Raw genomic sequence first — 71,757 nt, 5'->3', positions numbered from 1 at the left:
ACTCATGCTTCCTGCCTGGCCCTTGCTGCATCCTTACTTCACCCCAACACACACACACACACACACACACACACACACACCACACACACCCCTCACCACACACTCCAACACACACACACACAATCACACAGACACCACACACACAAACACACCACACAAATGCATCACGCACACAACCACACACCACATATCACACACCGCATCACACAACACACACAACACACTACACACGTTACACACATTACACACATACACCACACACACCACACATCACACATGCCACACACACACCATACATACCACAAACAATATCCACAAACCACACATCCACCATACAGCACACATACACCACACACACACACAAACCACATGCCCCAACACACACATGCATCACACAAACACCACACACTGTACACACACACACAAATAACCCACACACAAACCACACACCATACAAATGCATCACACACACCACACATTATACACATCACAAACACATACCACACATACAACCTTACACCACATATCACACACACCACACACAACACAACACACAACACATTACACACATACACCACACACCACACATCACACATGCCACATGCACACATATCATACACACTGCAAACCATACATCCACCATCTACCACACATCCACAACACACATCACACACACTGTATAAACTACATACACGCTAGACATACATATTGCACACATACTACAAAGTCCATACTGTCACACACACACCACACATCACACACACATCACATATACACATCCTATACCCTCACATACACATCTCACACACACATTGCACACCATACACACACACCATTCACTACATACACCACACGAACCCCCCTACACCTCCCACGTTCTCCACACCCCTCTGCACACCACACACACACACACACACACACACACCCTGTGCCCCTTCTCTGGCTGGCTTCTGCTAAGTTTGAGCAGTCTTTGCATTCCCTCTCATCTTCCACTCCTTCTCCTGCAGTCCCAGCCCTCTGTTCTTACCTGGGTGCCCACAACTTTGTGGAACAATGATTGCCTCTCAGACATCAGGGACCATATTTATTCATCTCTGAGCCTCAGAACCCAGCTGAGGGCCTGACAATTACTACCCCGGGATAGATGAACATGGAGATTAGAGGACCTGCTCAGAGGGCAAGTAGGCAGGTGTGAAATGCAGCAAAGGGCCTGGGGCACAGAGGGGCTGGGTTCAGGGAAGTCCCCACCTCCCCTGTTCCACCTGAAGGGGTGTTTATGCCCGCGGTGAACACAGCACTGCAGAGCCTGGGAACGAATGAGTGAATGAGTGAGCCTAAGAGTGGAACATATGGAAGGGATGTGAAAAGTGGGGCCTGTGACAAGACAGACTCTGACTTGCCCTGGGTACCACAGTGCCCAGAGCCCTGGGCCAGGGAACCTCTGCCCATCAGCCCAGAGGGGGCCTGGTGTTCTCCTACACGGCTGTGGAGGGTGCAGCGATGGGGCTTCCAACCTTGCTGTGAGAATCGGATTAGAAGGGAGCTTTGTTGAGAGATAAGCTGCTCAGACCTGAGCCATCTGTGCTCTCTGAGCCTCAGCCCTGCAGCACTGTGTTCGCCGTGGGCATAAACACCCTCCCCCAGGATGGGGAAGGAGAGGCAAGGATTTCCCTGAACCAAGTCCCTCTGTGTGCCAGGCCCTTTGTGGGCACTTCACACCTGGCTATTTGCCCTCTGAGTAGGTCCTGTAATCTCAGTTTTCTAAAAAAGACCCAACATGCTCAGCTCACACAAAACACCCTCAGCAGGGCAGAGCTTCCAGCCCTGATGTGCCGGACCCAAGGCCTCTGTCCCTGCTCCTCACATAGTTACATTGTGTTGTGGCCAAGAGTGGCCTGCAGGGAAGGCTTTAGGGACAGGTTTGTTCTAGCAGAAAGCTGTGCCTCAGGCTCTATCACTGACCTTGTCAAACAAGGATGTGTCTGCATTGAGTTGATTTATTTATTTATCACTTGTTTGTTTGGGTGTTCTTTCTAGCAGACTCATGTCGGGAGGCTAGGAAGGGATTCCTTGGGGGGTCACTGGATGCTGGTGGTTAAATGCCAGGAGGCTGAAGATGGAGGCAGACTCTGCAGTCTTAGTCAGCCACCCTTGGGTGCTTTCTACCCTGCACCTTAGCAGGATTGATGGTCTCTGGATTTGTAGCTGTGACCAGTCATGGTGGAATGCTTGGCTGTTTGCACTGGAGAGACCCACATGGTGGCGACTGAGGCCCTGTGGTTGAGGTTGGCTCATGATAGCTCTGAAAGTTGAGACAAGGACATGGAGTTCTTGAACTTTCTCAGGGTCCTTGCAGCCCAAGATGAAGCCCTCTAACATTGCAGCTCACTGCTGTGAAGGCTGAAAGGGGAGACAGGAGGCTGCTGGGTACCTCAGGTGCCAGGTGTGAGGGTCTCCGCTGTCTGGAGTCTTGCTTTGGGAGTGCTACACCTGTGGGAGTGCCCCAGGCACCACCCAAGGGCGGGGCTGTGGCTCAAGCTTGCATGGTTTGCAGAGTCTCCCATGATGTCCTGGGAGGAGCAATGAGCAGACAAGAGGGACAAGGACAGGAAGGTGGCAAGGTCAGAGCCAGGTTGGGGGAGAGAGAGGAAAACACAATTAAGATGCATTTTCAAACACATTTTAAAAAAAATCAAAGCAAGAATTAGATCTTATCCTTTTCCCTAGAGGCCTAGAAGTGGCTTTCCATGGCAAACATGACCAGCCCAGGTTATTTCAGTCCCATCAAAGGGAATCTAATTGATTGCTAGAAGATGAAGAGAAGGTGGCTGATCCTAAGTGGAGCCCACCTAAGAGCCTCGGGTCTGGGAGGCCTGTTTCTAATGACTCTGGTAGGAGGGTCTGCACATGGATATGTGGCAACGTGTCCCAAAACTACATTTGCATCTTTTGACAAACCAGTCCCATTTATGGGAGGAATCATCCACAAGAAAGAAAAAGCTGCATGCATTAAACTATTCTTTATAGTGTTTTTTTTTTTTTTTGTAAGAGAGATAGGAGTCTTGTTATGTTGCGTAGCCTAGTCACGAACTCCTGGCCTCAAGCTGTCCTCCTGCCTCAGGCTCCCAAAGTACTGGGATTACAGGCATGAGCCACCATGCCTGGCCCATAGTTTTGTTTTTAATTGCAGAAAAAAAATGCCTGGAAACAATCTGAATATCCTATAATAGAGAACTTGTTCATTAGTAATGATAATTTGGCCAGGCGCAGTGGCTCACACCCGTAATCCTAGCACTTCAGGAGGCTGAGATGGGTGGATCACTTAAGCCCTGGGGTTCAAGAACAGCCTGCACAACATGATGAAACCCCGTCTCTACCAAAAATACAAAAATTTGCCAGGCATGGTGGTGCACACCTGTGCTACTCAGGAGGCTGAGGTGGGAGGATCACCTGAGCCTGGGAGGTCAAGGCTGTGGTGAGCCATGATTGAGCCACTGCATTCCAGCCTGGGTGACAAAGTGAAACCTTGTCTCAATAAATAAATAAATAAATAATAAAATAAAAAATTAATGATAATTCATGAGGATGGAAATGTTTCATGGGAACAAAACCCTGTGGTTATGACCACCACGTAGCAACAAGAAGAAAAATGCTTCAGACTTACATTTAAAAATGAAAAAATGAGATATAATTAATTAAAAATAAAACCAGGTAAACATGTTTGTACGGAAAGCAAAGGACACACAAATGAATGAGAAGGGTTACTAAGTTATGACCGTGAGATTATTTTTTTCTCCTTCTGTTTTCAGATTATTACTATATGCAACGTGGTGTGGTAAGTAAGATCATGAAATCTGGAGAGAACCAGATTATTTGAATTCAAAGCCTGGATCTATCACTTATTTCCTGGCTGTAGGACTTGCAACAAGTTACTTAACCTTTCTGTGCTTCAGTCCCTCATTTGTAGAAGTGAGAAGAGAAATAGTGTCTAACTTTTAGGATTATTGTAAGGTCTAAATGAGTTAGCGGATGTAAGTGCCACACCTAGTAATTGCGATATAAGCACTAGCTATACAAAGAAATACATTTAATTATAATTCATCCATCCACTCACATCTTAACCACAAATAAGGGATAATATTGGTGTGTTTTTCTGTTTTTTTTTTTTTTTTTCCTATTGGTAAGTGCTTTGATCTTCCCAGAGTGATAATCTTAGTAATATATAGCATAACTTACTCTTTTCCATTAATAGCATTTCATGAGCATTTTCCACCAGCATTTCTGGTGGAGACACATGATTTCCTGACCCCTGATCCTCCTCCACCTCCTTTCCTCGGCTCAGATCCCAAGACTATCTTCTCTGGCTCTTACAATAAATTTTGTGGTTGACTGGTTGCAAATACGGTTGCAATTCTCCATCTCTCCTTTGCAGTTTCTCCCATCATGATATGGAGTCTATTTGCCTGCTCCTAAAATCTGGACTGGCCTTGAAACTTGCTTTGGCCAGAGTGAAAGTGGTAGAGATGAAGGCAGGAAGTTCAGAGCCCTTATCTCAAGAGGCCTTACGTGTTTCCATTTATATAAGTGGAACTCTGCAGACACCATGTGAACATTCCTGCACGGAGCATGGAAGACCACATGGAGGAGAGGCTAGTTGTTCCAACCAAGACCATTCTACACTCACAGACACCAAAAATATGAGACACCCAACCAAGATCAGTAGAGCTGCCTATCCAAGTCTTAGAAGAATGAGTCCAGCCAAGACTAGAAGAAATACCCAGCTGACCTGTAAACTCATGGAAAATAATAAATACTTCTTTGGGTCACTAAAATTGGGAGTGGGTTGTTCTGCAGCTATGGCTAACAGATATAATCACAAGGAGCAAGACCACGGGTCTGAGGCCCCTCTGATTGAGCCACTGGGCAGGATGGGCTGCCAGTCCTCTTCACCTCCTCCTTTCAAGGGTCTATTTTCTGGGCACTCATGTCCATCCTGATATCGTTGTTGCTGAAAAACCTCATGTCCTCAATGGGTAACATTTGTCCATGCAGTCTGAGCCCCTTCCTGAAGGCAGAGACAACCCTATGGCGAGGGAGGGACCTCTCTGTGCCCCTTCCAGCCTGAGTCTCCCACTATGGGCTCAGCCATTTTTCTGGGTTTCAAAAACAGGGAGGTGGCATGGAGCTCTCAGGACCTAGGCAGCCTCTCAGGCTCCAGGCTTCCCTTAGGACCTCCCAGTCTTCCCAAATAACTTCCTCACAGTGGGCCCAGGATGCATACAAGGAAGGTGGCCTGACTGAGGCTTCAGGACCATGGCACTTCCTGGCTGGTGCGGCCTTCACAGCCATCATTCTGACCCCGGCTTAAGCCTGAGCAGCCCCTGGGCTTGGAGCTAGTGCTTGATGCCCGTAAAGAGCCAACAGAGTCAGCACATTGAAACTTCCTTTAAAAAAAACCAGGCCAGATGCAGTGGCTCACGCCTGTAATCCCAGTACTTTAAACACTTTGGGAGGCCAAGGCAGGAGGGTTACTTGAGGCCAGGAGTTCGAGACCAGCCTGGGCAGCATAGTAAGACCCTGTCTCTACAAAAATAGAAAAGTTAGCTGAGTGTGATGGCATGCATCTGTAGTCCCAGCTACTGGGGAGGCTGAAGAGGGAGGATCACTGGAGCCCAGGAATTTGAGGCTGCAGTGAGCTATGATTGTGCCACTGCACTCCAGCCTGGGTGACCGAGCAAGATCCTGTTTCTTAAAAAACAACAACAAAAAGACTAGCCGCTCTACAGATTGCTATAAATTTTCTAAATACTTTTTAAAAAGTCTTTTTAAAGTAAATTGGTAAATGTAATAAATTCAGCTGTGGGGAAAAGAAAGAAAGATCAGACTGTTACTTTGTCTATATGGAAAGAAGTAGATGTAAGAGACTCCCATTTTGTTCTGTATTTGAGATGCTGTTAATCTGTGACCCTACCCCCAGCCTTGTCCTTGCAAGAGACATGTGCTGTGGTGATTCAAGGTTTAAAGGATTTTGGGCTGTGTAGGGTGTGCTTTGTCAAACAAGTGCCATTTAGCATGTTGATTTTCGAAGATGGTTTTTTTACATTGACCCAGAGTCCTGGGCCTTCCACATATTGTCATCCCCATGGGCCTACCACAGTGCTGAGATATAAAGCAGTGTTCAACAAAGACAGCACAGAATGAGGAGTAGTCAATATTTAGCAAGTGTGTGTGTCATAGCTGCTGTTGTTGGCTCAGGAACATCCTCCAGGCAACCCTGAGTTAATTTGTGTTTCTATAGACAGATGCATGGGCTTTGTCATACATCAGTGAACTGGAGCACACGAGGCCAGATTTCTGGAGCCTGGCACACTCAGCAATCCTGCTGTTGCTTACACAACACCCTGGGAACACTGACTCATCTTCTCCCTCCTTGTTGAACCCCAGCATCAGTCCATAAGACAGAAGGTGCAACCACCAAGCCTGGACAAGAACGTGCAGGCTTTGGTTGTCAGTGTTGGAATTGCTCATCTCCTGTGCCAGCAGCCCTGGCAGGGCTGGGTCTATCTCCATAGCAACAGCAGGACATGTTTACAGGGCACTGTGTGGCAGGCTTGATGCCAAGTCCTATATAGACATGACCCCATTGACTGCTCATCATGGTCCAGTGAAGGAGATTCTATTATCACTTCCTCTTCACAGGGAGGGAGACTGAGGCTTAGCAGTGCTGGGTGACTTGCTCCAGGGCACCCAACCAGCGGGCGGTGGAACTGAGATCCCAGCCCAGAAGGGCTGTTTCCTTCTGGGAAGTCAGCCGTCTGGACTGCACGCGCATGTCTTTATACACAGGCTGCAGGAAACTTTCTGTCTACAGGGGAAGAAGTTTGTTGTAATGGAAAGAGGTGGAAAGATCCTGGTTTCTGGCTCTGCCTCAGTTTCTTTCTCAGTCTCGGTTTCCCAATCTATACAATGGTGACAAGACCTCCCCACGGTGGTCTCAAGAATTCAAATGAGATCACATGACAAGGATCCCATACATATGTTTGTTTTGCTCTTCTTGTTCTAAGTTGTTCATAAATTTCTACAATGGAATTTTAAAAACATACACACAAAAAGAAATCCAGTCTCAGCACAGGAGCCACACACCTAGATTTATTCTCCCAAAGTCACAAAACCGAGAAAACAGATGCACGTGTACTTGCACAGGAGTTAACCTGGCCACGTCTCCTGTGCACTGTGTGTGCTTGGGTGTATATCTGTCCATCTGTGTGTGTGGTGTATGTGTGCTGTGTGTAGCTTAGGAGTGCAGTGTGTGTAGTTGTGTAGCGTGTGTGTGTGATTGTGTGTCTGTGTGTAGTGTCTCTGTGTGTAGTGTGGTGTGTGTCTGTGTGTGAATGTATTTGTGTGTGTGTCTGTGTGTATAGTTGTGTAGTGTTCCGTATTTGTGTGTATTTATGTGTGTTTGTGTGTATAGTTGTGTGGTATGTGTTTGTGTTTGTGTGTAGACGTATTTGTGTATGTGTCTGTGTGGTATACGTGTGTGTGCTGTGTGCATGTGTCTATGTGTGTATGATTGTGTGTAGTGTGTATATGCATGTAATGTGTTTGTGTGTATAGTGTGTATCTGTGTGTGTAGTTGTGTAGTGTGTATGTGTCCGTGTGTCTGTATGTATAGTGAGTGGTGTGTGTGTGCAGAGTGCATGTAGTATGTGTCTGTGTGTGTAGTTGTGTGGTGTGTGTTTGTGCTGTGTGTATGTGTCTATGTGTGTATCACTATACTGTGTATTGTGTGTATATGCTGTGTGTCTGTGTGTAGTTGTGTAGTGTGTATGTGTCTGTGTGTCTGTAGTGAATGATGTGAGTCTGTGTGCACATGTATTTGTGTGTGTGTGTGGTTGTGTGGTGTGTATCTACTTATGTGTGTAGGTATTTGTGTTTGTGTGTTTGGGTTTGTTGTGTGTGTGTGCATGGCGGGGGCTCACACACTCCCTCAACTTCCTGCCTCTGAGCAGTCAGTGCAAGAGAGGGGAAGAGGAGGGGTAGGGTGTGTGAGCTCTTAGGGCTCACCTTCATCTCTCTCTGGAAGGTTTTCACCTTCTTTCACAGAACCAGGGGCCTGGGGGAGCAGAGCCACAGCCTGCATTCACCCTGCATCCTTCCTGGGCTAGCACCTCGCACTGGTTCAGCAAGAGGTATGTGAGAGCTGGTTATTTTTACCCTGGCTGGCTGGGTGTGATTCCAGTTTGGAAGAAGGGGATGTCAGCATCTCCGGGAGAAGGTCTGCAGCTGGAGTTATCCTGTTTTGCTTCTTCCCTCTGTCCTTCCCCTGCATCACAGCTGAGCATCCCCTTGGTAGCTGGGAAAGGCATGGAGGCTCCGGTGCTGGTCATGGACCCCATGGGCCATGGCCCCAGAGAAGCAAGTGGAGCTGGGACCTCCTCAGCCTCCTGAGAGAGGGCACTGGGGCTGCAGAGTTCAGGCAGGAGCCGCAGGTTGGTGTCAGGCTGTCTGACTCCACAGGCCTCCCCTTGGAGATCTGCCTGTCCCACACACGCTCCAGCAGCCTGGCTCTTCCACCTAGGCTGGGCAACTCCAGTGAATGCCTGCCCTGGCCTGGAGCCCCTGTGCAGGGAACTGGGTGCCCACAGCCCTCCTGGGCTTGGGCCTGTCCGCCACAGGCCTCCCAGTGCCCCCAGGCTCAGGGAGAGGGCAGCTTTGCTCTTCTGGGCCTCTCCCTGGTCATGCAGCCTGGATGCTGCCTGCTGGCATCTCTGGGACTGCCTAACCTCCTGCCAAGCTGTGGCTGTCTGGACCCTCATGCCCACTGCCCTGCTGGTGACCTGCATGCTGGTCTGAGCCTCAGGTCCACAGGGTTCACAGACAGCCTTAGTCCTTAGCTTCTGGGAGCACCTCACAAGCCCTGTTGCCCTCTGTCTTCCATACCCCCTTCTTGCCCTTCACCCTTGCTGCCTCCTCTGCCTGCATCCCCCACCTCCACAGTCCTCAGCCAGGCTCCTGGCCTTTCTTCAGGTCTCATAAATGTCACCTCCTCAGACACCTCCCACCTAAAGTAAGGGTGTTTCCACACGTTTTCTAATTGCACCGTGCTTTCTTTCCATGGTAGAATGTATTCAGTTTAAAATGATTGATTTGTTGACTTTTTGGGGGGAGTTATCAAATTAATCAACAAAACAAAGATGTCCTCCCAGCCACAGCCTTGATGCCAGCCATGGGTGGGGGCTGATCAGCATGTGTGGCTGGTCCCATGGCCACTGCAGCACTTCTCCCCCACAGTCTGGACGAGGTGCGGGTACTTACCTTTCGGGTTTGTCAAGTTGGGGCTAGGGACTCTGTGGCAGCAGAGCCTGGCTCTCCTGCCTGGCCAGGGCTTGGCAGGACGCCTCTTCCCTGAAGGTGGACACAAAGGAAGAGAGACTGTCCTTAGCAGGCTTGTCTGTGAGTGAGTGAGCTTCCCCTTCCGAGGCACAGGGCTCAGGAATATTTATCCAGAGAAACTCAGGAGGAGCCAGGCTATGAGAGGTCCCAGGGAAAGGGTGGGCCTTGTTGTGATTTACTTTTCAGAAATAACAATGTTGAGAGACACAATGGCCCCAAAACATATCCTTCTCAGGTTCCTGTCCAATAAGTAGTTTCTTTGACATAATAATTCTCCCCTTGGCAATCTAGTCTAAGAAAATACGCCTGAGTCGGGTGTGGTGGCTCATTCCTGTAATCCCAGCACTTTGGGAGGCTGAGGCGGGCGGATCACTTGAAGTCGGGTGTTCGAGACCAGCCTGACCAACAAGAAACCCCATCTCTACTAAAAATACAAAATTAGCCTGGCATGATGGCGCACTCCTGTAATCCCAGCTACTCGGGAGGCTGAGGTAGGAGAATCGCTTGAACCTGGGAGGCAGAGGTTGTGGTGAGTCAAGATCATGCCATTATACTCCAGCCTGGGCAACAAGAGCAAAAACTTCATCTCAAAAAAAAAAAAAAAAAAAGAAAGAAAGAAAGAAAGAAGAAAATAAGCCTGAATAAAGGACATATTTTATGTACACATATACCTTTTACCACATAATTAAAATGTGCAAAGTAGGCTGAGTGTGGTGGCTTATGCCTACAATCCTAGCACTCTGGGAGGCCAAGGTGGGAGGATGGCTTGAGTCCAGAAGTTCAAGACCAGCCTGGGCAACATAGAGAGACCTCGTCTCTACAAAAAATTTTTAAAATTAGCAGGGCATTGTGGTGCACACCTGTTTTCCCAGTTACTGGAAAAGCTGAGGTGGGAGGATCGCTCGAGCCCTGGAAGTCAAGGCTACACTGAGCCGTGGTCATGCCACTGCACTCCGACCTGGACAACAGAGCAAGATCTTGCTTCAAAAAAAGAAAAGCACACAATTGTGAACTATCTAAATGTCTAAGCATGTAACTTCATCATAGCACATTCACTTGATAGCAAGTTATACCTGAAAATGTCAGTCGATTAATGCTACTTCAACAATCTGCCACAGTTACTTCTAAACGGATAGGAAACTTTATGGGGGAAGATATCTATCCTCATTTAATTGTCACTACGGTATCACTGGCAACCTCCAACATGTCCAAAAGTAGAGGTCTGATAAATTGCATGTCATGGGCTGTGTTTATGAGGAATTCTAATCACTGTTTTCCTTATTATATATGTGGCACATTTTCATTGTAGAAACTTTGTAAAACAAACACTTGTTATAATCCCACTACTCAGAGATGGCTGCTGCTGACACTGTGTTGTAAATGCTTCCAGAATATCTTCAATCATAAGTATTTTGGGTGATTATAACAATATATATAGTGATAAATAAAAAAGATATAACCTTGAACATCCAGAGGTACATCAATTAAGTTTTTAAAATTCTACATGCTAGGAAATAAACAAAATGTTGAACATGGCTACTCTTGAATCATGGAATTATGAGTGTTTTTCTTCTCCTTATATATTTCTATAGCTCCAGCTCCCCCCACCAAAAAGTTTAAATAACCATAACCACTAAAACAAAAAATAAGTGTAGGCAGTCTCTAGAGGGTTAGACAAGAGAAAAACAGATTGAAACACTCAGCTATCTGAATCAAGAAAGGCAGCCAGGCGAGGTGGCTCACGCATGTAATCCCAGCACTTTGGGAGGTGGAGGTGGGTGGATCATGAGGTCAGGAGTTCAAGACCAGCCTGGCCAACATGGTGAAACCCCGTCTCTACTAAAAGTACAAAAATTAGCCAGGCTTGGTTGTGGGCACCTGTAATCCCAGCTACTTGGGAGGCTGAGACAGGAGAATGGCATGAACCCAGGAGGCAGAACTTGCAGTGAGCCGAGATCGCACCACTGCACTCCAGCCTGGGCAACAGAGCAAGACTCCATCTCTAAAAAAAAAAAAAAGAAAGAAAGAAAGAAAGAAAGAAAAAAAGGCAACAGAGCTAAATATTAATATCTATAGAGGTAAAAAGATGGTGTCCCCTTCTTCTAAACATGCGTAAACATACCCCACCTCTCCACCACACACACCTTCATTCCAGCTGCTCATGGATATTTTCTGTGCATGAGGTTTTGGGATGTTCAGACGTAGATGGTCTACTAATTAATGTATTCATTTGCCCAACACTAATTTACTCTGTTCCCAGCATGATACAAGTACAAGAGAGTGGCTCCAGAAATTCTAGATAGGTAGGACTTAAGCACAATTATCTAGCTGAGAGGTTGTATGTGTGTTTGCATGGTGAACACACCACTTTACTTAGGCTGGGTATGTATTTGGGGGTACAGGGGCTGTGAATGGAGCCCCCATGCCACCTACAGGCAGTCCTGAGCCCCAAACCTATAGGTTCAGGAGCAAGAGCCCGTCTTTCCAGGGCTCAGGACTGCCTGCCAAGGCCTGCCCTCCAACAATTCCTGATCAGAGTCTTCCCAGATTCTGAAATCCTGCTCAGGGACCTGCACCCTGGGGGCTGCCCTACCTTCTGTAGAGAAGACGGAGAAGCAGAGAAGCAGGATGCAGAGCATGCTGGAAAGGACTAGAAGCCTCATGGTGAGAAGGCAGACTCTCACGTCCTGGGAAGGAAGCTGTGCTGCAGAAGTCCTCCTTGGGGCCACCTTGGACATTTATAGAGTCATAGAGAGGCGTTTTCCAATAGGCCGGGCCCTAGTAACCTTGCAATTCTCCTAAACGGTGAAGTCAGCCCCTCCCAAGAGGAAAACCAGCCTTTCGAGATGCAGTTAGTAACCTGTAACACAGAAAGCTGTAAATGCCCAGCCCAGAGAGGTTTCAGCACTGGCTTCAGTGGTGAGAGCAGGAACCAACTGCCCAGGAAGAGCCACTGTCTAGAGTTGAACGTTAACTTTTAGTGTCAGTAATCATCCTATCAAATGCAGCTCTTCCTGCTCATTCCTCAGCTGTGTCTGGGAAAAGGATCATAAAACCCTTGCAGGTTCTCATCCAAGGATAAGCCTTGAGTAACCAATGAGATGTAGGGAGCACAGGCCCTGGGGTCAGATGACCTGGGTTTGAGTCCTGGCTCTGCCACTTAGCAGTGTGACCTCAAACTTGTCCTTGAATGTCTTTGGATCAACTTCCCATCTGTGAAATGGGCACAGGACTATCTCTCTTACAAGCCTGTATGAGGCATGTATGAGAAGCCATCTGCATCACACAGCTCTTAAAGGAGGTGAGGCCACGACTGGACTTTGATGTTTAAGACAGTGCTGAAATGACAAGACGCTTCAAGTACAGGATCGCACTGAACAAGGCCTGGAGGAGAGGAGCCTCTGCCCAGAGCAGGTATGGGGAAAGTCTGACCACAGGTGCAGGAGGCTCAGACGCCACCCATTCACTGGACATGTGACCTGGGCTGAGCTGTGCGCTTGGCTCCAGGGACACAGAAGACACTGTGCCTCGGCTCAAGGAGCTCCTGTTGGTGGAGAAAGCTGTGCAGACGAGTGACTGTCTCACAGCATTGTAAGTGCTGTCTATACTGAAGGAAGGGGAGGTAGGTGGCTCAGTCAGATGGTGGGGGAGGGAGGGGACGCTCTGCAGAGATGGACTGAGATTGGGTGGGGGATGGCGTGGCATGGTAGGTCAGGTCATGGTGGGCTTCCTGGACCAGCAGAAGAATCAGACTGGCAAAAGGGAGGCCGGGGGGTCCTTTAGCCAGGTGGAGACTGATTCCAGGAGTGCTTTGGGATCCTTTTCCATCAGAGAGGGTCTGAGTTCCCTTTAATAATAGTGCATGGGTGCCTGAACACTTGCTAGGCTCTGGCCTCAGATGGTGTCAGAGGATCCAGAGCCCCTGGGCCTATGAGAGATGGTGGGTAGGAGGAATATTTTTTGGGAGAAATTAGGATGTTTCCCATGCACCCTGATGAGCCTCTGCCTGGGCTGCTCTCAAACCTCCACTCCCAAACCAGTTCTACTCATCCTTCCAGCCCCAGCTCAAGAATCTCCCTACCTTAAAGCCTTCCCTGGCCCCTGGTACAGGTGGTGTTAATGCATGCTATGACCTTTACCTCAGCCTGCTGTTTCCCACTGGATGATGAACTCCTGGAAACTCAAGACCTGAGCCCAGGGCAAATCATGGGCAGAATCCTGGTAAGTTGGGGCAGGCCATGTGGGCCAATTGCACCTTTATGTCTGGCTGAGCCTCTCTGGTCAGCTGTGAGCAGTGCAGAGCTCTGCAATGTCTTGGGTGTGCTGAAGGTTCACTGTGACATCTGCCCATCTGACCCAAGGAAGCTGTCATCCGGGAGGTCAGACTTGGGCAAGAGGAGGCAACCCAGCCCAAAGCTTAGAGGATATAAGAATTGAGGAGCACGCAAATTCCCTTCCAGCAATGAGAATGCTAAGATGCGCGGGAGGTTGTTTCCATGTTGTTGAGCATTGGTTGGGGGTTGTCCCTGGCTGAAGAAAAAATGGGAATTTTGGCTGGGTGTGGTGGCTCACACCTGTAATCCCAGCACTTTGGGAGGCTGAGGTGGGTGGATCATGAGGTCAGGAGACCAGCCTGACCAACACGGTGAAACCTTATCTTTACTAAAAATACAAAATTAGCTGGGCGTGGTGGTGCGCGCCTGTAATCCCAGCTACTCAGAAAGCTGAGATTTCTTGAACTCGGGAGTCGGAGGTTGTAGTGAGCCAAGATCGTGCCACTGTACTCCAGGCTGGGCAACAGAGTGAGACTCCATCTCAAAAAGAGAAAGAAAAAGAAAAAAAAGAAAAAATGTGAATTTTGTGTCATGCACAGAACTGTGTTTGCCCTTGTGACTTGGTGCCCACCTGTCCTTTGCCTTAATAAGGATGAGCTGCTTCTTTTTTTTTTTCTTTTGAGATGGAGTTTCACTCTTATTGCCCAGGCTAGAGTGCAATGGCATGATCTCAGCTCACCACAACCTTCGCCTCCCGGGTTCAAGCAATTCTCCTGCCTCAGCCTCCTGAGTAGCTGAAATTACAGGTATCTGCCACCATGCCTGGCTAATTTTGTATTTTTAGTAGAGACAGAGTTTCTCCATGTTGGTCAAGCTGATCTCGAACTCCCGACCTCAGGTGATCCACCCATCTTGGCCTCCCAAAGTGCTGGGATTACAGGTGTGAGTTGCAGTGTCCAAACTAAGGATGAGCTCCTAACCAAAAAAACTGATGTTGGTTCCTAGCTTGAAGGACATGTGGGAAGATGCCAGTACCTGGTTCAATACTTTAGGATCTCCCTGGTTCCTGGAAGCCATTTCAGACAATGCCCACTGCCAGATACTGGCCAATGGTGCACCTCACTGGCCTTCTCTTTTTGTCACAGATTAGAGAAGCAATTTAGACCACGTGCTCAGGCTGCTCAGTGGGCAAATCAATGGCAGGAGACATTTTGACAGGCAGCCCTCATGCTTTTATGCATTTGCAAAAACTAAAATTGATTCACACAAATAAACTGGTTTATTTGAACTATACATCATGCCATGTCAGTTACCTGCCTGGCCCCAGAGAGATTCTCTTTGCAGGCTGTGATCTGAGTCCTGGTATCTGTGTGAAGCAGACAGCAGCCACAGCAGAAGGTGGGGACAGGAAGACCCCAGGAGTCTACCAGGGACAATTGCAGAGCTGGAGCCCAGGAGAGGCTTGAGGGCGAGGAAGAGGTGGGGTTCCTCTTGAGGCTGCATTGCTAGCTGGGACACCGCTCTTACTTGGAGTGCCTGCTACGCATTCATAACCTCAGCAACATTCTCTAAAGGTGCTTCCTAAGGTTAGAATTACATCTATGTTCCATATCAAAGATCAGCACCACGATTTTATTTTTCTCAGGGCTCATTTGAGGGTGTTGTCTTGAGTTCTCTGGGCAGCATCACACCTTCAGCTGGCACTCACCTGTTACCTGTTTCTTGTTGAAATAGTTCCTTGTTGCTTTTGGTAAACCATCATCAGAGGCGAAAAGAACAAGCTAGCTGGCAGAGTTCAGGGACTAGGCCAACTCTTAAAGCTGACTGTAGTCGCTTAGCAGTGGTGCAGGAATTAGGGGCAGACTCTCAGGTTAGTGAAGAGAAAGATTCATCTGGATCCACTGATCAACCGAACCAGGTCTTTGGTCATTTTCTCAAAATCCCTCAACCACTCAGCCATGGAGTCAGAAAGACTTTAGGTTCTCAACATAGCCCTTCTTCTCACTGAAGAACAGAGACTAAGAGCACTAGTTTCTGCTAAAAGCAGGAAGAATTTCTTATATCAGGGGCTCTCTACCTTCACTAATCACACATACAATTCACAGATTTGCAGGTTCTCCTGGGACCATATATTTCGAAGGAAGAAAAGATTCAGATGTCAGATTCTACCTGCTTTTAAAACACTTACAGAAAAATGACGGAAGCAATCCATGCCACATTAATTTAAACAACACAGGGCATAAAGTGTAAGTTCTGCCTCAACTCCACTCCCCAGGGACAATCACTGTTCACAGATTTTCACCTGCTTTTAACATTTCAAGGAGAGCTGTCAAATTCTTGCTTTAAAAAAGGAAGAAACACCTCGAGCTCTTTAGAAAATTCAAAATCTCATGTTGAGCTGAGAAAGGTGAAAATGAGAGGCATTTTAACAGGAATACCTGTTAGTTTTGAGCAGATGCAGTTTTGGTACAAAAATACTCAAATTTGAGGCTTTAGATGATTTCCAAAGGTGATTTTGAAAACTTGGCTGCCTTCCTGAGAAGAAAAGTTCTCCAGAGACACACATTAACACACTGGGGAATTTGTAAGGAAGACATTTTTTTTCTCAATTTAATTTGTAATTTCTTTTTTTTTTTTTTTTTTTTTTTTTTTTTTTTTGAGATGGAGTCTTGCTCTGTCGCCCAGGCTGGAGTGCAGTGGCCGGATCTCAGCTCACTGCAAGCTCCGCTTCCCGGGTTTACCCTATTCTCCTGCCTCAGCCTCCCGAGTAGCTGGGACTACAGGCACCCGCCACCTCGCCCGGCTAGTTTTTTTGTATTTTTTAGTAGAGACGGGGTTTCACCGTGTTAGCCAGGATGGTCTGGATCTCCTGACCTCGTGATCTGCCCATCTCGGCCTCCCAAAGTGCTGTGATTACAGGCTTGAGCCACGGTGCCCGGCTTAATTTGTAATTTCTAAGACCAGTTAGGAAATTGCCTGAAGCGTCCCCACCCTTTACTGGCAAACCACTTTGGGCATGAGTTCCACACTTCACTCCCAGTCACCATGCTCTTCTTTCAAAAGTGTTTTATAGACCCCCAACATTGATTAGAAATGACTCTCCCACCTTATTTACTTAGAAAACTGCAGCTCAGCTTATAATGAAGGGAGGCACCATCCTTTGTTTGTCTCCTCATTTAATTATCTCCCCACTTCAGGGAGACAGGCATTTACTTGTTACCTTACTCAACAGGGAAAGGGAACCTTCCCTTCACTCCATAAAAAAGATTGTAGGAATTTTTCAACTGGAACCAGATCTGTCTGACTCCAAAGGTTCTTTCCAGAGTTCCGTGAGAGCTCATGCACAAATGAGAATAACTCACAATGCTGATGTTCAGTGTACACACACCTGTCACAACCTGTACAAAAACCCAATAGTTTCCTCCATTTTTATAGTTAGTCTGAACTTCCTTGTAAGTCTCCAGCCTACTGCCTCTGGGCGTCTTGCTGCTGAGGTCAAGGCTGGTATGTCTGTCCAGTATCTGTTCCCTCAACCCCCGATCCTTTTGAGGATACACTTGGCTCTCATGGGTGCTGTGAATTTTCCCACTGTTTATCAACAAAAAGAGTCAAACTCCGTATATTTGAAGAGATTTATTCTGAGCCAAATATGAGTGACCAACAGCACATGACACAGCCCCAGGAAATCCTGAGAACATGTGCCCAGGGAAGTTGAGCTACAGCTTGGTTTTATACCTTTTAGGGATGTAGCAGGAAGAGTGGCAGACAAAACCTCTCAGACACTGAGTTAAAGAAAGAAGGGGTTTATTTGGCTGGGAGCATCGGCAAGACTCCTGTCTCAAGAGCCGAGCTCCCTGGGTGAGCAATTCCTGTCCCTTTTAAGGGCTCACAATTCTAAGGGGGTCCACATGAGAGGGTCCTGATCAATTGAGCAAGCTGGGGGTACGTGACTGGGGGATGCATACACCAGTAATTAGAACGGAACAGAACAGGACAGGGATCTTCACAGTGCTTTTTTATGCAAATAACCAATTAAGTCAGGGGTCGATCTTTAACTACCAGGCCCAGGGTATGGCACCCGGCTGTCTGCTTGTGGATTTCATTTCTGCCTTTTAGTTTTTAATTCTTCTTTCTTTGGAGGCAGAAATTGGGCATAAGACAATATGAGGGGTGGTCTCCTCCCTTAGGGAGACTTAAGACAACAATTGATACATGTAAGATGTCTATTGTTCTATCAGAGGCATTTGAACCAGAGCAACTCTATCTTAAATAGGGGCTGGGTAAAGTAAGACTGAGACCTACTGGACTGCATTCCCAGGAGGTTAGGCAGTCTTAGTCACAGGATGAGATGCTAGATCAGCACAGGTACAGGTCACAAAGACCTTGCTGATAAAACAGGATGCAGTGAAGAAGTCGGCTAAATTCCACCGAAACCAAGATGACAAGAAAATGACCTCTGGTTGTTCTCATGGCTCGTTATATGCTAATTATAATGTATTAGCTTGTCAAAGGACACTTCCACCAGTGCCATGACAGTTTACAAAAGCCATGGCAATGTCAGGAAGTCATCCTATAAGGCCTAAAAATGGGAGGAACTCTCAGTTCTGGGGATTGCCCATCCCTGGAAAACTCATGAATAATCCAACCCTTGTTTAGCATACAATCAAGAAATCACTATATGTATACCGTTGAGTAGCCCATGCTGCTGTTCTGCCTATGGAGTAGCCATTCTTTATTCCTTTATTTTCTTAATAAACTTGCTTTCACTTTACTCTGTGGACTTACCTGGAATTCTTTCTTGCACGATGTCCAAGAACCCTCTCTTGGAGTCTGGATTAGGACCCCTTTCCAGTAGTAGTTATGTACAGAAAGATGGGACAGTTCAAAGGCGTGGTGGTTCCAGGTCATAGGTGGAGACCTGGGATCAATCGAAAGGAATGTCTGGGTGAAGATACAAGGTTGTGGAGACCAAGGTTCTTACTATGCAGATGAAGTCTCCAGGTAGCTGGCTTCAGAGCTCTTGTCAGACCTAAAAAGGCACCAGACTCTTAGTTAATTCTCTCCTGGATGAGGGAAAAGACTTGGAAATGTAGCGGGATGAGCAGCAGACAAAACTCATCAGACACCAAGTTAAAGAAGGAAGGGATTTATTCGGCCGGGGGCATCAGCAAGACTCTTGTCTCAAGAGCCAAGCTCTTCACCTGAGTAATTCCTGTCCCTTTGAAGGGCTCACAACTCTAAGGGGGTGCGTGTGAGAGGGTCGTGTGCGATTGATTGAGCAAGCAGGGGGTACGTGACTGGAGACTGCCCTGGTAATTAGACGGGAAGAAAACAAGATAGGGATTTCCACAATGCATTTCTATACAATGTCTGTAATCTATAGATAACATAACTGATTAGGTCAGGGGTTGATCTTTAACTACCAGGCCCAGGGTGCGGCACCGGGCTGTCTGCCTATGGATGGGATGGAAAGGGTGTGGGATTCTCTACAGAATGTAGATTTTCCCCACAAGAGACAGCTTTGCAGGACCATTTCAAAATACATCAAAGAAGTATATGTTGGGGTAAAATATTTCAATTTCCTTCAGGGCTTGCTATCTGTTATGTGATACTACACTAGAGTCAGGCTGGAATTTGGTATCTTATTGCTATAAAAAGTCTGTTTTATTAGTCTTAAGATCTCTGTTTTAATGTTAATACTGTTTAGTTGTGCCTGAATTACAAAGGAGGAGAGTATAATGAGGCATGTCTGACCTCTTATCATCATGGCCTGAACTAGTTTATTCAGGTTTACTTTGGAATTCCCTTGGCCAAGAGAAAGGGAGTCCATCAGTCAGTTGAGGGGCTTACAATTTTATTTGGGCTTTACCTTGTTTTAAGGGAGGAGACCACCCCTCATATAATGATATTTCTACCTCCAAAGAAAGAAGAAGTAAAAACTAAAAGGCAGAAATGAAATCCACAGGCAGACAGCCCAGCACCATACCCTGGGCCTGGTAGTTAAAGATCGACCCCTGACCTAATCAGTTATGTTATCTGTAGATTACAGACATTGTATAGAAATGCACTGTGAAAATTCCTACCTTGCTTTGTTCCGATCTAATTACCGGTGCATGCAGCCTCCAGTCACGTACCCCCTGCTCGCTCAATCAATCACGACCCTCTCACATGCACCCCCTTAGAGTCGTGAGCCCTTAAAAGGGACAGGAATTACTCACTTGGGGAGCTTGGCTCTTGAGACAGGAGTCTTGCCGATGCCTCCGGCTGAATACACCCCTTCCTTCTTTAACTTGGTGTCTGAGGAGTTTTGTCTATGGTACATTTCTTGGTTCCCTGACTGGGAAGCAAGGTGAATGGCGGATGGTTGAGGCAGCTCCTTAGGCGGCTTAAGCCTGCCCTGTGGAACATCCCTGAGGGGGACTCCGACCAACTGGAGTGACGCGGATCCTGAGAGCACGCCCAGGTAGGCATTTGCCCTGGTGGGACACCTCACCAGAGCAGTGTGTGGCAGGGCCCCATGGAGGATCAACGCAGTGGCTGAACACCGGGAAGGAACAGGCACTTGGAGTCTGGACATCTAAAACTTGGTAAGACTAGTCTTTGAAACTTGCCCACTCCGTTTGAGTGGAAGTGTGGCCTGATCACCCACGGCATGTCTTTATTGGCACTTTGGTTTTGGTTTTGGTTTTGATTTGGTTTGAATTGCTTGACAGGACCAGTCTTGGGAACTTGCCCACTGCATTTGAGTGGAAATGTGGCCTGATCACCCACAGCATGCCTTTATCAGCACTTTGGTTTTGGTTTTGACTTGGTTTGAATTGCTTGACAAGATTGGTCTTGGGAACTTGGCAACTCCACTTGAGTGGAAGTGTGGCCTGATCACCCACGGTGTGCCTGTACTGGCACTTTGGTTTTGTTTTTGACTTAACTTGGATTGGTTGATATTTTGGTTTTCGTTTTGACCTGGCTTGGATTTCTGGATATTCTGATTTTGGTTTTGATTTTGGTTTCGTGCAAACTGCAAAAGTGTGTGTGTGCCCTTTTTACCCGCTCTTTGTTTTGTGGTGTGAGCGTGGTGTTTTGTCTTGAAGAAACATTGGTCAGGCACAAATAAGCCCACTCTACTAGGAACTATGTTGAAAAATTTCAAAAAAGAATTTAAGGGAGACTATGGAGTACTATGACACCAGTAAAACTTAAAACTTTTGTGTAAGATAGACTGGCCAGCATTAGAAGTAGGTTGGCCATTAGAAGGAAGCCTGGACAGGTCCCTTGTTTCAAAGATATGGCACAAGGTAACATGTAAGCCAGGGAACCCAGACCAGTTCCTGTACATAGACACTTGGTTACAGCTGGTTTTAGACCTCCCGCCCCCAACACACAGCGGTTGAGAGAACAACAGCATAAGCGGCTGGCTGAGGCAAGTAAAAACCAGCAGAGAGAGAGAGAAAGGAAAGAGACAGAGAGAAAAAGAGGCAAAGAGAGAGAAAGAGACAGAGAGGAAGAGACAGACAAAGAGGGAGTCAAGGAGAGAGACAGCGAGAAAGAGAGAGGCAGAGAGAGAGAGAGGAAGAGACAGAGGCAAAAGGAAAGTCAAAGAGAGAGAGAGACAAAGTGAAAGAGAGAAAGAAAGAGAGAGATATACAAGTAGTTAAGAAAAAAAAAGCGTACCCTATTCCTTTAAAAGCCATCATACCAATTCTAATTTGGACAAAACAAAGTCTTATTAATAGCAAAAGATAATTAAAATCCCAAACCTGCAAGGTTTTCAACAAAAGTAAAGTTTGCTGAAAGTTAACAGTATGACATGTATTATAGTAACTTCTATTCTTGTGGCCTTAGACAGTCTGTCTAGTCCACAGACATAAAAAAAGGTTTGCTTTGGAAAAGAATGATTATTATCTTTGAAAAACAAAAGGTGGGGCAGGGGGCGAATTTATATAAAAAGAGTGTTATATGGTAAATTCTTGTCCTAAAATAAATTAACTGGTTGTTTAAAGAAAGAAATGTTTGTAATAAGTCAGAAAGTTAAGGCATGTTGAAAAATTGCCTGTAAAAGTTGTGAAAGAAAAAAAAAGGCTATAAAAAAAGTGTGTTAAAAAAAGAACTTATGCAAAAAATATTGTATAATTTAAAAGTAACTAGGCCTCCTGAATGTAAAACTACTGAAAAAAACAAACAGTTTATGTGCAAGGTGTATAAGAAAAGTAAAATATACCTTTGGTAAAAGGATTATAAGGAGGCATAAGAATGTACATTTTTACCTACATTAAAAAGTTTTTAAAAAAATTATTGTTTTGAAGGTTTCAGCAAGTTTTAAAATGTTAATTGCAAAGAAAATTCTGTGTGTAAACATATTAGCTAAAGTTAAAGAAGTATCATCCAGTTTTTCTGTGAACTGGACATTAAAGTAAAAGCATAACAGGTTTTTCTTAAAGCACCAACCTGCTCTTTAGCAAAAATTATAAAAGGTTAAAAAGAGTCTATAAAATCTTACCTTATGGTCAAACATTAAAAATTAGATAACTATGTCTACAAGGTTTTATTGAAATTAGGTTTAACATTAATAACACACTAATATAAAGATAAAATTTAGCTTATCTGGCATAAAAATCATATGAGAAGCATTGTTAAATGTAAAATGGTATTTGGTTTTCTTTGGTTTAAAAACTAATAAAACTAGGTGCTAAAGGAAATTTCTCAGTAAAAAGGCAGTAAGGATTATAAAGTCCACTGCCAAGACCCCCACATTTAAAACAAAAGGTCAATTTCTTAAAAATTATATACGTGGTTTATCTTCCACTTTCCTTTCTTGCAAAAACAAAAAAAACAAAAAACTAAGAGTCTTTTAGCACATGTACCGCCCCTAGGATTTCCAGTAAACCAGGACCAGCCTGAAGATCACGTTCTCATTAAAGGATGGAAAGAAGAAAAACTCGACCCAGCCTGGGAACAACCCTACCTTACGCTGCTAACCACCAAGACTGCAAAAAAGGATAGACTCACACCCGAGTCAAGAAAGTGCCACCCCCTCCAGAGTCGTGGGCCATAGTTCCAGGGGAAAATCCTACCAAACTAAAGCTAAGAAAAATTTAACTCTTTTCATCTATTCTATTACTCTTTCTTTCCTCATTCTATTGCTGGCCATCTAGTTATTAACATAACCAACTCAATTTTGCCTCAAACTATTGCCATTTAATGCTTGCCTTGTTATACCCTGTGGGGACTTGCCAAGTCAAAGACAGCTCTCTACTTCAGAAAAGTACTTCTGTCCCTCCTGACTGTCCTCAGACTGGGCATTAGTAAACTAGGACCATTTATTCCAGGAAGATTTTGATAAAGACCCCAGTACCAACTGGGAGTCTTGCCCCCGATGTACAGCTTTCATGCCACAGTTGGTCCAATGTTCTGTGGACCACTGAAGAGCAAAGATGGACTGCCCCAACTGGTTTTTGTAATTTCCTAAAATCATACATTCATTTTACTAGAGGATCATAGAAGTTAAAGACTTAAAACAAACTTTAGCAATTAAGACAGGATACCAAGATGCAAATGCCTGGTTAAAATGGATCAAAATATTCCATCTGCATGTTAAATAAAAGCAATTGTTATGCTTGTGCACATGGCAGGCCAGAGGCCCAGATTGTCCCCTTTCCACTAAGGTGGTCCTCCAGTCGACCAGGTGTGGGCTGCATGGTAGCTTTTTTCCAGAATTCTACAGCCTGGAGTAACAAGTCATGCCAAGCTCTCTCTGCTATATCCCAAAGTCCAGCACCCTGTGGGTCAGCCCCCGAGGGCCATCCAGCCTCTGTCTCCCAATGCTAAGTTCACTTCATGTCTCTCACGACAGGGAGGAAACTTAGCATTCCTTGGAAACCTGAAAGAATGCAGTAAGCTTAAGAATTTTCAAGGGTTTATCAATCAGTCAGCCCTTGTTCATCTCCGAGCAGATGTGTGGTGGTATTGTGGTGGACCTTTACTGGACACTCTGCCGAATAACTGGAGTGGCACTTGTACTTTAGTCCAATTGGCTATCCCTTTCACCCTGGCATTTCATCAACCAGAAGGAAAAAAAATAAGACATCAAAAAGCAAGAGAAGCCTCTTATGGGTCTTTTGACTCTCATGTCTATTTAGACGCAATTGGAGTCCCACAAGGAATACCAGATCAATTTAAAGCTGGAAATCAAATAGCTGCAGGAATTTAAGTCAATATTTTGGTGGGTGACAGTTAATAAAAATGTAGATTAGATAAACTACATCTATTACAACCAATAGCAACGAGGTTTTCTTGAATTAAAAGAAAACTCACATCGGTCCCAGCCCTGAGGCTACCTGACCTGACAAAACTCTTTACACTCTATGTGTCAGAAAGAGAAAAAAATGGCAGTTGGAGTTTTAACCCAGACTGTGGGGCCCTGGCAAAGGCCAGTGGCCTATCTCTCAAAATAAGTAGACAGGGTTTCCAAAGGCTGGTCCCCAGGTCTAAGGACCATAGCAGTAATGGCCCTGTTAGCACAAGAAGCAGATAAACTAACCCTTAGGTAAAACCTGAATATAAAGGCCTCACATGCTGTGGTAACTTTAATAAATACCAAAGGACATCATTGGTTAACAAATGCTAGATTAACCAAGTACCAAACTTGCTATGCGAAAATCCCCACATAACTATTGAAGTTTGCAACACCCTAAACCCTGCCACCTTGCTCCCAGTATTAGAAAGCCCAGTTGAACATAACTGTGTAGAGGCGTTGGACTCAGTTTATTCTAGTGGGCCCAACCTCCAAGACTATCCTTAAACATCAGTAGACTGTGAGCAATACATGGATGAGAGCAGCTTCCCCAAGCCCTGCAAAGTGACTCCGAAGAAGACGACAAGCCCTACACTTCAGTCACACCCAGAAGCTGACTGGTCCACACATGGCCGAAGCATGAGGAAACTCATTGTGGGACTCATTTTCCTTAAAATTTGGACTTGTACAGTAAGGACTTAAACTGACCTTCCTCAGACTGAGGGCTGTTCCCAGTGTATACATCAAGTCACTGAGGTAGGACAAAAGGTTGCTATAGTCCTATTATTTAATGGTTATTATAAGTGTACTGGAATTCTAAAAAGAACTTGCTTGCATATTGTCATTCTATACAAGGTATGTAGCCCAGGAAATGACCAACCTGATGTGTGTTATGACCCATCTGAGCCTCCCATGACCAAGTTTTTAAAATAAGATTAAGAACTGAAGACTGGTAGGGGCTCATAAACGATATGAGTAAAGTGTTAGCCAAAACAGAAAAAAAAAGGGTGCCCAAACAAGTCACCTTAAAATTTGATGCCTGTGCTGTCATTAATAGTAATAAGTTAGGAATAAGCTGTAGTTCTCTTAATTAGAAAAGAGGCTATATGGCAGAAAATAAGTACATCTGTCATAAATTAGGACTGTGTGGAAATAAATGTAAATACTGGTCTTGTGTCATTTAGGCCACTTGAATTAAAAAAAAAAGAAAAAACATGAAAAGGATCCAGTCCACCTTCAGAAAGGAAAAAATGGCCCTTCCTGTATTAAGGGACAATGTAACCCCTTAGAGCTAGTAATAACCAATCCCCTTGATCCTTGCTGGAAAAAAAGGGGAACATATAACCCTAAAAATTGATGGGGCTAGACTGGATCTTCAAATAAATATTGTGGTTTGAGAAAAAGTTTATAAACGCTGTCCTGAGCCAGTATTTCAAACCTTCTATGATAAACTAAAAGTGCCAGTACCAGAAATTCCAGGAAAAACAAGAAATTTGTTTTTGCAATTAGCCGAGCATGTAGCCGAGTCTCTCAATGTCACTTCATGTTATGTATGTGGAGGAACTGTAAGAAGAGATCAATGGCCATAGGAAGCCCGAGAATTAGTACCTACAGATCCAGTTTCTGATGAATTCCCAGCTCAAAAGAATCACCCTAATAATTTCTAGGTCCTAAAAGCCTCAATTATTGGACAACATCGCATAGCTAGAGAAGGGAAAGAATTCACTCACCCCGTAGGAGGACTTAGTTGTCTGAGACAGAAACTATATAATGGTACCACAAAAACAGTCACTTGGTGGAGTTCAAATCACACAGAGAGAAATCCATTTAGTAAATTCCCAAAGTTGCAAACTGTGTGGACCCACCCAGAGTTCCACCGGGACTGGACAGCCCCACTGGATTATATTGGATATGTGGACATTGAGCTTACACCAGATTACCTGACCAGTGGGCAGGTAGTTGTGTCATTGGCATTATTAAACCATCTTTCTTCCTACTGCCCATAAAAACAGGTGAATTCCTGGGCTTTCTTGTCTATGCTTCCTGCGAAAAGAGAAGCACAGCTATAAGAAATTGAAAAAATGATAAATGGCCCCCTGAGAGAATCATACAATATTATAGACCTGCTACTTAGGCACAAGATGACTCTTGGGGATACTGGGCCCCCATTTACATGATCAACTGAATCATACAGTTACAAGCTGTCTTAAAAATAATCACGAATAAAACCGGCAGAACCTTGACTATTCTGGCCCGGCAAGAAACTCATATGAGAAATGCTATCTATCAAAATAGATTAGCTCTCGACTACTTGCTAGCAGCTGAAGGAGGGGTCTGTAGGAAATTTAACCTTACTAATTGGTGCCCACACATAGATAATCAAGGGCAAGTAGTTGAAGACATGGTTAGAGATATGACAAAACTGGCACATGTGCCCATGCAAGTGTGGCATAGATTTGATCCTATGGCCATGTTTAGAAAATGGTTCCCAGCACTAGAAGGATTTAAAACTCTTATAATAAGAGTTATAATAGTAACAGGAACCTACTTACTGCTCCCTTGTTTGCTACCTGTACTTCTTTGAATGATAAAAAGCTTGATCGCTACCTTAGTTCACCAAAATGCTTCAGCACAAGTGTACTATATGAATCACTATGGATCTGTCTTGCAAGAAGACATGGGTAGCGAAAATGAAAGTGAGAACTCCCACTAATAAAATGAGTGAGAGTCTCAAAAGGGGGGAATAAGGGAAGAGACCACCCCTCATATTGTCTTATGCTGAATTTCTGCCTCCAAAGAAAGAAGAAGTAAAAACAAAAAGGCAGAAATGAAATCCACAGGCAGACAGCCCAGTGCCGCACCCCTGACCTAATCGGTTCTGTTATCTGTAGATTACAGACATTGTATGGAAATGCACTGTGAAAATCCCTATCTTGTTTTCTTCCCATCTAATTAAAGATGCATGCAGCCCCCAGTCACATAACCCTTGCTTGCTCAATCAATCATGACCCTCTCACATACACACCCTTAGAGTTGTGAGCCCTTAAAAGGGACAGGAATTACTCACTCGGGGAGCTTGGCTCTTGAGACAAGAGTCTTGCTGATGCTCCTGGCCAAAAAAACCCCTTCCTTCTTTAACTCAGTGTCTGAGGAGTTTTGTCTGCCGCTCGTCCTGCTACAGTTTCACGTCTCCCTGTACCCTGGGTTGATCTGTCCACCACAGCATTGGTGGTAGGGCTACCCTGCCTCACTATGGCAGCAGCTAGCAGGCCTGCAGGCTCCTCCACAGGGAATGTGCTGAAATGTCATGATGTCCACTATGCCACAAAGATGACACTAGAAGGCAATGTCTTTCATTCTCCCATGGCCACTCTAGGTTGGTGTTGAAGCATGTGTGAAACCAGACCCTGGGCCCTTGATGGGCATACCCCCTTCATATTTGGCCTTGCTCTCTCTCTCTCTGGAGTTTCTGTCTTTTGCCCCCAACCCTTCACACCCAGTCCAAGTTTCAGCCTAAAGTGGGGGACTCAGGACCCTTGTATTTGGTGTCTTTCTACCTCCCCCACACTTGCTAAAAAAGCACAGTCTCCACAGCCACATGATCAATGCTCTAACCAGTGCTGCCCTATGTTTTAGCTGTGTGACCTGCACAAGTTGCTTGACTTCTCTGTGTCTTTGTTATTTTGAATGTAAAATAGTAGATGCAGCTGGAGAGGAACAGATTCACTGGATGAGAGCGTAATGTTAAACATGCCACGCAATATGAACATAATTTTTTATTATTTTAGGTGGCCAATTTTCAGAAGTGGGGTACATAGCTTTCCCTTCCTTTCTCAATTTTTCTTACCCCCCATGTTTATTATAATTGAGTATTACAATAGTTAAGGATAAAAGGCTTTTACTTTTTTGAGACAGGGTCTCCTCTTACTATGTTGCTCATGCTGCAGTACTGTGCCTATCCACGGGTGCAATAACAGTGCCCTGCAGCCTCAAACTTGTAAACCAAAAGTAAATTCTAAGCCCCACCCCCAACCAATGGAGTGGACTCCTCTTCTGGGCCAAGGGCATTCTAAAGTAAACCTGAAACACTAGTTCAGGCATGATGGGAATGGGTGGGAAGACAGGCCTCATTACCCCCTCCTCCCTTTGGAATTCAGGCACAGTCGACCAGCATTAACATTAAAATAGAGACCTGAAGACTGACAAAAGACTCTTTGTAGCAATATGACAGCTAGCAGGCCCTGAAAAAATATGTATTTTACCCCCAAAATGTATTTCTTTGACATATTCTGAAATGGCCCTGCAAATCTGTCTCAAGGGGAAAATCAACATTCCATAGAGTTGATTTTCATCCTTTTCCAGGTCTTTTTCCTGATCCAGGAGAGAATTAACTAAGAGTCTAGTACCCAGTCTGATAAGAAGCATTTATAATCTAGTCTCTCTGAAGCCTGCTACCTGGAGGCTTCATCTGCATAAGAAGAACCTTGGTCTCGCCAGCCATCTCGCCCGGCTAGCTTTTTGTATTTTTCAGTAGAGACGGGGTTTCACCGTGTTAGCCAGGATGGTCTCAAACTCCTGACCTCGTGATCCGCCCATCTCGGCCTCCCAAAGTGCTGGGATTACAGGCTTGAGCCACCGCGCCCGGCCTCACAACCTCTTATCTTAACCCACACAATCCCTTCAGCTGATTCTAGATCTTTAGATAAACTTTCAACCAAATTGCTATTCAGAAAATCTTTGAATCCACCTAAGACCTGGAAGCCCCCAGCCCTTCGAGTTGTCCCACCTTTCTGTACTGAACCAAAATACATTTTACCTGCATTCATTGAAGTCTTATGTCTCCCTAAAATGTACAAAACCAAGCTATAGCCCAATCACCTTCAGCACATGTTCTCACGATCTCCTGAGTTCTGTCATGGGTCATGGTCATGCATATTTGGCTTAGAATAAATCTCTTCAAATATTTTACAGAGTTGAACTCTTTTCATCAACAAACTCTTGGGCTCAAGTGATCCTCCCACCTTAGCTTCCCAGGAAGCTGGAACTATAAGAACATGCCATCGTACCTGACTACGGATAAAAGACTTTAGAACACTCAACTAACAAGGCCATTCTGACCCTGAAATTCTAGTGAAGTTGAACTTAACACTGATCCAAAATGTAATACTATTCCCCAGGATTTTTTTTTTTTTTAACTTCTGGATCTTTTTGGTCAACCTTGTAACCATTGGCTTAGATTTCCAGTTTCTGCAGAATTCTCATTACTTAATTTATAATATGATAATGAAGTATATTTTAAAAATTATTTTATTTTTTGATAAATTATAATAATATATTATTATGGCAGACACAGTGATGTTATATGTACACAGTGTGGAATCATGGAATCAAACTAATTACCATATCCATCACCTTAAATACACATCATTTATAACATCTCCTCATTCCCCGCCACCCACCAGCCCCTGGTAACCACCATTCTACTCTCCGCTTCTATGAATTTTACATCCCACATGGAAATGAAAATGTGCATTGTCTTTCTGTACCTGGCTTATTTCTCTTAACGTAAGGTCCTCCAGGTTCATCCTTGTTGCTAGTAACAGAATTTCATTATTTCTAAAGGCATTTTTTGAGTGGCATTCCATTGTGTATATATAGCACATTTTCCTTATCTATTCATCTGTTAATGGACAGTTAGCTTGATTCCATATCTTGGCTATCATGAATAGTGCTGTGATATAGTAGTACAGATATTTCTTCGAGATACTGATTTCATTCCCCTAGAATATATATAGCCAGTGGTGGGATTGCTGATCTTCCTTCCTTTTTCAACAGCAATCTGTCTCCAAAAAATACCCCACCTCCAAAAAGTACCCCACCTCCCACTTGTGCTCAAGGATAGCTGATACTGCTTTAATGTGGAACGACTATTTTTCTTGCCACAATTTGAGGCAAAGGAAGCACACACACTGAAATTTAGGTCCAAATGACTGATCCTAGGCCCATATCCAAGTGCAGATTTTGACAGAGAAAGGTGAGAGGACAAATGGAGCAAGTGCAGGAGGAACTCGGGCAGGAGGGAGGGAGGTTGTGTAGAAAGGAGAATTAGCAGCGCCAAAGCTTTCCTCTTTGGCCAGTGCTTAGAGCTGGAAAACTGCAGGTAGGGCTGGAATGGATCCTGTTTGTCGGCGTCTGTTCTGCACTTTGCAATTTGACAGTAGGCTTCCCAGCAAACATGTGTCACCTTGCCTCAGCATTTTCACCCTCACACCTAGCACCCCCAGGAAAGGGCAGGGATATGGGAGGTGCAGCCAGGGCCATGTACTCTGGGGGTAAACTTCAACCTCACAGAAGGAGCCAGGCTAGGAGGACCCTGAAGGCCCTGGGTTCAGTTCCGCAGGGCGGAGAGACTCTCTGCTTTCCTGGGCCTTTCCACTAGTTCCAAGGTCTGGAAAGCTCCTCGTAAAGTGTTTCCATAATTTTCATTTTCTCTCCATTTGTACTTTGCCTTTAAAAAAATTACTTAAGGGCAGCTATAATATATTTAAAAAGATACCAAAAGCCCCATTTTCTTATCAAATGACCATTTTTTTTCTGCCACTCAGAATTAACAACAGTGAAAGTCATGTCAAAATTTCTCCAACTTCTTTTTAAATAAATGTTCTACTTAAATGAGGAAGGCAATCATGCTTGCATCTTCCGAGAAACAGTGTGGTTAAGGGTGGCGTCATTTGATTGTCACACAGCAGAGTCCTGGAGGACATTTTATAGCTTTTCAAGAATATCCACATTTTTGTCAGGGTCTTGCAGGCAGAGGTTGGGTTCTCTGCAAAGGAGTTGAGGAACTCCCCATGATGCTACACATGTGAGCTGGGCCAGACATTCCCCTTTTCACAAAGTACCAACCTTTCTGAGCTGGCGTGTGTGGACTCAGATGTCCCAATATGCACTCCTCGTATTTGCCTCCTTCCTCTGAACTCCTGTGGCAATTAGTCTGAATAAACCTTTTGTAGTTTCCGGAAAATGATTTTATAATTACCCTGAGTCACTGAAGTGTGTTGCTATTTCTTATCATTTAACTACTCTTGTACTACTTTAGAGTGTCTAATAAATGTTGATTTCATCTCTTAAAACAGTGGCTTCTAATCATTAACATTCCCCACCCACAGTCAAGGCTTCTGCCATCAGCACTGCCTTCTCTCACTAGAATTAGAACCCCCCTGGCAACTGCCCACTCCCACTGCTCATTGAATGCTGTCTTCTAGAATGATGAGTTTCCAGCCATTCATCCTTGTGTTTCCCCACAGCTGGTGCTAAGAGTTCATTCCCTCAAGGTGTACCAAATGGAATGAACCTATTAAATCCCTCTCTACTCACTAACAGATCATACCAAACCAGTAACGTGCCCTCTCTTAACGTCCATTTATATTCCTGTTTGGGAGTCATTCTGTGTTGCTGACCTCAGTTCGTTCAACCTGCATACTCAAAAGTACATAACTGGGCCTTCTCTCTTCCTCCTCCCACCCCACCATGTGAGGACACAGCAAGAAGGCTGCCATCTACAAGCTAGAAAGTGATCCTTGACTGAGTGTGGTGGCTCACGCCTGTAATCCCAGCACTTCGGTCTCAGAAAAAAAAAATAGTGATCCTTCACCAAATACAGAACATGCTGGCACCTTGGAATTGGATTTCAAGCCTCCAGAACTGTAAGAAAATAAATTTTTGTTGTTTAAGCTTATAATTAAAAAAAAAAAAAAAAAGAAACCTTAAAAAAGTACATAACTGGGTGGGGTCAGCTTGTTTGTACTTCAGAAGATCCCCCCTGAATCATAAGTAATAATTAGTTACTGAGGTCATTTATCAAAAGACAATGCTTTAGATACCTGTTTTTACATGACAGCGAAGTATTAGAAAATCATGGGAAAAAGAAAACCACCGAAAAATTTTTTCCATTTTAAAATGCCACTGATTTTAAGACATTCTAGTTTTGGGGAAAAAAAAAAAAAATCCTGAAATATGCACTTCAGAAGTGAAATGCAAAAAAATGCTGTATCTTAGAAATGAGATAATACAACTACTAAGCAAATAAAATAAACCTGTAACATTCCTCCAATGAGATGGCCATGGGCCTGTTTTCTCTGTTGACTGTGTAAACACTCTGGACACATAGGTGAGAAAATCCACGTCAGCCATATGGAGGGTTAACTTGGAGGAATCATGGCCCACTGACACCACACCTGTGGGTCATCATGCCGCTTTTACAAAATTGCCCAGTGGAAAGCATAAATTGAAGGTTTAAAAACTACTAAACCTGTGTATACGGTTGTGAGGAAAAATGTCCATTCAGTCCTGCCAGAACACATTAATTTTATCTGAGTGTAGCCACAGGGATCCCCGCACTTCTATCTGTATCCAGTGAGGTTGCAACAACCTCACCATCCATCAAGCTCTCTATGGAAGGTGGAAGGCTGAGAGAACTCCCCTGAGGAAGACTGACATTGCACTGGGTGATTCTGATGCAAGCTGCAAACGAGGCGGAACAGGATGCTGAGGCTGAGGGGAAGAGCTTGTGCAAGACCTCCCCTCATGCTAACTGGGTAGCAGCCCATGAGATGCGGGCGAGAATGGTCCTTATGATTCTCCTCCCCAACCAGTCTTCTATTTAGGTTCATTTTTGCTTCTGGCAAAAATACTCTCTTCATGGTTCTCAAATGTTAATGAATGTTCACCATCCATCTTCCTGAACTGCTTCAAAAAGAATCTTACTTTAAAGGCGCAAAGTCCTCAAGGTCGTAGCTTTCTAATCTATTCCTGAAAAATCGTTTCCATTTTGTGCTAGTTAAAAATGGAATGCATTTAAGGAAGGATTTCATCTTACTGATTAAATTGACCTTAAAAAATGGTTTGATTTGTAGCTCGGAGTGGACTGAGCAATACAACAAAGGACTATTTTGTACCCTAAGAAATAGATGTGAGGAAGGCACGATGATTTCCATTATCCTTCACTGAGGTCAATTTTTTTCACAAAAAACTAAAATGTTCATGTTCTATTTCCTTTAATTTACTCAGAATACTGATTCCCAAGATTTAAAAGTGACTTACAATTTAATAGAACCTCAACCTATTTAATTTACATAGTGCTTCTGTGATTCTCAAACAAAATTTTACTTTTTCAACTTTTACCTTGGATTCATGGAATACCTGTGTAGGTTGTTACCTGCGTATATTGCGTGATGCTGAGGTTTGGAGTACCGATGAGCCCATCACTCAGATACCGAGCACAGCGTCCAATAATTTTTCAACCCTTGCCCCACTCCCTCCTCTAGGAATCCCGTGTCTATTGCCGCCATCTTTATGTCCATGAGTACCCGATGCTTAGCTCCCATTTGTGAGAACATGAGGCATTTGGCTTTTTGTTCCTGGGTAAATTTGTTGTAATAGGATAATGGCCTCCAGCTAACTCTGTAAAGACAAGCTTGCTTTCTTTTATATGGCTGTGTCAAATACGATTTTAGATCTATCATCTATCTTCCCGGCATAATTGGTTAGGGAGTTTGTCTGATTCTTCTTCCCAGCCATATGATCTTGTGCAAAGATCAAACTTTGGGCAAAGAGTTCAATTCAAACATCAGCTATCACTAGTGTAGCTGGGCCATCCTACCCACTGGAATTATACAAGAATTGTGTATTACTCAGTTTCAGTACCTTTAACCTGGACACATCCTACCCAGATACAATTTCAGGGGAAACATGCCTACCCGTCTTTTTTTTTTTTTTTTTTTTTTGCCCAGCAGGAGTGCAGTGGCACAATCGCAGCTCACCACAGCTTCGAACTGCTAGGCTTAAGCAATCCTCCTCGGTAGCTGGGACTTCAGGTATGCGCCACTGCATCCCGCTAATTTTAAAATTTCTTGTAGAGATGGGTTTGTTGTGCAGATTGGTCTTGAACTCCTGGGATCAAGCAATCCTCCTGCCTCAGCCTCCCAAAGCATTGGGATTACAGGCATGAGCCACCACGCCTGGAGGTTTTAATGTGTCAGGCAAAGCACACACCCACAGCAAGTGGGAAATCCAGCTTCAAGACAATTTCCATTTCTTACCATCTTTTTCCACTTTGTCCATCTCTCCCTGCAACCCTCCTCCATCAATCATCCATTTTATAAAATGCCCATACTACCTACTCTTACTCTCAAGAATTTCCTCCTGGGCCATCTTAGAAACTTATTATTCAGTCTGCATTTCATTTTGCTTACCTTTCTGTGACACTCATCCAATGGCCTATGGCCGTGTTTACACGGATTTGATATGCTTTAGAAAGCAATTACTTTTATTCATCATTGCCTCCCCTGGGCCCAGCTAGCATGGCACCTGTTACATAAAAAATTCATGTTTTCTGACTGTTCAGTAGATACCATTTTAAGCAACAACTCAAAGGGCCTTTTTCTTGGGATTATTTTTAAATGTTTCATTTATCCTTTAGTATTTCAGATGATGTCAGAATATGAAAAATGGACATTTTCCTTTTTTACCTAAAGCCTATCACTTTGCAGGTCATTACTCTTTGCTGTGAATGAGAAAAAAAAAAAAAAAAAAAAAAACTCTGTGGTATGTTAACAAGAGCCAAGAAACTAGTGATTGTTTTTCTATTGCCATTTTACAACTAGTATATTTTACAAATGACCACATTTTATATATCAGCTTACCTTTTATATGTTATTTATTTTTTTGGAGACGGAGTCTCGCTCTGTTGCCATGCTGGAGTGCAGTGGCACCATCTTGGCTCACAGCAACTTCCGCCTCCTCGGTTCAAGCGGTTCTCTGCCTCAGCCTCCTGATACCTGGACTACAGGTGTGTGCCACCATGCCCAGCTAATTTTTGTATTTTTAGTAGAGACAGGGTTTCACCATGTTGGCCAGGATGGTCTCCATCTCTTGATCTCGTGATCCACCTGCCTCGGCCTCCCAAAGTGCTGGGATTACAGGCGTGAGCCACTGCACCCGGCCACCTTTTATATGTTATTTTACATAGTCTTCATTGTCTTAGCAAAGTCAGAAGAAGTCCAATAACATAATGTCATTAACAACAACAACAAAACAACCCAGGATGGGGGCATGGCTCAAGCCAGTAAAGTCAGCACTTAGGAAGGCCAAGGTGAGTGGATTGTTTGAGCCCAATTCCAGACCAAACTGAACCCCTCTACTAAAAAAAAAAAGCAAAACAGTAAAAAACCCTTGGTTTTCTAGATAAACTGCCTGATACCATCACTGAAATTATATCATTTTGTGTGTGATATTAATTTAAAAAAGACAAAAACTTTGGGTTCTAAAAGGTGACTTAAAGGAAACAAAGCACTTTAAGATCATACTGATATGGGTATCAGGATGGGGTGGAGAAAAATAGAAAATTGGCATTTACATTTTTACTAATAAAAATGTGAGCATCAATAGCTAAGACTTATGTAATGCTTTCTAAGTGCCTGCACGTTTAACCATAACCCTGTAAGACAGGTTCCAATATATTCCTTTTACAGGAGAGGAAACTGGGCACATAGAGGTTAAGTAATTTGCCCAAGGTCACATAAGAAATGGTATTCAAATAGAGGTAGTCTAGCTACAAGTATCATGTACTTATCACACTGCACTATACTACACTGGCAAGAAACTAAGTTGCTTTCTTGAACAAATCCCTATTCAAATGGCATGCATATGATTCACTAGGAAAAATCAGACCCATCACCACCTGGCTGAAACCTTTGTTTCAGAAATAAGCATCATATGTACTTGGAGATGATTACTTCTGGATTGCTGTAATAAATATTTGTCAAAAATAGCAATCATCTCAGTCATCATACAGACTTCTTTTCCTTCATTAAAGACTTCCAAAAATAACTCTTCTGTATCAAAAAACTTACAAATGTCTCAAGAAAGTAATGGTGTAGCAGTGTAAGAGAAGTAAAATTCTGCTAGGGGAAACTAATGAAGACTTTCCCTCATTAAGCTTTTGGGTTGATATATTTCATTAAGACAGAATTAGTTCTGTGTGCTTTGCTTTTTAGTGCTTAATCTGAGAGGGAATGCAAGAAACCAAAAGTCTTAGGAGAAAAATTGCTTTCATAATTTCAAGTGTAAGCCACAAACAGGCTTTTCTATAAAGGCTTCAAAGCTTGAAGAGATGATAAAAGCAAGCTGTATTCAATTAGACAGTTCGATAAATATGCAAAAATAAAAAACACTTAGCAATCATGAGTATACTATTTGTATTCTGGAAAAAGCAACATATTTCATGCTTTGAATATTTTCTCTTGAGAATAGTTTTAAAGTTATTTCCTTTTGTAACATTCAAAAGTAAAACACACATATATAATTCCATCAAGAATTCTCTGTATGATTAACATTCTGTACTTTCCTAACAAGTCAAACACGACCACATCTATATTGGAAAGACAGCACTGAGAAGCAACAGCAGGAGAATGCATCATCTGTGTCTGTTTCAGGATTAACAGTTTTGTTAAGTTCAGCAGATGAATGTAACAATGATCATTTCTTTCCAAATACCCAGGTGTTTCTTACTGGCTCCTCACTAATCAATCACATACCTGATAAGACCTAAGTATTTAAAAAAAAAGACTGCAGGTGACTCCTTCTCTCTGGTCCCTTTACCAAAGCTCCAAATCACTTATGACATTAATTACAATATTCTGCACTCCAAAAACTATGCAAACACAGGTTTGCTAAATTTTACCTACTTAGCAAACCCACTAAATTTTAAAGTAGAAAAAACACATTCTCATGATACAAACTTTAGTTTTCACATTCACTACAACGTTTTAAAAGCACTCAAACATGAGAATTGAAAATGTGTGTGCTTATTTGGGAGTGGATTACTGCATTTATTCTCCAGAAAAAAAAGCAGACCTGAGGCATCACATTACTGGAACATTTAAACATGATGACATGTTCTTATCTTCTAAACTTCAGCGAAAGCTGCTTGTACAAACTATTTAACGCATATCTGCCCCATTAAACAAGCAAGATGTTTGATGTAGCAGAGAAGCCAGATGCTGAGTCACTTCATTTCTTTCTGTTGCTTCCAGTTGCTAGCATAGTTGCAACTCGTATAAATATATTTAATGTATCCATGTAGATATTCAGCATCCTAGAAAAGAAAATTATGTCCATTACATATGATGCAATTCTAATAGCGATGATGAATTCTTAATATAGAAAAGAAGAAAAAGCAATACTATTTGTCTTAATGATATAAAATGGAAATTAAAAATAAGATGTTTAACTGCCAACTAATGAAATCCTAGACTAGAAAATAGTTAAGGCCTTCCTTTTGGCAGACTCATCTTTTAAATGTTAAAGAGCAGTTTAAAAAAAATCATTATTTTGTTCTCTGACACTCTGCATATATCAACTTGCAAAGAAAACTAGGTGGCAGACAATGAAATAATCAAAACAAGACCAAAGAAACACTTTTATTAAAACCTGTTAGACACAAGTCTGGCATTTTTTAATATAAAAGACCCACTTCACCCCTCTAAAAAAAACTTCCACAGATCTGTAAGCTTTACAGCAACTTTTTTCCCCTTAAGCCATTACATTAAGTTTTATGTTTAGATAAAGAAAATCAAATTACTTTAAAAAAAAAGTGACAGACACAATGAAACTGACTCAAGAAAATTGTTTAAATAAAATAACCTACTTTGGTAGACTCCAAGAAAAAAGAAAAAAAAAACATAACAATGCCAACTAAAGTTGCCTATCTCTGAAACTAGAATCTTTATACTGAAGAGTTTCTAATTTCTAGAAGTATAAAATAGGCTTTTCTATTAAAAATTGCAAGTCAATTATACACCTTTTCCAATAAATAATACTTGACTAATACATTTCTTCAGTTTTAAAGTCTGCAAAATACACTAACAAAATTAAGTGACCAATAAGAGCACGTTATTTATTGTACCCTGAGGCTGGCTCACAAAAATAGACAAAATATTCTGATAATGGAATGCACTAAGTTGCGATATAATCAGAGGTTTTTTGGATAGTTTACTAAACAGAGAACAGACCAAACTGCAACAAAAGTAAAATAGGAAATCTGACAAAGCCATTGTTGTGGTTTAAGCTGTGACCCTACTCCGCCCCCCAAAACAAAGTATGATGAAATCCTAAGCTCCGGTACACAGGAAGAGCACGATGTGAAGATGGAGGCAGAGACTGGAATGATCCATCTACAAGCCAAGGAATGTCAAGGACTGCCAGCAGTAACAAGAAGCTGAGAGGCAGGGAACAGATTTTCCCTCAGGGCCCTCAGAAGTACAACCCTGCTAACACCTTGAGTTTAGATTTCTGGCCTCCAGAACTACAAGAGAATCAAGTTTTGTTTTAAGCCACCCAGTCTGCGATACTTTGTTAACAGTATCCCTAGAAAACTAATACGGCCATAAAACAAAACAGGTCAAATACACACAAGCATCCTTATGTGACAGAGTAACAGTGTTAAGTAAAAAGCATTACTTACGAGTTAATGGGATCATATTTTTGAACTCCATACGCTGGTAACACTTCTGCACGCTTGATTACTTTCTGGGTATCATACAAGAGGAACATGCTGAAAAGAACTAATCCTCCATACATTGCCACCGAGTAAAGAGTGGCACCAGCCACAGTAGTAGGTGGAAGAAACATAGATCCTGAAATCAAAATGCAAAAACAATCAAGATTTTTTTTTTAAAAAGGATTTCGAATAACTGAGTTTATGATTTATATTACTTAAAAAAAAAACTTCTTGGTATACTGTGCAGTTAAGATGACATCTGGGTATACGTACTGTCTACTCTTATTTATATTAGTTCAAAATCCATGATACTCATTCCTCCAATGAGCCACTTGCCCATTTCACAGGAAGGTTCTTGCATTGCACCAGAACAATATTCATGTTCTCCAGACCACCTTTCCCATTTTAGATGTGTTTGGTAAAGCCAGTAATAATGGTTGACCATGTTGCCATGATTTTTATATGATGCCAATAGTAAAATCCAGTCAAATTAGCATCAATCTTTAAAAAAAGTTTTAAAATAAATGACTCGGTCAATTAGGATATTGGAGTATTTTAGGTTACAGGAAACTATGCACCAAGAATTAAGTGTTAACACACAGCAGCTTACCCAGTGAGGACACAAAGACGAAACCCAGGCCCACTCCCAGGGGCGCACCCATGTCCAGAAACTTTTCACTGGGTGCACACATGGCCACAGTGGAGAGGCCTCCCACAATGCCAGCTGTGTACCATGCAGCTCTGATGAGAAGAGGACCCCCTAATACTGTCAGAGGAGCCACCACTGCACCCATCACACCTGGAGAAAGAGCAAGTGCTCATTAAGTATTTACTAAATAACAAGCAAAAGGAAAATAACACTTCTAACATGCCACTTTATATTATACCTTACTGTTTAAGCACTATGATTCAAAAAGTTCTGCCTTTTAGATGATACTACCCCCACCAAATTCTACAACCCAAACTGGTGACTACTCAAATTCTGTATCACAACATTAACACTATTCCTAATCAATCACACTCACAAGCAAACACTAATCTACTTATTTAGTAACCATCAAATTCCATGCAGCTATTTGAATCTGATCTTACCACTAGTTTCTACAACATTCATATAATTGAGATAAACAAGCTTCAAACAAGTAACTCAAAGTCAAACCTACTACTATCAAAAGCGAAAAGCATACAATGACAAACTTAAAGTGTGGGGACTTCTAAGATAGACACTGCTGTTGCTTTACGTAATAAGGATTGCTAATAGCTTATAAATAATTTTAGTTGTCAGATATTTATGAGTAATTTCATAAAAATCACAGTAAAAATTTTACCAATAATTTAACCAAGGTAAAGGAACTCAACTGAAAAAAATCTTAGATAATGCATTCTTTCAGTGCTAAGCAGAATAAGTTACCTTTTACTTAAATGCAGTTTACCTCACAGACTAGGCACAAAGCTATCTTTATACTGAATTTTCAATACTAGTTTAAAGAGTAACATTTCTAGATCAAGCTATATGGTTAACAAGGTAGGCCGGGCGCGGTGGCTCAAGCCTGTAATCCCAGCACTTTGGGAGGCCGAGATGGGCGGATCACGAGGTCAGGAGATCGAGACCATCCTGGCTAACACGGTGAAACCCCGTCTCTACTAAAAAATACAAAAAAAAATTAGCCGGGCGTGGTGGCGGGCGCCTGTAGTCCCAGCTACTCGGGAGGCTGAGGCAGGAGAACGGCGTGAACCCGGGAGGCGGAGCTTGCAGTGAGCTGAGATCCGCCACTGCACTCCAGCCTGGGCGGCAGAGCCAGACTCCGTCTCAAAAAAAAAAAAAAAAAAAAAAAACAAGGTATACTATCTCATGATGATGAATAATTTAAAAATACTTTTTGCTCTAGGCAAAACAGTGGGTGAAATTTCTACACAGAACACTTCTATTAGGACTCCTCTCAGTTTTTTGTATTTTGCAGCAACATTTTTAGGACAACTTTCTCTATCCTCAGCTTTTAATTTTTCTAAATACATCAGACAAAAACAACTCTCAAATGATGCATACTAGATATAAAGTCCTCCTGGTATTAAACAAAATACACAAAAGTAAATCTCCGCATATACTAGAATGTCAGAAGACACAAGTTTCGTATTGAAGATGTCCATGGTCTTAGTAGCAAAATCGACCTTTCGAAGCAAAGGTCTGGCAAAAAGGCAGCCAGTAATGACTGAAGAAAATTGACATGAGGAATTTAAACCTGAGGTTTAAATTCCATGTAGGTCATTTACAATTGGGAAGAGCCACCCAAAAAAGGTAGTAGTCAAGGTTGTCTCATAACAATTTAAAACAGAACATACCAGAATGTAGCAACCAGGCAAGATGCTTTGGGCCTGGGCTCTGGTCATATGGTATTGATCGTACCAGCATTCCAGCTCCAATCATGGCTGCAAAGGTCATACCAACTGTCTGAAAGACAAGTACTATTAAGAAAAACTGATGCTTATATGAAAACAAAGCAGAAACCCACAGGTTTTAAGTCCAATTAGTTATTTCTAATACACTAGTTGTAAAAATATTAAAGATAATAAATCAAAGCTTAAGGTCAGGTGTGGTGGCTCATGCCTGCAATCCCAGCACTTTGGGAGGCTGGGGTGGGTGGATCACCTGAGGTCAGGAGTTTGAGACCAGCCTGACTAACATGGTGAAATCTCGTCTTACCAAAAATACAAAAATTAGCCAGGTGCGATGGTGCATGCCTGTAGTCCCAGCTACCTGGAAGGCTGAGGCAGGAAAATCACTTGAACCAGGGAGGTGGAGGTTACAATGAGCCAAGATCGTGCCACTGCACTCTAGCCTGGGCAACAGAGCGAGACTCCATCTCAAAAAAAAAAAAAAAAAAAATCAAAGCTTTTATTTTTCTGCCACATTAAAAGCTCTGGGTTGGCCGGGCGCGGTGGCTCACGCCTGTAATCCCAGCACTTTGGGAGGCGGAGATGGGCGGATCACGAGGTCGGGAGATCGAGACCATCCTGGCTAACATGGTGAAACCCCGCTCTACTGAAAATACAAAAAAATTAGCCAGGTGCCTGTAGTCCCAGCTACTCAGGAGGCTGAAGCAGGAGAATGGCATGAACCCGGGAGGCGGAGCTTGCAGTGAGTGGAGATCGCACCAAAAAAAAAAAAAAAAAAGCTCTGGGTTTATTTCAGTTTTGGCTAAGTTAGCATGAGTGCCCCCTACTGCCATATATGAGGTTTTGCAGATGGCTTCAAAGGCATGGACTGGCATCACATCTTTTAACAATTTTATTCTTGTTGGGCAGAGGTGAAACAAAAACCCGTTAGGGATCCCAAGATAATTAACTCTTAATTAAAAAATATATTTTTGTATAGCACAATAGGATTTTCTTTAAAATCAGTCAAGCTTACAAATTATTATTATTATTATTATTATTTTCTTTTTTTTTGAGACGGAGCCTTGCTCTGTCGCCCAGGCTGGAGTGCAGTGGTGGAAGCTCGGCTCACTGCAAGCTCTGCCTCCCGGGTTCCTGCCATTCTCCTGCCTCAGCCTCCCGAGTAGCTGGGACTACAGGCGCCCGCCACCATGCCCGGCTAGTTTTTTGTATTTTTAGTAGAGACGGGGTTTCACCGTGTTAGCCAGGATGGTCTTGATCTCCTGACCTCGTGATCCACCCGCCTCGGCCTCCCAAAGTGCTGGGATTACAGGCGTGAGCCACCACGCCCGGCCTACAAATTAATTTTTTAAAAAAGAAAGAATACATATAGCACATAGCTTTGAACTCCGTATCTGCTAAATTTTCAACAGAAAGTAGATATCACAGGCCGGGCGCGGTGGCTCAAGCCTGTAATCCCAGCACTTTGGGAGGCCGAGACGGGCGAATCACAAGGTCAGGAGATCCAGACCATCTTGGCTAACACAGTGAAACCCCGTCTCTATTAAAAAATACAAAAAACGAGCCGGGCGAGGTGGTGGGCGCCTATAGTCCCCAGCTACTCGGGAGGCTGAGGCAGGAGAATGGTGTGAACCCAGGAGGCAGAGCTTGCAGTCAGCTGAGATCCGGCCACTGCACTCCAGCCTGGGCGACAGAGCAAGACTCCGTCTCAAAAAAAAAAAAAAGAAAGTAGATATCACAGCACATGGAAAAGAAAAATGAGAATTAAGATTCTATACTTCTACCCTTCCAGGTTTATGGTTAATTTGGTCCTCATTCCTTTTCTTTGCCTATCTTAGATTTCCAATGTTATAATATTTAAATATTCCTTGTGTATGACAAGAAATGTACTAACATGTAATGGAAAAAAGAGTGCTAATCTTCAAGAAATTTAAATCAGAGATTGCAAACCTGTAGCCCTTGGAATCAGGCCACAGATGTTTTGTTTGGCAAACTATGTAAAAAAAAAAAAAAAAAAAAAAAAAGAACATGGTGAATGGTTTTAGTTGAGAAGGCTACTCTAGATGTCAGTAACCTCTAGATGTCAACAATCTCCTGTGTGACACACCAGGCCTCCTCACTCACCTGTATTATCTGTCTCACCCATGAACATCAAATATTCAACCTCTAATATAAAGTACAGGTAAACAAAACAGTTGGTTTTGCCAAGAATGGGAAAATCTTAACACAAAAAAGCATACTGAGCTGGGTACGGTGGTATGTGCCTGTAGTGTCAGTTACTTGTGAAGCTGAGGTGAGAGGATCACTTGAGTCCAGGAATTCAAGCCAAGCCTAGGCAAACATAGAGACCTAGTCTCTATTTTTTTCTTTTTTTTTTGGAGACGGAGTCTCGCTCTGTCGCCCAGGCTGGAGTGCAGTGGCCGGATCTCAGCTCACTGCAAGCTCCGCCTCCCGGGTTCACGCCATTCTCCTGCCTCAGCCTCCCGAGTAGCTGGGACTACAGGCGCCCGCCACCTCGCCCGGCTAGTTTTTTGTATTTTAGTAGAGACGGGGTTTCACCATGTTAGCCAGGATGGTCTTGATCTCCTGACCTCGTGATCCGCCCGTCTGGGCCTCCCAAAGTGCTGGGATTACAGGCTTGAGCCACCGCGCCCGGCCAAGTCTCTATTTTTAAAAAACATTAAAGAGAAAAGAAAAGCATATCAAGCTCCACTCCACCATTTTCTAATGAGAAATAATTACTACAAACTATTTCACACATCCTTGTGGGCAGCACTTTTGGGATATATACTGCAATTAAATTTGTTTAAGATCTTTTATGATCCAGTCTCACTCCAAACTCTTCATTCCAACCACACTGAACTGGCAGGGCTGCCAACATGCCCCAAAGTTTCAGCCTCCTTAATTCAGTCCATCATGCCTAAGAATACTTCCTTCCATATCTGGTCGACTTACTGAAGTATTGTCTCATCATCTCAAAAGCTTTTTCTAGTAGGTACCCTGGCTACCCAGGAGCAAGATCACATACCTCTCCTCAGAAGCACTTGGGACAAACTTTGACATTATCTGCATGTCTATGTGTGTATTTGTATATATATGTCTGTCACACCCAAAAGGTTACATCTGCATCTCTGTAACACTTGTCTTTGGCTTTCCCAAGTATTTTCTGTATTACTAACAGTGGAAGAGGGTAATCTTTTGCCCAGAAGGGACTGGGATATGGCCCAAACACAAAACTTCTTTGAAGCCTCATTTTACAGTCTAAAATTTTAGGTAAATATTGCCATGTTTATTACAAAAGTATTGTTTTTAAATAATTTGCTTTTGATTAAAACTGACATCCCCAGTGAGAACATTATGTGCCTTTGTGAACCTCTGGTCTGGGAGATTCATGACATCTATGTGAAAAGCATCATCCTAAAAATACATAAATGTCCAAATAGCTATGCTACTGTTAATGGCTATCCTTTAGTAAAGTATAATACAGTGAAAATATTATGGATTTTGGTCCCTATGTGGGGAATCAGTGTTACATGAACTCTTCTAACTCTCCTTCCCCTCCATTCTCACACTCTGCTCTAGTTCAGGTTCTTATCATCCCTCATTTCAGATCTTACAAAGGCATAACTGGTACAGCTGCTCCATGTCTCTTCCACATTGGTTCTAAAAACTCAAATATAAATCAGGCTTCTGTTGTTCCAGTATCTCCAGTGGCCTCTGATTGCTTAGGTTCTCTCCTCAGCTTGACAATCATATCCTTTCTAACCATATCTTCTTCAACATCCAGACCTCAAACACTTGAATTTCCCTCTAATGGGATTGCAAGTCACCTCTAAAATTTGGTTTTCCTACCTCCTCTTCACTTAAACTGGTAAAATTGGACTGCCCTTGTCTACTTAAAAAAATTTTTTTTTTAATTTTTAAAACTTTGTATTTATTTAAAAATTACCAACAGTGCCTCACTACGTTGCCCAGGTTGGTCTCAAATTCCTAGGCTCAAGCAATCTTCCCGCCTCAGCCTCCCAGAATGCTGGGATTACAGGCTTGAGCCACTACACTTGGCCCTCCTGTCTACTCTAACATAAATGAACCATGTGAGCCTTCAACAACCCTGATGAAAGAAACGTCTCCTTCATGGACCTTGCCTAACTGTTCAAGACAGAAACTCTCGACTGACTTTGCACTTTCTTACTGCGTATCTGTGCCACTTATTCCAGTTCATCTCTTCTACCAAATAGCAGAATAGGGCACACATATTCAAATTCTCGCATCTAGCAAAATAACAAGGGCTCTAGAGAAACTCATTAAATATAAAAATCTTCTATAAGGTCAAGAATCTTAGGAATAGTAGCAGCAGCACTGTTCTACCCTTAACTGCATAAAATGGCTAGGTTTTTGTAACGGGCATTTCCGTCAGACTTCTAAGATGATTTTGCATTTGCTTTATTTTTTTAGTAAACTGCTACAAATTAGAGGCTGTTTGATATCTGCTGCTAGACAAGAACATTGTCCTTGTAAGTTTGATTTCTAACTCCTCCGGTATTATTCGAATACGTGTTTAATAAAGAGTAATAGCTGACCTACCCAGAATTAACTTCCTACTTTATCTCAGCTGCACTAATTACAGGTTGAGTATCCCTCATCAGAAATGTTTGGGACCAGAAGTGTTTCAGACTTCAGATTTCAGACTATTTATCATTATACTTCATTGTTGTTAGGGTTCAGGATCCCTAATCCAAAAACCCAAAATGTGAAGTGCTACAATTTTCTTTGAGCATCATGTTGGCACTACAAATGTTTTGGATTTTGGAGCATTTCTGGATTTTAAATTAGGGATGCTCAACCTGTAATTCATACATTATTTGAACAAAAACTTGTTCAATACAGTATTCTTTCCATGTAATACCCCCTTCCCTCGAATATATTTTATCTCATCTTTTGATCTTCAGATGAAAAAGGAAAACAAAAACATCTGACTTACCACCAAAGAGCCTCTCATCATGAAGTTCATGAGAACAGGCGTTCTGCTTATTGCTATGGCAGACAAAGCTGTTAGACCAATACTCCCTGCTAAGTACATATAGGTGGAATGAATTCTATCCTTCACATACTGAGGCCAAATTCTGTAAGAAACGTGACATGATTAATTTAAAAAATTACAGATTTGATTTCTGGTTGAGTCATATACTAGGTGGGCGACCTCACGATAAATCATTTTCTACTTTAAATGTTATTCACTTCATTTATCATGGAAATAATTATGATAATTATGCATACCTGGGAATTACTGTAAGGATTAAATGAGATAAAACGTACAAGCACATATAAAAAACAATATATTTTTGGCTGGGTGCAGTGGCTCACACCTGTAATCCCAGCACTTTGGGAGGCCGAGGTGGGTGGATCACTGGATGTCAGGAGATCGAGACCAGCCTGGCCAACATGGTGAAACCCCATTTCTAAAGATACAAAAAATAGCTGGGCGTGGTGGCGGGCACCTGTAGTCCCAGCTACTCAGGAGCCTGAGGCAGGAGAATTGCCTGAACCTGGGAGGCAGAGGTTGCAGTGAGCTGAGATCACACCACTGCATTCCAGCCTGGGTGACAGAGCCAGACTCCCTCTCAAAGAAAAAAAAAAAAAAAAAAAAAACCAAACAACAACAACGTATTTTCTCCTTACTTAAATACATATAACCTTGCTAAAAGATTTTTATTTAGATTTAAATAAATAAATGTCAAAGAAGCAAGAAGAGATTCTTTATTTATGTGTATACACAAAGACTGGACACAAAACATTCCAAAATGACTAAAGATAGGAATGAAAAGAAAACTGGAATTTTTGTTTTAAGGTTGGAGTTGTTTAGGAACAATTTACTTAAAACAATTTACTTACACAGCCTTTTCAATAGCTCCAATCTCATTAGACAGTCCCAACCCATAGTAGCACAATGCTCCAAGACCAACAGCAGCCCCTCCAGCAACAAACCATCTTCCCATCTGATCAACTGCAGAACACAGAAGGAAACGCAGGTTAGTACTGGCACATCTGGACAAAGCCTTTAAAATATTTATGAAGGGAATCAAATAATGTATCATATTTAATAACAGTCATAATCAGTGCATATGGGGCACAGAAACTGCCTCAATGTTAGGTAACCAGTAGAAAAAAAACACTCCTGAAACAAAGGTATAAAAATCAGTACCAAAAAGAAAGAATCAGACTTGGTGAATCTTCAACCTCACTCCAACAGTATTTGAGGGGGCAGTATGTCTGTAGATGTGGAGCTACTTCTGTGACACACACTATTTTACTAATAAGAGGCTGAAGTATATTCACATGACATTCATGGAAAGTAAAAAATGAGAAGGAAATGTTAACAGTCATACCACACTGCCTGGTATTAACACAAATGATGCTTTACATGGAAATCAAGAAAAAACAGAAAGAAAATATAATCAGTGTTTATGCAGCAGAATCAAGTGAGAGGAGGCTCCTGTTTTAGGGTACTGACAGACAACTAACTTATCAACTCTAACTCAATAGAGGTATTCATAAAGTGCATCTTATTCTTTTAGTCTAATTCGTTTACTAAGAATATTACCAGGCTGTCACTACATAATTTGCATGATTTGGTCTCTATGGTCAAATCAGAAAGAAATGACCTGAAGGATACTGATTAGGGCTCTCTCCCATTGTAAAGACATTTTGTAAGATGATTAAGGAGCAGTGGGGTATTCTTTGAATAGCTTTAGGATGATTAACAATCTAGTTTCTGAATTTGCAAAGCTGATATCCAAACTGAACCAAACTGGCAATACCTTAAAGTACTGCCTCCTGAGGCCCTATGTGAGCAATCAGTTAAAGGACTCTTCTTGGACAGCTAGGCTTTTACTAACATCTATGTGTTGGCGATTTATTCTTAATCTGAAACACACACAAATATTATATGCTTGAATGAGGATTCTACACACTTAAAATGAACTTTCTCAACAGACTATATCTTTTGGACTATGGCATATTAATAATCCTTTTCTTTAAAAAAAGGGAAAGTAAGGCCGGGCGTGGTGGCTCAAGCCTGTAATCCCAGCACTTTGGGAGGCCAAGACGGGTGGATCACGAGGTCAGGAGATCGAGACCATCCTGGCTAACATGGTGAAACCCCGTCTCTACTTAAAAAAAAAAAAAACCAAAAAACTAGCCGGGCGAGGTGGCGGGCGCCTGTAGTCCCAGCTACTCGGGAGGCTGAGGCAGGAGAATAGCGTGAACCCGGGAGGCGGAGCTTGCAGTGAGCTGAGATCCGGCCACTGCACTCCAGCCTGGGCGACAGAGCGAGACTCCGTCTCAAAAAAATAAAAAAATAAAAAAAATAAAAAAATAAAAAAAGGGAAAGTAAAATTTCCCCTGGAATAAGTATGACTGATAACCACTGAATCCAGTGCAAAGTACCAAACTTTGCTGGGTTGTCAGATCTCAGAATAATGATGTGGTCTTCCCAGAAAATGCACAAATACACAAATACACATATGTTTTTAGGAAGTTGTTCATGGACCTCTTAAAACACATCCATAGATTCTAGGTTAAAAACTAAAGACAGCCACCTACTTTTAAATATTTTTTCCATCGATGGTTCAAATGCTGCCTCTTTGAGTTCTTGACCAGTTCTCCCACGCCGGATCCCAAATCTTGTTTTGGTGGCATATTCCTGACACACATGCAAACAAAGACATGGACCACCCACATGAAAACAGACATCAATAAAATAAAATGCAAGATCTCTTTACATTAGAAAACTCTAGTTAAAGAAAGTTGGTACTTTCTATATACGTAACTTCACTATGAAAATTTATTAGCCAACTTAAAAAATTAAATATAAAAATAAATAAGTAAATGTATACCTTTCCTGTGCTCCACCTTTGGTAGTAATTCATTATATTCTTCTTAGTTTCAATTTCAGAAAAACTGTTTCTTTTACAAGCTATAGATTTACATACCTAGAATTATGTTATTTTAAATCCTAACCAAATATCAAGATGAGAATCTATTAGCATTTTTAAGAAATGCATTCTATAAGCATTATTAGCTATATTTCATCATCTGGGATATGTACTCAAGAAAGGCATCTTTCCTTAACACAAAGCCAAGAGGAGGGAAGATTACTACCTCCATTTTGGCTCTTTTTCTACAGTGGAACAGTTAATTTAAAAGAGAAAAAGTCTCCTTCTAGCTTCTGTATATTGTCCTCATTACCTCACACTTTAAGCCTTATAATTTGAATGCTAAAAGATAAATCTATTATAAAGATGGGTTCCTTTCTAATGTGGGGGAAAAAAAGAAAGATCAGACTCTTACTGTGTCTATATAGAAAGAAGTAGACAGAAGAGACTCCATTTTGTTCTGTATTTGAGATGCTGTTAATCTGTGACCCTACCCCCAACCTTGTCCTTGCAAGAGACATATGCTGTGGTGACTCAAGGTTTAATGGATTTTGGGCTTTGCAGGATGTGCCTTCTTAAACAAGTGCCTGAAGGCAGTTTGCTGGGTAAAAGTCATCACCACTCTCTTAATCTCAAGTACCCAGGGACACGCACACTGCCAAAGGTCGCAGGGACCTCTGCCTAGGAAAGCTAAGTATTGTCCAAGGTTTCTCCCCATGTGATAGTCTGAAATATGGGCTCGTGGGAAAGACCTGATCGTCCCCCAGCCTGACACCCCGTGAAGGGTCTGTGCTGAGGAGGACTAGTCCAAGAGGAAAGAAGGCCTTTTGGCGGTTGTTGGCAGTCGAGATAGGGAAAAGCATCTGTCTCCTGCCCTGGGCAATGGAACACCTCGGTGTAAAATCCGATTGTATGCTCTGTTTACTGAGATAGGAGAAAACCGCCTTAGGGCAAAAGGTGGGACTTGCTGGCTCAATGTTGCTACAAGGTTTATGGAGATGTTTGCATATGCATATCAAGGCACAGCATTTTCCTTTAAACTTATTCATGTCACAGAGATCTTTATTCATATGTCTTGCTGATCTTCTCCCTACAATGATCCTATTATCCTGCCACTCCCTTATCTTTAAGATGGTAAAGATAATTATCAATAAATACTAGGGAACTCAGAGACCATGGCGGCGCGGGTTCCCTGGGCCCATTTTTTCTTTTTCTTTTTTTTTTTTTTTTTGAGGCGGAGTCTCGCTCTGTCGCCCGGACTGGAGTGCAGTGGCCGGATCTCAGCTCACTGCAAGCTCCGCCTCCTGGGTTTACGCCATTCTCCTGCCTCAGCCTCCCTAGTAGCTGGGACTACAGGCGCCTGCCACCTCGCCCGGCTAGTTTTTGTATTTTTAGTAGAGACGGGGTTTCACCATGTTAGCCAGGATGGTCTCGATCTCCTGACCTCGTGATCCACCCGTCTCGGCCTCCCAAAGTGCTGGGATTACAGGCTTGAGCCACCGCGCCCGGCCGCCATTTTTTCTTTCTCTATACTTTGTCTCTGTGTCTCATTTCTTTTCTCAAGTCTCTCATTCCACCTAACGAGAAACACCCACAGGTGTGGAGGAGTAGGCCACCCCTTCATCTAACCTGACAGATATTATCAATCTCTAAGTAAGAGATAATTTCTTTAATAATTTATTAATAAGCTATTGGCCAACTGGTAATATCCCCGGGTTCTTAAACTTCTGACTATGTGCTGCAAGATCTCCGTTACGCCACATAACTCTCAATCCCTCACAATTTACTCTAAATCTTCTAAATGAGAAACTCCAGAAGCTGTAAGCAAAGGCAAAGTTACAGAAACTCATTTTCTTTTTCATATGGGATAAGGAGGGACCAGAATGATACAAACTAATGGGGAGAAAGAGCTGACGGCATATTATCATGGCTAATTGACGTATAACACACTAATAAAGGCAGAGCAGCCACACTCTGCCATAAAGAAAGGGCACAAATGGAAAAAGAAGCAATACAAAAACATTCAGATTATCTTTACCCTGCTGGGTGTTAAGAGCCATTGATTCTTCGTGATGGAATTCTTCACAACAGGGGAGGCCTTGGTGAAAGCTGGGTGGAAAACCCTAGAAGGTAGTGTCCGGAGACACACTAGCCTTGCAGCCAACATGGTGGTGGTGCACCAGGTCTACCAAGCAGATCTGAAATGCTAGTAAAAAAAGGCAAAAACAACAAAAAGAACATAAACAAAACAATCCACTAACCAATTAAGAGAAGGACATACAGAGTCAGAGTCAAGAAGGAACAAACTATTTTTCAGTAGAAAAGGCAATAAAGCCAACTTTTTAATTTTCAGCGATGAATTCTTTGCCCAATCATCCCTTGGTAATGCAAGAAACCCATCCCAGAGAACACAGCTGAGGACGGAGGAACAAATTAGGTTTAAGTCCCAGTTTGACCAATAACAAAATAGATGATTGCAAAAATTATGTGTAACACAGAATGGCTGTTAACTGGATGTGTTACACCCGGGTCTATGATGGCTTTTACAAATGTAGTTTTGGCTTAAGATTCATACCAGTATCCAGTGGGAAAATTTAAAAGAATCTACATAACTTTTGGTCAGAGAAATAGTGTCATCTAAAGAGACATGAATAGCTCTTCTGCATTACAAAGCTAAAAGATATTAAAAGAAGCCAACTATATGAATTTCAGCTAATCATACCAAAGAATACTTTCCTTCAACATAAGATATAAAATTATTCTAAGTTAACCTATTATATATGTCCTACTATAATGCGTAAAGGACATTTAGTCTTTCAAAGTAAAATCGGTTACCAACCAGGTTTCCCTTACATTAGACTCCCTCAATGGTGTCTTCAAAAGAAAAGCGTGCTAAAAACTGGATTATCTTAGCTCCAGGGCACATCATACTAGATGGGTGGTCAACCAGAAGTCAGCTGATCCTGTTTCTGTAATGCTACCGTGAGGTGACTATTATAGATCAGAATGAAATGACAAGTGTAAACCAACTGGGGCTACCAGCCCATCTCTGCCAATGATTCGTAGTGAATTTTAGGCAGGTGATATCCTTCTGGGTCCATTTCCCCATCTGTAACATAACGATTCCCAGTATTCAGACTACAGCGTTGACCCCTGGACTACCTGCTTGAAAGTGACCCGGATGCATCTTAAAATGTAGGCTCCTGCGTCTTTCTTTGCTCCTAATGATTCTAGCTCTAGGAATAGGACCAAGAATATGTGTTTTAACGAACACTGCAAAAGCTAAGAACTATCGCTTTAAGATACCCGAGCGTCCTCCGAGCTCTGCAACTTAACTGAAAGGTCTTAATACTCGGCACCTGGCCTTTAGGAAAACATTCAGCGCTTTTGGAACTTTCGTGCCATTACATCATCTCAACCTATGGCTGTCCTGTGTCTTTCTCAGTACTCAGCCCACTGGGTGGGGCCAAAGAGGTTCAGCTCAGAGTGACCTCCATGTGGCCTAACAGCCCAGAGCGGGAATCCCACTTCTGACACGTTAGAAGTGACCTTGTGAGGGGTGTGGATCTCTAAGACTCAGATTTCTTTGCTACAAAATGGGGAAAATACTACCGACCCTAATCCAAGGGCTTATGCCTCCCCGTGAGCATTGGATGAGTTTGGGTGCCTGGTCCTCGAGAAAGTTCACCCAGCCCACTAGATTCCGATGAGAACCTGACAGCAAACCTCCACGTCAACTCACAACACCTCTGTCCGCGCCCCAGGTGCCGCTACCAGCGCAGCGGCTGTACGGCCTGGCCGCAAGCATGACTCAGCACCTTGTTGCCCCGGGACAGAAGCACAGCTACAATAGCCCTTGCGCGCCTGAGCAGGACCTTGTGGCCGCCGCCCTCTCCACTGGGTCACCCACAGGACTGCGACCCCAACGCGCAGGCCGGCCCTGACGCACCCAGCAGCACCGCTGCTACCAGCCCTTCCCTCCGCACCCAGCGGTCCCGTGAGGGCGGCTGTCAGGAGCACCGGGGATCCCGGGCGCCCGCCAGCCAGCCGGAGCATTACCTCGGTCCCCGGTCACCTTCGCCGTGTAGTTTCCCTTCCGGGCCCCCAGCCCACTCCTTACAGTCCGAAAGCGCACAGTTCCGCCAGCGCACCGCATGACGCAACATCGAGAGGCGGTAAATAGTACGAGTAGCCAATCACTGGCAGGCCTCTGTCGGAAACGCGGGCACAGTGGGGGAGGAGGGGTTCCGGGTTACGGAGGCGGGGTTCCAAATTGGTGGGGCGGGGCCAGTTGAGGATAGTTGCAGGGAACGTCATAATCAGCGTCCATTTTGCGTGTGGGCGTGGGAGTCGTCTGGGCCATCTATGTTCTGGGCAGCGGATGTGTCTTTTGCTTTTAGCCTTTTCACGCGCCGCAGATATAAGAATTATGTAAAAATTGAAAGAAAGTAATGTTAGAGTTAAAAATTATTTCGTTTATTCCATTCCTTTCTGTTTGAAGAACTTTTTGTCCCTTAATTTATTGTGAGATAAATATCGTTCCAAATGTGACTGCTTCTGAGCGGAGTCATGCGGTTTCTGGGGTCTCACGCAAAAGGTTAGATGGTGAAATCCAGAAAAGATTTTTTTCTAGATGGTTTTTTCATTGCTTTTTGACTTTCCCGTGTACACTTTGAAGTTTCACCCTAAACCTGTGTAATAGGCCTGATGACAGCCGCCTGTGCCTGGCACCCAGGGTTGCTCTGAGGACTAAGATGTTTCCATTGCGTGTAATTTGATAGGTGAAGAGCTAGTTGTGGAATAAGCAAGGGAGTTACTTTCTTTTTCACTCTCTATTTTTTTTCTTGATTTTATTTTTATTTATTTTTTTAAATTATACTTTAAGTTCTAGGGTACATATGCACAAGGTGCAGGTTTGTTACATATGTATACATGTGCCATGTTGGTGTGCTGCACTCATTAACTAGTCATTTACATTAGGTATATCTCCTAATGCTATGCCTCCCCCCTCCCCCGTCCCCACAAGAGGCCCCTGTGTGTGATGTTCCCCTTTCTGTGTCCAAGTCATCTCGTTGTTCAATTCCCACCTGTGAGTGAGAACATGCGGTGTTTGGTTTTCTGTTCTTGCAATAGTTTGCTGAGATGATGGTTTCCAGTTGCATCCATGTCCTTGCAAAGGCACAAACTCATCCTTTTTTATGGCTGCATGGTATTCCATGGTGTATATGTGCCACATTTTCTTAATCCAGTCTGTCACTGATGGACATTTGGGTTGATTCCAAGTCTTTGCTATTGTGAATAGTGCTGCAATAAACATACATGTGCATGTGTCTTTATGGCAGCATGATTTATAATCCTTTGGGTATATACCCAGTAATGGGATGGCTGGGTCAAATGGTATTTTGACTTCTAGATCCTTGAGGAATCACCACACTGTTTTCCACAATGGTTGAACTAGTTTACAGTCCCACCAACAGTGTCAAAGTGTTCCTATTTCTCCACATCCTCTCCAGCACCTGCTGTTTCCTGACTTTTTAATGATTACCATTCTAACTGGTGTGAGATGGTATCTCATTGTGGTTTTGATTTGTATTTCTCTAATGACGAGTGATGAGCATTTTTTCATGTGTCTGTTGGCTGTATGCATATCTTCTTTTGAGAAGTGTCTGTTCATATCCTTTGCCCACTTTTTGATAGGATTTTTTTTTTTTTTTTTTTTTTTGAGACGGAGTCTCACTCTGTCACCCAGGCTGGAGTGCAGTGGCCGGATCTCAGCTCACTGCAAGCTCCGCCTCCCGGGTTTACGCCATTCTCCTGCCTCAGCCTCCCGAGTAGCTGGGCCTACAGGCGCCCGCCACCTCACCCGGCTAGTTTTTTGTATTTTTTTAGTAGAGACAGGGTTTCACCATGTTAGCCAGGATGGTCTCAATCTCCTGACCTCGTGATCCGCCCGCCTCGGCCTCCCAAAGTGATGGGATTACAGGCTTGAGCCACCGTGCCCGGCCGGTTGTTTTTTTCTTGTAAATTTGTTTGAGTTCTTTGTAGGTTCTGGATATTAGCCCTTTGTCAGATGAGTGGATTGCAAAAATTTTCTCCCATTCTGTAGGTTGCCTGTTCACTCTGATGGTAGTTTCTTTTGCTATGCAGAAGCTCTTTAGTTTAATTAGATCCCATCTGTCAATTTTTGCTTTTGTTGCCGTTGCTTTTGGTGCTTTAGACATGAAGTCCTTGCCCATGCCTATATCCTGAATGGTATTACCTAGGTTTTCTTCTAAGGTTTTTATGGTTTTAAGTCTAACATTTAAGTCTCTAATTCATCTTGAATTAATTTTCGTATAAGGAGTAAGGAAAGGGTCCAGTTTCAGCTTTCTACTTATGGCTAGCCAGTTTTCCCAGGACAATTCATTAAATAGGGAATCCTTTCCCCATTTCTTGTTTTTGTCAGGTTTGTCAAAGATCAGATGGTTGTAGATGTGTGGTATTATTTCTTTTTTTTTTTTTTTTTTGAAACGAAGTCTCTCTGTCGCCCAGGCTGGAGTGCAGTGGCCGGATCTCAGCTCACTGCAAGCTCCGCCCCCTGGGTTTACGCCATTCTCCTGCCTCAGCCTCCCGAGTAGCTGGGCCTACAGGTGCCTGCCACCTCGCCCGGCTCGTTTTTTGTATTTTTTAGTAGAGACGGGGTTTCACCGTGTTAGCCAGGATGGTCTCGATCTCCTGACCTCGTGATCCGCCCATCTCGGCCTCCCAAAGTGCTGGGATTACAGGCTTGAGCCACCGTGCCCGGCGATGTGTGGTATTATTTCTGAGGGCTCTGTTCTGTTCCATTGGTCTATATCTGTGTTTTGGTACCAGTACCATGCTGTTTTGGTTATGGTAGCCTTGTAGTATAGTTTGAAGTTAGGTAGTGTGATGCCTCCAGCTTTGTTCTTTGGCTTAGGATTGTCTTGGCAATGCGGGCTCTTTTTTGGTTCCATATGAACTTTAGAGCAGTTTTTTCCAATTCTATGAAGAAAGTCATTAGTAGCTTAATGCGGATGGCCTTGAATCTATAAATAACCTTGGGCAGTATGGCCATTTTCACGATATTGATTCTTCCTATCCATGAGCATGGCACGTTCTTCCATTTGTTTGTTTCCTCTTTTATTTCACTGAGCAGTGGTTTGTAGTTCTCCTTGAAGCGGTCATTTACATCCCTTGTAAGTTGGATTCCTAGGTATTTTATTCTCTTTGAAGCTATTGTGAATGAGAGTTCATTCATTCTCTATTTCAACAAATATTTACTGAATGCTCAACTTTGTACCAAGCTGTGTTCTAGAAATATATACAAATGAATCAGCCAGGCATGGTGGCCCAAGCCTGTAATCCGAGTACTTTGGGAGGCCGCAGCGGGTGTATCATGTGAGGTTAGGAGTTCAAGACCAGCCTGGCCAAACCCTATCTCTACTAAAAATACAAAGTTTGCCGGGCATGATGGGCACCTGTAATCTCAGCTACTTGGGAGGCTGAGGCAGGAGAATCACTTGAACCTGGGAGGCAGAGGTTGCAGTTAGCCCAGATTCCGCCACAGCACTCCAACCTGGGGATAGAGGGAGACTCAGTCTCAAAAAATCAAAATCAAAAACCAAGAAACAACAAATGAATCAAACACGTGTGTGCAACCACCATTTTAACAAAATAAAGTCTTGCTCTGTGGCTTTACTTTCTGGTAGAGAGAGAACACAGAAAAAATATAATGTTGTGATAATACCGTGAAGAAAGAGCAGGTTAAAACCATGAAAGGGTGATAAGGTGATTAACAGCATGCAAAATTCATGAACCTTTATCTCTTAAGCAGTAGTTAATTGTGATTTATGATTCCTAATCATGTAAACCTTGACAAATATAAAGACTTGCCTTCTATGTGGATAATAAAAGAGTCTGACAGCAACACAATTCTTATCTCTTTGCGCTGAAAATGGCAGGAAAACACTAGATAAATCTCACTTATGAAACTGAACAGATTAAGCATGACCAATTTAATTTTTTTAAATCTATGCCCAGTTTCATTAGCTAGCAAATAGGTTTTCTGTTTGGCTCCTTCAGTGGTAGTCTTTTGTTCTAGAACTTTTGTTATCAGCAGAGAGAAAGGATTTATAACACAGTACCGGAATAAAAATCTTGAAGTCAATGACTCAAGATTTCTTCAAGATTCCTATTAAAGCTTATTTTCTCCATATTAGAATAAAAATGTCTGATTTCATATTTTCCTTTCTCAAGTAAAGGCCTTATATTTTTGTTTCCACAGGGGTCAAATATTTTGAAGCAGGGGAGGAATCTCGTCACATCGTTGGGAAATATATGCTCTTGTGGCAGTGTAGGAAGGGAGAGGTTCCATGGACCAGGACACTAATGAGGAATTTATTGTAGTTGTTCAACCAAAAGGCGATAAAGGCTGGAATTAAGCCAGTAGAAAGACACAGAGGGGATTATGACAGAGATATATTGCTGAAGTGGAGTTTGCAGGATTGAGTGATTGATCAAATGTAGCTGATAAGAGTGAGGGAGACTCCCTGAGTAATCTTTCTGAATTGGGTGGATAATTATATCATTAATTTAACAATAGGATACAGGGAGAGATACAAGTGAGGGGAAGTAGATACATAAAACTTAGTTTGAAGTGTTAAATTGTTAAGTTCTCTGCTTCTAAGGTCTTAGAGCATAGGAGAGAGAAAAGGACAAGCCAAGAATGGTGGCATATGCATGTAGTCCGAGTTCCTGGAGAGGTAACCCAGGAGCTTAAGGCCAGCCTGGGCAACATAGGGTGATGCTGTCTTTAAAAATAAATAACTAAATAAAAAGGAAAAGACATGATTCGTAAATCCCAATACCATATATATGTCACGGTTTTTATTACAGGCTGCTGATGAGTTCCGTATTCTCCACTTGCTGGCTAAGTGAGATGTGCTGCGTTATAGTGGAGAAAACTCAGAGCCAAGGACAAAAGATAAAATAGTTTATTTACTTTCAGTTAAAATAAATGCTGTCACCTTGCCCTACTACGCTTTCCCATCAGAAGATGTGGTGTGAGTGAAACAGAGTTGGAAAGGGAGTTTGCTGGGGCTTTAACCTCTGCCCTCCCTGATGGAGTCTCCCAACAAAGGGAAGGTGCTTCTTCCTGGAAGGTGGGAGATGTTTCTGAATGTAGGAATCAACTGGCACCTGCTTCTCATGTGGTTGCTAAGTGGCAGACAACACAGCAGGTAGGAAAGGGACAAGATCTTCCCGGTCTTGGCCTTGTTTTCCCTTGGAATTCCCAAGGCCTAGATAAACACAAGAATGTGATTGTGAGCAAGCACCTGCTTGTCTGCACCCTTCGAGATGCTGCTCAGTAGTGAGGCAACACTAGAAGTATGCATGGGTGAGATGCCCAGATGGGCACCAACAGACCATTTAGTGTACGACAAGGCAGAGTCATTTGACTCTGCTTGGCTGAGAGATCAAACTGTGCCAACTTCAAAAGTTACATCCTGCCAGCCACAGAAAGACAATGAAGCCATGGGGACTACTCCCTCTAGATTCTGCTGAACAACAGCTACATGACAATGCAATGACCAAGAGGTAGAGTGGAAGGACAGAGAACCTACACTTTTCCCCTCCTGTTTAATGTAAATGTTTCTAATCCAGGTGGGGCCCAGGATAGGAGAAAGGACTTTGAACTCCAATGTGACTGATGGTGATAAATCTTGAAACTGACAGATAAATTGTCAGACTGTTCTGAGCTTGCTAATGGAATAAATAGGCTGTCTGCTGTAAACTGACTGGGGCCTTGAAAGTGACATCGATGGCAGTTTAAAGAAAAATGTAGCTCAATTTTGCATTCACCTAACTGACAATTTTCCAATATATACCCCTCACATATGTGCAACTAAATGCTGTAAGTGGGCTAAAGGACAAAGTCATTAGTGGGGTAGTATCTGTGGAGGGACAGACATTGGCAGAAAATTGAGAATAGTGTCATGCTTTCTGGTCAGGTTTCTAAGAGGAAACCAACACTCAGAAATCATAGTAGCTTTTGTTAAGAAAAATGTATTAGACTGTTCTTGCACTGCTATAAAGAAATACCTGAGGCTGAATATTTTGTAAGAAAAGAGGTTTAATTGGCTCACGGGTTCTGCAGCCTATACAGGAAGCATAGTGACATCTGCTTCTGGGGAGGCCTTAGGAAGCTTCCAATCATGGCAGAAGGCAAAGAGGGGCAGTTACGTCACATGGCAAAGGGAGGAGCAAGAGAGAGAGAGTTGGTGGGGAGGGGCCACACACTTTTAAATGACCAGATCTCCTGAGAACTCACTATTTCAAGGACAGCACCAAGGGGATAGTGCTAAACCATTCATGAGAAATTCACTCCCATGATCCAGTCACTTCTTTCCAGGTCCCTCCTCCAATAACGGGGATTATAGTTCAACATGAGATTTGGGTGGGGACAAATATACAAACTATATCAAAAACATAGCAAGGTAAATGGTGGATCTGGGCCTAGAACATGCGATGGAGACAAAAACTGGTACTTGAAGGATTAAAAAAAAATCTGTCTTTTAATATATAATGCATGGATATGCAGACAGCACATGTGCCAGTATAGCTGCGACATTAAGATGTCAGAGGGGAGAGAATCAGGCAAAAATATCTGAAATGAATTCTTAGGGAAGCAATCATAAAAGGCTGAGGAGCATTGGCCTAGAATATAGGACTTCTGTGATTCACTCTGATGTCAGGCTCATCAGAAAAAATTTTGGTGTCACCCTCTATGATTCTGTCAGTGAGTTGTTATTTGAGGTGATTTTGTGATCCTGAAGGAAATGAAAATATTTCATCCCAAAATATATTTTCTTGGCATTGTTCAAGATGACTATTCAGAAAGGCTGGAAATAAAATAATAGCTAAAAAGCTATCTTTTGTGGGAGAGATTAGCATTTGTAGAAAAAGTCTGTATTGATAAAGTCCCTCATTCTCCGAAAGTCTTCCCTTGTCTGATCTAGGAAAGACTGAGAGTCTAGCACCTTAAAGGTCTGAGAGAAACATTTACTGTCTTTCTCTCTGAAGGCTAGTACCTGTGAAGTTACATCTGCATAACAGGATCGCTGTTGCTAGCCAACCCTCCTCCTCTCTCTCCCATAACCTGTCCTGCCACTCTAACCTGACTGATCACCATCATCTATTTTTGGCCATACTCTGAGCCCCCATTCTTTATGTTACCTGGAGATGATGTATAATCTTTTGTACCCCATTGTGGGGTTGGGATTATCACTCTGTGATTTTCCCATGAGTGTTCATAGACTTGTATGTCTTTTCTCTTTATTAATCTGCCTTTTGTCATCTTATTTTTCCGGAAGACTTCAGAGGGTGAAGGAGGAATCTTCCTTTGGGCCCTACAACCTCTTGATAAATATTCCATAACTATATCCTTTGAGCTTCAGTATCATCTCCCCTCCCTTCCCCTCCCCTCCCCTCCCCTTCCCTTTCGAGATGGAGTTTCACTGTTGTTGCCCAGGCTAGAGTGCAATGGCGTGATCTAGGCTCACTGCAACCTCTGCCTCTTGGGTTCAAGCAATTCTCCTGCCTCAGCCTTCCGAGTAGGGAGGGTAACAGGCATGCGCCACCACGCCCAGCTAATTTTTGTATTTTTAGTAGAGACGGGGTTTCTCCATGTTTATCAGGGTGGTCTCGAACTTCTGAACTCCAGGTGATCCGCCCACCTTGGCCTCCCAAAGTGCTGGAATTTCAGGCATGAGTCGCCGTGCCTGGCCCCGGTATCATATTTCTAACTACATTAGGACATCTCTATTTAACATATCTGAGGACATCTCTAACTAGCATATTTGAAACCAAATTATAGCCCAGAATCTGAAATGGATTAGAAAGTATTTATTACTGGGAAATATCTCAAACTCAAAGGGTAGGAAGTACAGTTGGATACCATAAAGACTCAAGTCAAGAACTAGAAAGTCAGGAAACACAATCCCTGTATCAGCTTTGATTTAATCAGATAATTTGGACTATTAATATTATGGAATAAGGAATACATGAGAGAAGTAAAACCTTGTGTAATTGTAGCAGGATCTGAGGAAGTAAAGATCCAAAATGCATCAGAGAAAAGTCACTGACAAGGCTTGGTGCTATCAAGGTCTACAGGAAGGTAAGCTGGATGTGGAGCAAGAACAGGCAAGGATGACTTGGAAACCACTATTACCTCTGAGTCTTTCCCTTATGGCCCTTGATCAATGATGATCAATGGTGAGCATCATCTATTCAGCCTTCCTTCTGCCTCGTAAATCTTATCAAGTTTCTCTTGCAGCCAACCCTAACTGTGAACCATGTAAGGAGGGATTTTTTTTCTTTATGGATCCTGTTTTGTATCTTTTTTATTGTTGTTGTTGAGATGGAGACTCACTCTGTCACCAGGCTGGAGTGCAATGGCACAATCTCAGCTCCCTGCAACTTCTGCCTCCTAGATTCAAGCGATTCTCCTGCCTCAGCCTCCTGAGTAGCTGAGACTGCAGGTGTGTGCCACCACACCCAGCTCATTTTTGTATTTTTAGTAGAAATGGGGTTTCACCATGTTGGCCAGGATGGTCTTGAACTGACCTTGTGATCCACCTGCCTTGACCCTCCAAAGTGCTGGGATTACAGGTGTAAGCCACAGCACTGGGCTCTGTTTTGTATCTTTTTTGCTGTATAAACTATACCCATGACTATAATGGCTTCTGAGTCTTGTGAGGCCTTCTAGTGAATCTTCAAATCTGGAGTCCATCTTGAAAATCACCGATACAGTAAGACATCACATCAACCTGATTATTGAGAGAGTCCTCTAGTAGGCATATACATGGTACTAAAATATGTAAGTTCTGAGGCAGTTCTTATAAGTCCATTTTATACCTCTCTCCCAGGTCACCTAATGTCAATCTTCTGTTTTTCAAATTCTTACCAGTTGGCCAATCTTTTAGCCACTGTCCAAGAGTCAGTGTAGACCAGTATTTTAGTCCCTATCTCCTTTAGTGCAAATTGAACTTTCAAATGGTCTTTTCTCCTAAGCTCTACCCATTGGGAAGACTTATTTTCATCACTGTCTTTCAAGGCTATCCCTGGGTTAGGGCTGTAATATAGTAACATGCAGACCAACTATAGGTTAGGCCCATGCTTATGCTCTTAGGTTAACTGGTCATAGAAAAAGGTCCATGAAATAATAGATTTTGGTTGAGAAAAAGGTGGCAAAGCAACAACAAAAGGTACCATGAGAGTCTCAGGCATTTCCCCAAGCAGTTATTTGTGTCCTCAAAACCTGCTTGAGCCTGTTCCTGTAAATACTATCTCCATTAACAAAGGAATAATGTTGAGAATGTTCAATCTTATTGATTTGGAGGATCAGGCAACACTCAGTTTATGATCCTGGGTCCTGAAGTCACTTGGTATTCCTTGGCCATGTACTCATGACTTCTGCTGCCTTACCAAACAGGTGCCACCTTTTTGCCTTGGCAACTAGATGCCACAATTATCTCCCAATTAATTTATCTGGACCTACACTTCCTCCCTCATCACTACCAGTAACAATTTGGGTGATTATGATGGCACCACATGTCTGCAAAAGAGGTGATCTGTCCTCTAATCAAATGTGTGAGCAATTTTAGAATCCTGTTTTGAGGGTTTGTCTCCTGGGTACCACCTATTTTGTTAGCATCTGGTAGGAAACAGATGGTACATCAAAAAGATACAATTGAAGGATGTCTAACAAAGTCACTATTGACAAATGTGCATGCTGGGATAACAGAAACAACAAGGGATAGTAAAGCACCTTGGAATTAGCAGCAGTGGGAAGCCATTACCACGTTGGTCCTAGAGGAACAACGGGTGGGAATAGCTAGTGGATCCTGGCAAGGATTGGAGGTATAGGAGAAGGATCACCAAACAGGTGCCATAACCACCATTCAACCATGGCATGGCAGGATGGGAACCAGAGGGATAAGTATCCCAACCTCTCACCCTCTAATTTCGTCCCAATAACAGCCAATGGTGTTAGAACCCAATTCTAACACAGAAGGAGCTAGGACAATACAGTTGCCAGGGGTCAGCCTCCCAGGGCCCAGGGTAGGGTGAAGAAGTAGATCTCAAGTTTCTCATCTGTTGTGGACTGAATTGTGTTCCCCTGAAGACTCATATATTGAAACCTTAACCCCCAATGTGACTGAATTTGGAGATGGAGTCTCCATGGATAGAATTAAGGTTAAAGGAGATCATAAGGATGGGGGTTGATCCAATAGAACTGGTGTCCTTATCAGAACATGAAGAGAAACCAGAGATCGCTCTCTGTTGAGAAACCAGAGATCTCTGTCTCTGCCATGTGAAGACACAATGAGAAGAAGTTGGCCTTCTATAAGACAGGAAAAGACCTTTCACCAGGAACCAACCTGGCTGGCACCTTGATCTTGGCCTTCTAGCTTCCTGAACTGTGAGAAAAATAAATGTATATTGCCTAAATCACCCAGTCTGTGGTATTTTGTTACAGTAGCCTGAGCAGACTAATGCATCCTCTATAAGATGAAGATGGTAACATGTGTCTCCTGAGATTCCTATGATGATTATATGAAGTTACATGGATTAGATTTCTAAATACAGTAGATGCATGAGAATCACTAATACTTATTGCTTTTATTATTGGTATTCAGAGTTAAACCAGAGTCTCATTTCATGATTTTTAGTTACGCCCTCTCTGTTTTTTCTTTTTATGAATTCAATTATCTTTCTTGAGGTGATTAAAACAGATCTTTATACATTATAGATACTATGTGATCTGGGATACCTTCTTATATTCTATTTGTAATCTGCTTTTGTTAATGTCTCACTTTTTCCACCCTCTGTATCACATTGGATTAGTGTCTCATTTTAGCAGTTTATAATGTCTTCCTTACTGGTTTATAACAGATGGTTCTGAACTCATTACTCTGTAAATATAGATTATATATTTATTTTTGGAGTGAATTACTTTGTATCAGTCCCTGTTGAAGTTCACCTGCCATGTTTGAAAATGTTCTTGTCAAATAGTAGCCCCAACACTATTTCCATTTTTATCTTCTGTGTTTTACATCTTGCCTTGCTTGTCTTTTTAGTACATAAATGCTTATGGGTGGAAAGCACTCATTTTATATTACCTCATATGTCAGTTTTAAGCATCAAGCACACTGATAATTTCAAAAAAATGAAAATCTTTTTAGTTAAAAAATTTCATATTTTAGCACGAGACGTCTTTAGATTCACTGGAATGGTGGGTGTGCTTGTAATGAAGCACTGTCATCTGGACATTGCAGTTCTGAGCCACATGATCAGAGATGCACAAGTGTGGGAACTGCATGGATTCTTCTTCTCCAGAAGATAGTACCTCCAGAAGAAACATGGCCTGGCTGAAACCATTTTAGACTCCAGAACTGTAAGATAATACCTTTATATTGTTTTAAGTCAATAAGTGTGTCATAATTTGTCACAGCAGCAATACAGCAGGTATTACTATAGAATCATCAATAAGGAGAGGGATGGTAATAGGGATGGCATGAGTAGTAGATGACATAACTAAGGAAGCAATGACTGACCTCTGCACTGAAACGTTACTGGGGTTGCAGAAGGAGGAAGGAATTTTACAGTTGAGTCCCAGGGGTCATGGTGAAAGACTTGGGAAAGGTGGAAAATTAATCAGATTAGGGTAGCCATAGAACTATGGTAATAGAGAACCTGGGGAGTTTGGGTTTCTGGTTGTATCTGGATAAACAAGGGAGAGAGGTAAGAGCCCAGAGGGTCTTTTAGCTCCAAGTACTGTAGTTTCATTTATAGTAGTTCCTGTTTATCTGTGGATTCACTTTCTAAGGTTACAGTTACCTGAGGTCAGCCACAGTCTAAAAATATTACATGGACAATTATAGAAATCAATATTTTATACTTTTATTTTTCTTTTTAAGAGATGGGGTGTTGCTACTTGCTCAGGCTGGAGTGCAGGGGTATTCACAGGTGTGATCATAGCACACTACAGCCTCAAACTGTTGGCCTCAAGTCATCTTCCCACCTCAGCCTCTCAGGTAGCTGGGACTACAGGTGCATGGCACTGCATTTGGCAACAATTCATAAGTTTCAAACTGGGTACATTTTGGGTAGCATGATGAAATCTCAAGCTGTCTTACTCTGTCTTGCCTGAGACGTGAACCTTCCAGTGTATTCATGCTGTAAATGCCTCCCGTCCATTAGTCAGTTAGTAACTGTCTAGGTTATCAGATTGACTGTCACAGTATCTCAGTGTTTGTGTTCAAGTAACCCTTATTTTACCTTATAAAGGCCCCAAAGCACAAGAGGAGTGAAGCTGGCAGATTGTTATAATTGATCTATTTTATTAATAGTTATTGTTGTTAATCTCTTACTGTCTCTAATTTATGAAAAGTTTATCATAGATATGTATGTATAAGTAAAAACATACTGTATACAGGGTTTGGTACTATCCAGTTTCAGGCATCCATTGGGTGTCTTAGAACTCCATTGGGGGTCATGTCCCCATGAGGATCAGGGGTGTCTAGCAGATTTACTCAACACATATTTATTAAACACCTACTCTGAGGAGGCTCTGATATGGATATGAGTGGTTTAGTGGCCAAAGGGTAAGCAAGTGCATCTCCTGGGAACCCTAGGAATTAGAGGTGCTCCAAGCTGCTTGTTTCTGTTCTGGAGGCAAAGCAGTGTGATAGGGTGTGTGGGTAGAGGGGGAATGAGAAGGAATGGATGTTGATGGGAATTATGTCTTGCTTGGAAGTGGTAGCTTGGGATTTCCAGTTTTCTCTGGTAGTTTGATGGGCAAGAGAAAAGACAAGCAACCTAAAATGGAAGAAGAATCAGACTGGTGTCACATTTCTTATCCACAGCATAGGATGCTAAAAGTCAGTGAAGCAATGCCTTCAAAACTTTCAAGGAATAGAATTGAGAACCTAGAATTATATAACAAGCAAGAATACAAGTAGGCATGCCAGTCTTTGGCCTCTGTGGCATAATATGAAATACACCTATTTGGTCTTTGTCCCACATTCCTGTCATAGAGCTCCTAAAACACCTGGAATTTCCTGAATAATAGGAGTATCTTTTGTTACTCTTAGTGGGCCCCTGTGATGACTTCTCAGTTTATGCTAATGAGATTAGTTAGGATAGGGCCAGTCACTGGAAAGACCAAGTGATAAGAGGACTAGAGAGTTAGAGCTTTCAGCTCTACCTACCAGTCTCTGGAAAGAGCAGAGATGCAGGTGGGAGTGGGGGAGGGTGGAGATCAAGCTCTATGAAAACTCTTGAGCAAGACTCGATGGGCTTCCTTGTTGTGGAACACGAACACATGGAGGTTGCTGAACACTAGAGGTGCTGGTGAGGGAGGATGCACACCCAGGGAGGATGTGAGAGCTTTGCTCCACCACACCTCACACTATGTATCTCTTCATCTGGCTTTTCATCTGCATTCCTTATAGTATCCTTTATAAAGACCAGTAAATGTAACTTATGTGGGATATGAGTTCTAAATTTCTTTTCAAAGAATGTGTCAGTATGTTCAGTTCTTTGTCTTCTACTTTTAAACTTAACTTCCTCATAAAGCAACCTTTTTCGATTACCTGCTCCACTCTGACTCCTTTCAATCACCTGCTCCACCCTAACTCATTCCAATTACCTACTCCACCCTGACTTATTCCAATTACCTACTCTACCCTGACTCATTCCAATTACTTACTCCACCCCAACTCATTCTGATTACCTGCTCTGTCATAACCATATTTCCTGCCAAACCACTCACCCTCTCACTCTCTTTAAATTAGCCAGTCGGAATTAGTTTAGCCTGTGTGGTCTAACCCTAGCCAGTAGGGGAATGGCACAGCAGCAGGGGCCACGTGCATCAGGGATAAGAACCACTTCTCCTCGCTTGTCCAAGTGTGCCCCTGCCATTGCTCCCTCTGTAAAGGCACACCCTTCTATAGAAGTACCTTGCCTTGCTGATAATTGAAAGAAAATTTTATATTCGAGTGCTATTTATTTTGCCTCACTGAAACTTTATATATAACAATTTGGGGGCTTGCCCGTGATTACATTCCCCTCTGGGGAAGGTCTCTGGTTCTCTCTCGTGAGGAGGCATGCCCCGCCCCCTTGTGGTGTCCTTAGGGGTGAGAAATCAAGACCTACCCAGTGCGAGGAATAACCTCACATGAAAAAAAAAAAAAAACTGGCTAGTGACCTAGCTTAAAGGATCCTCACATACTGTGGCGACGACTCTGTGCACCGACCAAGGAAGGAGACGCCATGGGAGCTGGTAAAGTATTTCCTTGGTCTGGGCCAAGGTAAGAAAGCCGCGGGGTGGGTGGAGGCATGGAGCAGGGTGAAGTACTCCTTGGTTGGGGTGGCTTAGAGGTTAAAAAGATGCGAGACATCCCCATTGGGGGGAATTGAACCTCACACGAACCTCCAGTAGTAGAAAAGGAAGAAATTTCCAGTAGGGAAATTGAGCCTCACCCCAAAAGGTGAGAAATTTCCAGTAAGGGAAATTGAAGCTTGAACCTTACCCCAAAACCATCAAGATAGGAAATACCCCAAGCAAGACAAGTAAAAAAGGGGATAAAGATGGTAACACAGATATCACCCCAGGTACCCCCCTAGGTCTCATGCTAAAACACTGGAAGGATAATGAAAGGACTAAACATAGGAAAAAGCAACAAATGATAAAATATTGCTGTTTTATTTGAACTCAGGGACCCATCCTCAAACCCTCAATCTTTTGGCCAAAGTTTAGTTCGAATGAGAATGTAATGTGTCAGTTTCTAATCTGATATATTAATGATAAAAGTCCAGTGTTTCAAGAAGAACTAGGCTATGCTTTTTGTTGGAGGCAAGGACTGTTATGCCCAGACCGTTTGTTCCCCGAAAAAAAGACCACCAGAGTCCAGAGTCAAAGCCAAGCGGCAAGGATCTTTAATGCAAGTTCGAACTTGGTCCCTCCGTTCCACAACATACAGGAGGGCCCAGAACAATGCGTGCGCTTGCCTTTTATAGCCTAATGTAAACAGGACTTGTAAAGTTGCAGAGGAACGAGGGAATTCTCTAGGTTACAGCATTACAATTGGTTAACATTTTAAGTTTATACATTTAGCAGTTTTTTTATTGGTTCCCGTGCTCTCACAAACGGCTGTTTTCTTATCAGGGATTTTCCAGGTGGTGTCCTTCTAAAGTTGAGATATATGGTAGTCTTTGAATTGAAAGATATATGGTAGGGAGACATATGGTGGGATGAGCCCAGGAAGTTGAGGGATATATGGAGGGGAGACATATGGTGGGATATGTTTATACTGGGCTCAGGAAGTTGAGAGATATATGGCAAGCACTAGTAATTAGAACAGAAAAAGAACAAGACAGGGACTTTCACATTGCTTGTCTATACAACATCTGAAATCTATAGATAACATTATCGGTTAGGTCCGGCATCAACTTTTAACTAGGCTCAAGGCGCCGCCCGGGCTGTCTGCCTGTAGGGTCAACTTCTAACTAGGCTCAAGGCGCCGCCCGGGCTGCCTGCCTGTAGATTTCATTTGGTCTCTTTCATTCCTCCCTTTCTCAAGTACCTCTAGAGCCAATCTTGGGTCTTATAAGTCTGATTCCGTTTCAGCGTTTACAGGTTGTTATTGGGCTATGAGGACCATGTGCTGTATGGTGTCAAACCTTTCCCTGACAAACCGCAAAATTCTGTTAATAACACAAGGTCCTACGGTAAGCAGAAATAGTAGACTTAGCAGAGGTCCAAGGAAGGGGGCTAACAGGGGAAACATAGAGGAATTTTACCATTGTCATCATGACACTGAGATTACAAACTTTACAAAGTAATAGAATATTACAAAGTAAGTGGGGGCAGGATGAGAGCACAGGATGGTGTTAACATTAAAATTGCTAATGAAATTTTGGAAACGCATACTCAATTGATAACATTTTATCAGGAAATAGGGTTTGAGAGCAGACAACCTGACTGACCAAAATTTATTAGGTGGGAATTTCCTCATCCTAATAAGCCTGAGAGCACTACAGGAGGCCGGGGCTTATTTCATCTCTTCGGCTTCAACTGTAAAAGGCGGCACGCCTCCAAGGGGGTCGTTTATAGGCCTACCCTCAGAGCGCATTCTCTTTCTCAGGGATATTCCTTGCTGAAAAAAGAATTCAGCGATATTTCTCCTATTTGCATTCAAAAAGAGAAGAAATATGGCTCTGTTCCGTCCGGCTCATCAGCGGCCAGTTCAAGGTTACCTCCCTTGTTCCCTGAACATCACTGTTATCCTGTTCTTTTTTCAAGATGCCCAGAGTCCATATTGTTTAAACACACATGCTCTACAAACCATTTGTGCAGTTAACTCAATCATCACAGGGTCCTGAGGTGACATATATCCTTCTCAGCTTACAAGAAGATGATGGGACTAAGAGATTAAAGTAAAGACATAGGAAATTACAAAAGTATTAAAGTAAAGGCAGACATAAGAATTACAAAAGTATTAATTTCGGAGAAGTAATAAAATGTCCATGACATCTTCATATTTTATGTTTTTTGCCGTGGCTGTAGCCAGTCCCTCCATTCAAGGTTTCTGACTCCTGCAACATTTTCTCTCCCTTTTTTTCTATATAAATATGCCATGGCGATGAAGGCTCGTTCGTTCTCTCGATTGTGGCATAGGATTCTTTGACTGGTCCAGCACACTAAAAACAAACCGATTAAACAGAGACACATAATTTCAAAATTTGCTGCAGTAGAGTTCTAATAATAGAAATTTAAGTTGTGGGGTTTTAATCCATAAAGAATTTTTTTTTTTTTTTTTTTTTACTTGATCTAATGCCTCAGTTCTAGGCACAATATTTAAATGACTTTGAGAGGCTTTAAAATTGTGTTGTTCTAATTTAGAAATGTCTAAAGTGAGATAATTTCCTCTTCCTGTAGATGGCGTTTTGCCATGTCCCAGTGATGTTTAGACTTATTATAAGTTTGGGGTGTAATACAAAAATCTGAAGTATTCCAGTCACACTGTAACTGGAAACAATACCTAATGGAAATATTTATCATTAATTATTTTTCTCCGGTTAGGCCGGGCAACAATCATCTGTGGGACCAGGTACCTACACACTATTATTAACATATATTTTAACAGGATTATTCATCCTTGTGACCACCCGAATTAAGGGCGGGAAAGGCACATAAGCCCAGTAGGTATAATTAGCTGCAGCTGCTCCTGCAGGCATGGGGAGACTTACCACCGTTGATACAACTATTAAAGCTGCAAGCAGCGTTGTTTTTTTTTTTTTTTTTTTGCTGAGGTTTGTGTCACCTTTGCGCTGGCTAGGCTTTTTCTAGCTAACAGTGTCAGCTTCTTTAACTGTGCCCAGGTCGGCAGCTCTGCCTTCCTGGTGCATGGTGACTTTATCTATCTGCTTTTTAATATCACCACTTGATTTATCCTGCGAGTCAATGGTGCTCGATGACGGTGTTTCTGTCTCTGTGGAGGCGCTTTTTTTTGCATCTCCGATGGGTTCATTGTAGAACTTCAATGTTTAGTGGGTATCCAAATAGGAAGCTGATTTTCTCCTAGTGAAACACAAGCAAAACTTCTTCCCCAGGTTATTACCTTCCTCTATTCTCATGTCCTATCTTTGTTGTAACAAAGTGAACAGCTGGTGTAACTGATTATCTATGCTATATTTAATTAGAGCTGTCTTAACATCCTTTGTAGCCTGTACTACATATGCAGAATCTGATATAATATTAACAGGTTGATTAAAATCTTTTAACATGTAATGACTGCAACCAACTCTGCTCTTGAGCAGATTGATATTGAGTTTTGATTACTCGCTCTTTTGGCCCTCTGTAAGTCACTTTTTCATTGCTGGGACCATCAGTGAATACTGTCAGAGCATTTTCTAAAGGTTTATGTCTGGTAATTTTAGGTAAAATCCAAGTAGTCAATTTTAAAAACTGGAAGATTTTTGTTTTTGGGTAATGATTATCAATATTCTTACAAAATCTGCAAGGCCAATTTGCCATGCACCAGAATTGATAAAGGCTCGTTTAACTTGTTCCTTGGTTAAAGGAACAACTATTTTGTCTGGTCATTACCATACAATTTTATTATTCGTAATCTTGTCTGACCAATTAATGTAGCCATTTGATCCAAGTACAATGTAAAAGTTTTAATTGTACTGTGAGGAAGGAATGACCACTCTACAAGATCAGTATTTTGAAAATGATGCCTTTTGGAGAACGCGCAGTGGCGAAAATCAAAAGTTGGAGTGGGGCTAAAGAATCTATTTTACTGATTTGCGCTGACCGAAATTTTTTTTTTCTCTTCTATAATTTTAATTTTTTTTGTTGCCTCTGGGGCTAATATTTTTTTATTATCTATTTGCATCCTTAAATAATGAAAAGGAGCAGAGGTTTGGATCTTTTTAAATGCTATTGTTAGTCCTGTGTTAGCAACCTCTGCTTGCAGAAATGTGTAACAGTCAATTAATTTGTCTCTTGTTTCTGCAGCACATAAAATATCATCAATATAGTGAATGATATAACAATCTGAAAATCTGTTTCTAACTGGTTGAAGGACTTGACCTACGAAAGCTTGACAAATAGTTGGACTATTAAGCATTCCCTGAGGTAAAATTTTTCACTGAAACCTGGTAGCTGGTTCTTTATTATTTATGGCTGGTATAGTAAAGGCAAATTTTTTACAATCTTGCTCTGCCAGAGGAATGGTAAACAAAAGCAATCCTTTAGACCAATTATAATAAAAGCCAGTTTTTAGGATCATGGCCGGAGAGGGCAATCCAGGTTGGAGAGGCCCCACGGGTTGAATTACA

At 42.6% G+C, this 71,757-nt stretch overlaps 2 protein-coding genes and 1 long non-coding RNA gene across 4 annotated transcripts; 1 reads left to right on the top strand and 2 right to left on the bottom strand.

The window, feature by feature from the left end:
• Positions 1-1,981: 1,981 nt before the first annotated feature.
• On the bottom strand, positions 1,982-12,112 carry CUNH10orf99 (chromosome unknown C10orf99 homolog). Of its 2 annotated transcripts, XR_004436748.1 has the most exons (4): positions 11,987-12,112; positions 9,316-9,405; positions 2,432-2,570; positions 1,982-2,302 (listed from the first exon to the last, which is right to left on the bottom strand). XR_004436748.1 is itself a non-coding variant. In XM_033209682.1 (3 exons), exons 1-3 carry the CDS (start codon positions 12,054-12,056, stop codon positions 2,485-2,487), a joined length of 246 nt encoding a protein of 81 aa, XP_033065573.1. In that variant the 5' UTR covers positions 12,057-12,112; the 3' UTR covers positions 1,982-2,484. The 2 variants fall into 2 exon arrangements, 1 of the variants encoding a protein (XP_033065573.1); XM_033209682.1 differs by having other exon boundaries at positions 1,982-2,570.
• Positions 12,113-36,197: 24,085 nt separating this feature from the next.
• GHITM (growth hormone inducible transmembrane protein) lies at positions 36,198-53,105 on the bottom strand. Its single transcript, XM_033209681.1, has 9 exons — positions 52,906-53,105; positions 50,885-51,052; positions 48,515-48,614; positions 46,805-46,916; positions 45,894-46,035; positions 40,859-40,967; positions 39,129-39,317; positions 38,483-38,654; positions 36,198-37,114 (listed from the first exon to the last, which is right to left on the bottom strand). The coding sequence occupies exons 2-9, from the start codon at positions 51,011-51,013 to the stop codon at positions 37,030-37,032; spliced, it is 1,038 nt and encodes a 345-aa protein (XP_033065572.1). The 5' UTR covers positions 51,014-51,052; positions 52,906-53,105; the 3' UTR covers positions 36,198-37,029.
• On the top strand, positions 52,716-67,751 carry LOC117082728. Its single transcript, XR_004436747.1, has 3 exons — positions 52,716-53,021; positions 64,185-64,303; positions 67,045-67,751. It is a non-coding gene; the product is annotated as an uncharacterized LOC117082728 (long non-coding RNA).
• The last annotated feature ends 4,006 nt before the right edge of the window (positions 67,752-71,757 follow it).

The sequence above is a fragment of the Trachypithecus francoisi genome, unplaced genomic scaffold (assembly GCF_009764315.1).
Source record: "Trachypithecus francoisi isolate TF-2019V2 unplaced genomic scaffold, Tfra_2.0 Lachesis_group9, whole genome shotgun sequence".
NCBI classification, from domain to species: Eukaryota; Metazoa; Chordata; class Mammalia; order Primates; family Cercopithecidae; genus Trachypithecus; species Trachypithecus francoisi.
Note: the sequence above shows the minus strand (reverse complement) of the source record. Positions and strands in the feature narration are given on the sequence as shown.

Bases quoted from the DNA above. Each gene is read 5' to 3' on its own strand.
- CUNH10orf99 (XM_033209682.1), bottom strand. From the start codon at position 12,056: ATGAGGCTTCTAGTCCTTTCCAGCATGCTCTGCATCCTGCTTCTCTGC. The intron at 9,406-11,986 runs GTAGGGCAGCCC...GTCCACCTTCAG, and splicing joins CTCCGTCTTCTCTACAGAAG to GGAAGAGGCGTCCTGCCAAG. The intron at 2,571-9,315 runs GTAAGTACCCGC...TGCTCCTCCCAG, and splicing joins CAACTTGACAAACCCGAAAG to GACATCATGGGAGACTCTGC.
- GHITM (XM_033209681.1), bottom strand. From the start codon at position 51,013: ATGTTGGCTGCAAGGCTAGTGTGTCTCCGGACACTACCTTCTAGGGTT. The intron at 40,968-45,893 runs GTAAGTCAGATG...CTTGTCTTTCAG, and splicing joins TGATGAGAGGCTCTTTGGTG to ACAGTTGGTATGACCTTTGC. The intron at 38,655-39,128 runs GTAAGCTGCTGT...TTTTGATTTCAG, and splicing joins CGTCTTTGTGTCCTCACTGG to GATCTATGTTTCTTCCACCT.